The sequence below is a fragment of the Oncorhynchus kisutch genome, linkage group LG14, assembly GCF_002021735.2.
Source record: "Oncorhynchus kisutch isolate 150728-3 linkage group LG14, Okis_V2, whole genome shotgun sequence".
Classification (NCBI taxonomy): Eukaryota; Metazoa; Chordata; class Actinopteri; order Salmoniformes; family Salmonidae; genus Oncorhynchus; species Oncorhynchus kisutch.
In genome coordinates this window covers 62,291,134-62,363,222 of record NC_034187.2, presented here as the reverse complement: position 1 = coordinate 62,363,222, position 72,089 = coordinate 62,291,134, and the positions used below count along the sequence as shown (strand labels likewise).

At 42.5% G+C, this 72,089-nt stretch overlaps 2 protein-coding genes across 3 annotated transcripts in view; both read left to right on the top strand.

Annotated features, from left to right (window-relative positions):
- The window catches only part of LOC109903521 (trafficking protein particle complex subunit 9-like), a 333,691-nt gene extending 332,139 nt beyond the window's left edge, over positions 1–1,552 (top strand). For both annotated transcript variants that reach the window (XM_031788712.1, XM_020500289.2), the window contains one exon: positions 1–1,552. This exon is cut by the window's left edge and continues 4 nt beyond it. In XM_031788712.1, the coding sequence (XP_031644572.1) occupies positions 1–182 (182 nt within the window). In that variant the 3' untranslated portion in view covers positions 183–1,552.
- A 35,807-nt stretch (positions 1,553–37,359) lies between these two features.
- LOC109903258 (potassium channel subfamily K member 9) lies at positions 37,360–71,521 on the top strand. Its single transcript, XM_031789250.1, has 3 exons — positions 37,360–37,642; positions 70,581–71,275; positions 71,372–71,521. The coding sequence occupies exons 1-3, from the start codon at positions 37,360–37,362 to the stop codon at positions 71,519–71,521; spliced, it is 1,128 nt and encodes a 375-aa protein (XP_031645110.1).
- The last annotated feature ends 568 nt before the right edge of the window (positions 71,522–72,089 follow it).

Genomic DNA, 72,089 nt, shown 5'->3' with positions numbered 1-72,089 from the left:
AGCCCACAGAGAACTCTGCTTGTATGGGAGCCCTCCTGTTCCTCTACACTGGAGACTTCTACCTCAACATCAAGTTCCAGGATGACAGTGCTGGCCAGGGCAAGGAACTGCCCCCATCCTGGTTCGGCCTGCCCAGCGTGCACATCAAAGCCCTGGAGGCGCCTATCGAGGCTGGGGCATAGAGCCTGGCACTCTTTACATGAATATCAAATGTATTTTTCCAGATTTCTTGTATCATTCTCCTTGGAAAATATAGGTTTGCCCACTTTCTGAACATCACTGAAGGCATGGATGGATGGGTAGATGGATGGGTAGATGGAGCACTCGAGGAGAGTACAGTAGGATGAGGACACAACGGACTAAATATTCTAGCGGTTAGCTGGATGTCACTCAATAATTTGCAGTAACTCGGTTTGAGGTATTTTTGTGTACTCTATGTTAAAGCAGGAAGGATACAGTAGGTATTACTGGATTTGGAAATCACCTTTTGAATCATTTTATGAATTTCAGCACCATGAAATCAGTCATCGAAATGTATCAGCCATGATGGAGGTTTTGTGGAAAGATCATAAGGTCACCTCTTTCCTGCTTTTCACTCAACTTACCAGGGATGTAGAGCATCATACCATCCTGATGGGCTCCAAATGGCAGTGGTGGAAAAGTACCCACATGTCATACTGTAGTAAAAGTAAAGATACCTTAATAGAAAATGACTCGAGTAAAAGTGAAAATCCCCCAGTAAAATGTTACTTGAGTAATAGTATTTGGTCTTAAATATAGTTAAGTATTAAAAGTAAATGTGATTCCTAAAATATACTTAAGTATTGATAGTATAAATCATTTAACAATCTCTATATTGCAAACCAGACGACACCATTTTTCAGACATAATTTACAAACAAAGCATTTGTGTTTAGTGAGTCTGCCAGATCAGAGGCAGTAGGGATGTTCTCTTGATAAGTGCGTGATTTTGACCATTTTTCTGTACTGCTTAAGCATTCAAAATGTAACGAGTACTTTTAAGGTGTAAGAGAAAATGTATAGAGTAAAAAGTACATTATTTTATTTTGCAATATAGTCAAGTAAAAGTAAAAGTTGTCGAAAATATAAATAGTTAAGTACAGATATCCCAAAAACGACTTAAGTAGTACTTTAAAGTATTTTTTACTTAAGTACTTTACACCACTGCCAAATGGAAGTTCTTTGTTATTATGTGTCCAATTCTTGCCTCTCAACAATCTGAGCAGCAGAGTAGAGATACTCTCATGTGAACATGATTATCAAGCAGCATCCTCCTGGGTATATGATTCTGTCTGTAAATGATATAATATATTATGAGAAGCACAGTGTATTACTCTACCACATGAATCCACAATCACCTCTATCGATTTGTGGTTTCTGCTTTAGCAATTAGCTTGATTCGCTGTTGTCTCTCTACTCTCTGCGTGACTGTAAACATGTTTTTTTACTGCTGAGCTTGTATATTTGGGCCTCTGTATCTCCCTGTCTATAAAATCCTACAATACATGTAAATAAATGTTGAGTTGAGCCAACTTCTGAACGGGTGTTTGCATGTAGGAGCAAAGAGTTGGACTCATTCTTCTGTCCTTTTTTGGACATTTGCTCGTCCCTCTGCCTGGCAAATTGACACGAGTCTAGCCTATCCCCTTCGTTCACACAGCCACAGACAGAAGCCCATAAAGATATGCAATGCGCATCAGCGCTCCAGAATTACCACTGGTAAATTAAGGCGAGATAATAGAGTTTCGTTGCCCATGCATAATAGTCACTGAGTGGACAAAACAATAAGAACACCTTCCTAATATTGAGCTGCACCCTTTGTTTTCTTCAGAACAGCCTCAGTTCGCCGGGACATGGGCTCTACAAGGTGTCAAAAGTGTTCCACAGGGAAGCTGGCCCATGTTGACTCCAATGCTTCCCGAAGTTGTGTCAATTTGGCTGGAGGTCCTTTGGGTGGTGGACCATTCTTGATGAACCCAGGAAACTGTTGAGTGTGAAAAACCCAGCAGCATTGCAGTTCTTGACACAAACCGGTACGCCTGTCACCTACTACCACACCCCGTTCAAAGGCACTTAAATATTCTGTCTTCCCCATTCACCCTCTGAATGGGACATATACACAATACATGTCTCAAGGCTTAAAAACCCTTCTTTAACCTGACTCCTCCCCTTCATCTTTAACCGGTCTCCTCCCCTTCATCTTTAACCTGACTCCTACCCTTCATCTTTAACCTGACTCCTCCCCTTCATCTTTAACTGGTCTCCTCCCCTTCATCTTTAACCTGACTCCTCCCCTTCATCTTTAACTGGTCTCCTCCCCTTCATCTTTAACCTGACTCCTCCCCTTCATCTTTAACCTGACTCCTCCCCTTCATCTTTAACCTGACTCCTCCCCTTCATCTTTAACCTGACTCCTCCCCTTCATCTTTAACCTGACTCCTCCCCTTCATCTACACTGATTGAAGTGGATTTAATAAGTGACATCAATAAGGGATCATAGCTTTCACCTGGATTCACCTGGTCAGTCTGTCATGGAAAGAACAAGTGTCCTTAATGTTTTCTACGTTCAGTGTAGGTTTGATGAATGGAGAGGGAATGTTAAGTGTACACAAACACACATTAGCAGGTAAGTCCTTTACAAAACAAAGTGTTATCATAATAAATGGGGGAGCCTTGGGCAGAGTTCTCCTCCACCTTGAATAAAAACCCATTATGTCAGGTAAGTGAAGCATGTTACTGTTTCCTGTAGAGCAGAATGAAACACTTCCTGGATGAGGGGAGCTTGAGGAGACCAGGTCGGGGTGGAACAGGTACTACTGGTTCTTCACTGGGAACAGCCCAGATCTTTTATCTATAAATGCTTTGATCATGTTCCTGACAACAAGGTGCCACAGCAGCAGTCACAGTGGTTACCTAATGTGTGTCTGTCCTTAACAGCAATGAGACTAGAGCATGGCAAAACAAGTTTGAGATAGGCCTGCGTAGCTGATGCAACAATACAGATGCCAGAAAATAGGGCAGGGAGTTTTCTAAGATAACACAGAGAATGTGGGCCGTTTTATATGAGTAGCTGTACACTACTATTCTAAAGTTGGGGAGCATTGTGAGGTTAATGATTCCATTGCAGGCCTGGAAAAACAATGTTAGGTAGACATAACTCAACCTCAGAACAAAATGACATTTCGTGGCTGTAGCTACTCATCGCAGGTCTGCCTCCTTTAGCCTATGGTTACTGCCTTATCATAGGCAGAGCACAGATGCAGTGAACCAATAGGAGATGAGGGGGAGAGATGCAATCGGTACCGCTGAAGCACGATCAAAATGTTAAAGTAATTTCCGCTTGAGCCAACATATGCAGCGTTTTACCATGAATGCAGTCTAAACTAATGCGGGAACATTGTTTATACATCATTTCAACGACAACATTCAATGTGATGACGTTGAATCGACAGGGAAAATGTTGAATGTCTGCCCAGTGGGTTATCTTACCTTTAAATTTCAACCTCGCTATAATGCTGAACTTCAGCGAGACAGGTTGAATCCAGCCCTAGTTCTGAAATGTAGCTCTGGCTGTGTACTGGGGAGGACTGTCTTACAACCCTGTGGATGTGGGTGGGAAGGAGAGGGAGGGGGACCCCACCAACCCCCAGTAGGCAAACGGGATCAGGATAGGAGATTAGGCTGTAGAGAGACAGAGGTCTGTCTGGCAGTGTGCTTGAGAGGCTGAAGAGTTCTAACAACCGTGTAGCTGTAGATAGGAGAGGGATCCATCCCACTAGCCCCAGGTCTATTGTAGGGATGCTTGGTCTTGGAGGTTCCCCTGCAACAAGTCTCCTTTCAATAGAGCTGCTGCTTGTCAGTGAGTGAAGTGAACAACTAAGGGGCGATCATCCCTCCGCTCCCCACAGCACAGAACAGCGCTGGTACAACTACAAGCACAATGTAAAAAATGACAGCATATACTCCCCTGTCTGACCTTACCATCCTGATGCTAGTTTATCCTTGCACTCTCCATAGCACGGCTCAGCATCAGCACAATGTCAAAAAGTAACTTACAGTCCCCTGTCCAACCTCTGCACTGTCCTAATGCTAGCTTATTATTGCCTGTACCCTGTTTGCTAGGGTGTAAAGAGATGAAGGCTTATAATCATCGCTGAAAACTTGGATGCATTGCACATTTCGAGACAAAGCTATTGAGGAGTATTGGCTCCTTAAATTCTAATATTGCTCTTGATTGTGCAGTACTATGCAAGTCATTTGTAAGGTACCGGTTCGATGTTCTATTTTATAAGGGGAGAAAAGGCCCTTTTGTTCTGACAATAACAAAGGAAATGAATTTGATAATTGCATCGCTCTGGCTGTAAATAATAAGGAAATAGAGATGAAACATTCCTTTATTCAATGTACAAAGTGTTTACACCGAACAGCTTAGTCACTCTGGAAACAACACATTTCGCATTTTCACAGCAAGGAAATTTTCCAAGCAAAACAAACAGCACAATTCTCCTCGATGCAAATTTGAGACTGATTTTCAAAATCCTTCCGATGCATATTCTCAGGTTAGGTCTCATGTGTCTCGTGTGCACTTCTAAAATAGTTATCTGGAGATCCGCTTTCTGTAATTGATTGAATACAGGACAATCAATTACAATTAACACAAGTGTCTCTTTATGTCGTTGTAAATAATGAATTAGCATTCCAGGTCCCAGTGGATTTAGCCAACCCAAGCCGTATTCTGGTGACATAAAATACCATACTGTAAGATATTATATTCTGTCATCAAAACATCTGATTCTCTCTAAAATCATGCTCAGCAAAGACACAATGTCTCTGTTAAAACATCTCAGTGCCATATTACCAGCTCCCATTGAGCAGCACGAGCTTTGATCGCAACACTACATCAACCCCACTACATCGTCTAAATGTAAGACCCCACTACATCATCTACATGTAAGACCCCACTACATCGTCTAAATGTAAGACCCCACTACATCGTCTAAATGTAAGACCCCACTACATCATCTACATGTAAGACCCCACTACATCATCTACATGTAAGACCCCACTACATCATCTAAATGTAAGACCCCACTACATCGTCTAAATGTAAGACCCCACTACATCGTCTAAATGTAAGACCACACTACATCGTCTAAATGTAAGACCACACTACATCATCTAAATGTAAGACCCCACTACATCATCTACATGTAAGACCCCACTACATCGTCTACATGTAAGACCCCACTACATCGTCTAAATGTAAGACCCCACTACATCGTCTAAATGTAAGACCCCACTACATCGTCTACATGTAAGACCCCACTACATCGTCTACATGTAAGACCCCACTACATCGTCTACATGTAAGACTCCACTACATCGTCTGAATGTAAGACCCCACTACATCGTCTGAATGTAAGACCCCACTACATCGTCTAAATGTAAGACCCCACTACATCGTCTACATGTAAGACCCCACTACATCGTCTACATGTAAGACCCCACTACATCGTCTACATGTAAGACCCCACTACATCGTCTAAATGTAAGACCCCACTACATCGTCTACATGTAAGACCCCACTACATCGTCTACATGTAAGACCCCACTACATTGTCTACATGTAAGACTCCACTACATCGTCTGAATGTAAGACCCCACTACATCGTCTACATGTAAGACCCCACTACATCGTCTACATGTAAGACCCCACTACATCGTCTACATGTAAGACCCCACTACATCGTCTACATGTAAGACTCCACTACATCGTCTGAATGTAAGACCCCACTACATCGTCTGAATGTAAGACCCCACTACATTGTCTGAATGTAAGACCCCACTACATCGTCAATGTAAGACCCCACTACATCGTCAATGTAAGACCCCACTACATCGTCAATGTAAGACCCCACTACATCGTCAATGTAAGACCCCACTACATCGTCAATGTAAGACCCCACTACATCGTCAATGTAAGACCCCACTACATCGTCAATGTAAGACCCCACTACATCGTCAATGTAAGACCCCACTACATCGTCAATGTAAGACCCCACTACATCGTCAATGTAAGACCCCACTACATCGTCAATGTAAGACCCCACTACATCGTCAATGTAAGACCCCACTACATCGTCAATGTAAGACCCCACTACATCGTCTGAATGTAAGACCCCACTACATCGTCTGAATGTAAGACCCCACTGCATCGTCTAAATGTAAGACCCCACTGCATCGTCTAAATGTAAGACCCCACTACATCGTCTACATGTAAGACCCCACTACATCGTCTACATGTAAGACCCCACTACATCGTCTGAATGTAAGACCCCACTACATCGTCTGAATGTAAGAACCCACTACATCGTCTGAATGTAAGACCCCACTACATCGTCAATGTAAGACCCCACTACATCGTCAATGTAAGACCCCACTACATCGTCAATGTAAGACCCCACTACATCGTCAATGTAAGACCCCACTACATCGTCTGAATGTAAGACCCCACTACATCGTCTGAATGTAAGACCCCACTACATCGTCTGAATGTAAGACCCCACTGCATCGTCTGAATGTAAGACCCCACTACATCTCTCTGAATGTAAGTCCCCACTACATCGTCTGAATGTAAGACCCCACTGCATCGTCTAAATGTAAGACCCCACTGCATTGTCTGAATGTAAGACCCCACTACATCGTCTGAATGTAAGACCCCACTACATTGTCTGAATGTAAGACCCCACTACATTGTCTGAATGTAAGACCCCACTACATCGTCTGAAAGTAAGACCCCACTACATCGTCTAAATGTAAGACCCCACTACATCGTCTGAACGTAAGAACATTTGCATAAACTATACTGTAGAGAAGCACCTGAGAATCAGATAGGGATCATGCTGTCAAGTGCCTTGAAGACTGAAACACTCGCTCTTTCCTAGAGAGGCCGATTATATCTACCATCTCATGTAGACATCCAGAAGGCTGCAGTAGTAGAAAGACAATTGTATGCAAAATGTACATTTTAATCCCTATACTTAGTAGTACACACATGAAGGCCTGTTTCTTTTAGCATCCAATGCTTTGAAATCCTCAAAGGAACAGTTGTTTTTTTAAGTGCACAATAAAAGTCTCCACAATAGCTGTGATAACCTCTGTTGGAAGTTGAACTGAATAATGCTTGCTGACCTGCATCATGTAACTGAGCACGTTTCTGAGTAAACAAATGAAAGCAATGGCTTCTCCATCTCTGTATCTCTTTTTGCTGTTGATCATTATTTCCGATAAAGAAGATGTCTTGCAGGTGCTAATGTTATGGGATGGTGAGGTAGATGGAATTAAATTAGGTCTGGGACTTGCATTAGTAAAGAGAAAACAACAAACAAATAATTATAGTCAACTGTCTCTGTCTCTATTCTCTCTCTCTCTTTCTCTCCAATTCTCCCTCTCTCTCATATAAAAGTTACATAGAGAGAAATAGACATGAGCAGTAAATGTGAGATATCTTTCCTCTAAAGAGGTTTGAGCATGACCGTGGACTCCATCCCTGCCATTTTATTGACTGGGAACAGAACAAGGACTGGATGTCCATCTGCCTGTCTGCACTCTGCAGCCAATGATAAGCTCCAAACACTTCCATTTTATTTGTCTGCTTCAACAGAACTGGAACGTCCTCTCACTCCTTCACCATGTGTTTTGTTGTTCAGTACTATTATCAATCACCACCCTTTACTGAATAGAAGTCTGTCTCCCCCATTTTTAAATCTGCACAGTAAAGGAGGAACAGTACTTAAGTTGAGTCAGTCTACACTGTCATGTCTTCAGTCTGAACTTTCTTTGTCAATTAGCTAGCTATTTACTTGACATTAGCCATTACCATTCCAACAGCAATGGGGGAGCTCAGCCCATAAAGTGCTCAAAAACAACCAAGAGGACAGATACTGTAGAGCCAGGCTCAGTCAAGTGTTAAAACCAAATCAAAAAGCAGCAGGACATTATCGACGGAATATTTTAACATTTCAGGCAAAGCGGCATTATATTACATTTCAGAAGCTAGGTTTCCATCCAGTTGGCGACAGACTGTCATGCAAATTCTAAAATCTGCATGAAGAAAATATGCACATTTTCCTACCAGCTCAACTGGAACAAAGAGCTCCGCAGTCTCTCTTTGCATTTTCAACTCTACCGGTGGTTTTGTCACAACAACTGTTGATTAAATAACAAGTGAGCCTACTATTGGGCTGTGTTAAGTTCTGGAACGTTCATTTGAAAGGAAACTGTGATGTATAGCAGGGTTTCCCAAACTTGGTCCTGGGGCCCCCCACGCCGTACATGTTTCAGTTGTTGCCCTAGCACCACACAGCTGATTCAAATATCCAACTCATCATCAAGCTTTGGTTATTTGAATCAGCTGTGTAGTCCTAGGGCAACAACCAAAACATGCACCCATGGGGGGGCCCCAGGACCGAGTTTGAGAAACCCTGCTGTACTGAACAACCAGTTGAAAAATGGGGGAGGGGTTGGGTTGTGGGTTGGGGAACGCTGTCAGCATGGCCACTGCCCTTTAAATACGTCACTCATTGCTTCAAGCCACAACTCGCCACACCCTCCAAAGGGGAGCAGACATACTTCAAAGTCTGTTCAAGAACGTACAATTACATTTTGGGGAAACAAGTCATTCAATTCAAACCGTTCCACAAGGGAGCAAACGTTCAAGCGAACTGAACGCACCTCTGGTCTTGGCACGTGGGCTCTAGCTATCAGCTCGCAGATACAGTGCGGGTAGACTGTGTGGGTCGGTTGGTCTGAGAAATGAGAATACTATGGATAAGACTAAGAGGGGGATATTTTTATTTGTCAAATGGCAGTCAAGCATCAATCATCATATCACCTGAATAAGATCTTTGATATTTATTGGAAGAGGCATCAACCATCAAATCAAATCAAATGTATTTATATAGCCCTTCGTACATCAGCTGAAATCTCAAAGTGCTGTACAGAAACCCAGCCTAAAACCTCAAACAGCAAGCAATGCAGGTGTAGAAGCACGGTGACTAGGAAAAACTCCCTAGAAAACCAGAACCTAGGAAGAAACCTAGAGGAACCAGGCAATGAGGGGTGGGCAGTCCTTTTCTGGCTGTGCCGGGTGGAGATTATAACAGAACACAGAAGATGTTCAAAAATGACCAGCGTGGTCAAATAATAATAATCACAGTAGTTGTCGAGGGTGCAGCAAGTCAGCACCTCAGGAGTAAATGTCAGTTGGCTTTTCATAGCCGATCATTAAGAGTATCTCTACCGCTCCTGCTGTCTCTAGAGAGTTGAAAACAGCAGGTCTGGGACAGGTAGCACGTCCGGTGAACAGGTCAGGATTCCATAGCCACAGACAGAACAGATGACACTGGAGCAGCAGCAGGTGGACTGGGGACAGCAAGGAGTCATCATGCCAGGTAGTCCTGAGGCATGGTCCTAGGGCTCAGGTCCTCCGAGAGAGAAAGAGAGAATTAGAGAGAGCATACTTAAATTCACACAGGACACTGGATAAGACAGGAGAAGTACTCCAGATATAACAGACTGACACTAGCCCCCCTGACACAAACTACTGCAGCATAAATACTGGAGGCTGAGACAGAAGTGGTCAGGAGACACTGTGGCCCCATCCGATGATACCCCTAGACAGGGCCAAACAGGAAGGATATAACCCCACCCACTTTGCCAAAGTACAGCCCCCACACCACTAGAGGGATATCTTCAACCACCAATTTACCATTGGCCGAGTATAGCCCACAAAGATCTCCGCCACGACTCAACCCACTCAAGTGACGCACCCCAGAAAGCCAGTGACTCAGCCCCTGTAATAGGGTTAGAGGCAGAGAATCCCAGTAGAAAGAGGGGAACCGGCCAGGCAGAGACAGCAAGGGTGGTTCGTTGCTCCAGTGCCTTTCCGTTCACCTTCATACTCCTGGGCCAGACTACACTCAATCATATGACCCACTGAAGAGATGAGTCTTCAGTAAAGACTTAAAGGTTGGGACCGAGTTAGCGTCTCTCACATGGGTATGCAGACCATTCCATAAAAATGGAGCTCAATAGGAGAAAGCCCTGCCTCCAGCTGTTTGCTTAGAATTTCTAGGGACAATTAGGAGGCCTGCGTCTTGTGACCGTAGATTACGTGTAGGTATGTACGGCAGGACCAAATCAGAGAGATAGGTAGGAGTAAGCCCATGTAATGCTTTGTAGGTTAGCAGTAAAACCTTGAAATCAGCCCTTCCCTTGACAGGAAGCCCGTGTAGGGAGGCTAGCACTGGAGTAATATGATCAAATTTTGGGGTTCTAGTCAGGATTCTAGCAGCCATATTTAGCACTAACTGAAGTTTATTTAGTGCTTTATCCGGAAAAGGAGAGCATTGCAGTAGTCTAACCTAGAAGTAACAAAGCATGGATCAATTTTTCTGCATAATTTTTTTGACAGAAAGTTTCTGATTTTTGCAATGTTACGTTGATGGAAAAAAGCTGTCCTTGAAAAAGTCTTGATATGTTCGTCAAAAGAGAGATCAGGGTCCAGAGTAACGCCGAGGTCCTTCGCAGTTTTATTTGAGACGACTGCACAACCATTAAGATTAATTGTCAGATTCAACAGAAGATCTCTTTGTTTTTTGGGACCTAGAACAAGCATCTCTGTCTTGTCTTTAAAAGTAGAACGTTTGCAGCATCCACTTCCTTATGTCTGAAACACAGGCTTCTAGCGAGGGCAATAACGTTTCATTGAAATGTACAGCTGTGTGTCATCCGCATAGCAGTGAAAGTTAATATTATGTTTTCGATTGATATCCCCAAGAGGTAAAATACAGTGCCTTGCGAAAGTATTCGGCCCCCTTGAACTTTGCGACCTTTTGCCACATTTCAGGCTTCAAACATAAAGATATAAAACTGTATTTTTTTGTGAAGAATCAACAACAAGTGGGACACATTGGATATTTCAAACTTTTTTAATAAATCAAAAACTGAAAAATTGGGCGTGCAAAATTATTCAGCCCCCTTAAGTTAATACTTAATACCACCTTTTGCTGCGATTACAGCTGTAAGTCGCTTGGGGTATGTCTCTATCAGTTTTGCACATCGAGAGACTGACATTTTTTCCCATTCCTCCTTGCAAAACAGCTCGAGCTCAGTGAGGTTGGATGGAGAGCATTTGTGAACAGCAGTTTTCAGTTCTTTCCACAGATTCTCGATTGGATTCAGGTCTGGACTTTGACTTAGCCATTCTAACACCTGGATATGTTTATTTTTGAACCATTCCATTGTAGATTTTGCTTTATGTTTTGGATCATTGTCTTGTTGGAAGACAAATCTCTGTCCCAGTCTCAGGTCTTTTGCAGACTCCATCAGGTTTTCTTCCAGAATGGGCCTGTATTTGGCTCCATCCATCTTCCCATCAATTTTAACCATCTTCCCTGTCCCTGCTGAAGAAAAGCAGGCGCAAACCATGATGCTGCCACCACCATGTTTGACAGTGGGGATGGTGTGTTCAGGCTGATGAGCTGTGTTGCTTTTACGCCAAACATAACGTTTTGCATTGTTGCCAAAAAGTTAAATTTTGGTTTCATCTGACCAGAGCACCTTCTTCCACATGTTTGGTGTGCCTCCCAGGTGGCTTGTGGCAAACTTTAAACTACACTTTTTATGGATATCTTTAAGAAATGGCTTTCTTCTTGCCACTCTTCCATAAAGGCCAGATTTGTGCAATATACGACTGATTGTTGTCCTATGGACAGAGTCTCCCACCTCAGCTGTAGATCTCTGCAGTTCATCCAGAGTGATCATGGGCCTCTTGGCTGCATCTCTGATCAGTTTTCGCTAATATTATCGCTTGCACAGTGCTCCTTGGGATGTTTAAAGATTGGGAAATCTTTTTGTATCCAAATCCAGCTTTAAACTTCTTCACAACAGTATCTCGGACCTGCCTGCTGTGTTCCTTGTTCTTCATGATGCTCTCTGCGCTTTTAACGGACCTCTGAGACTATCACAGTGCAGGTGCATTTATACGGAGACTTGATTACACACAGGTGGATTGTATTTATCATCATTAGTCATTTAGGTCAACATTGGATCATTCAGAGATCCTCACTGAACTTCTGGAGAGAGTTTGCTGCACTGAAAGTAAAGGGGCTGAATAATTTTGCACGCCCAATTTTTCAGTTTTTGATTTGTTAAAAAGGTTTGAAATATCCAATAAATGTCGTTCCACTTCATGATTGTGTCCCACTTGTTGTTGATTCTTCACAAAAAAATACAGTTTTATATCTTTATGTTTGAAGCCTGAAATGTGGAAAAAGGTCGCAAAGTTCAAGGGGGCCGAATACTTTCGCAAGGCACTGTATATAGTGAAAACAATAGTGGTCCTAAAATGGAACCTTGAGGAGCACCGAAATTTACAATTGATTTGTCAGAGGACAAACCATTCACAGAGACAAACTGATATCTTTCCCGACAGATAAGATCTAAACCAGCCCAGAACTTGTCCGTGTAGACCAATTTGGGTTTCCAATCTCACCAAAAGAATGTGGTGATCGATGGTATCAAAAGCAGCACTAAGGTCTAGGAGCACGAGGACAGATGCAGAGCCTCGGTCTGATGCCATTAGAAGGTCATTTACCACCTTCACATGTGCACTCTCAGTGCTATGATGGGGTCTAAAACCAGACTGAAGCATTTCATATACATTGTTTGTCTTCAGGAAGGCAGTGAGTTGCTTATTTTCCACCATAATTTGCAAATTAATTAATAAAAAACCCTACAATGTGATTTTCTGGATTTTTTTTCTCATTTTGTCTGTCATTGTTGAAGTGTACCTATGATGAAAATTACAGGCCTCTCTCATCTTTTTAAGTGGGAGAACTTGCACAATTGGTGGCTGACTAAATACTTTTTTGCCCCACTGTATTTACTCTGTAGCCTAGTAAGCTGCATGGTCTCCCAATTTGTGGTGGGAGGACTACACACCATATCATCTTGTGACTCCCAGGGTAACTAGCCCCCTGGAGTAACTGCCCCCCCCCCCTCTGTAATTCTCACAGAAATCACTTTATGTCACCAAATGTTTTTTAAATACTTCCCCCAGTTGTCACTACTATTGCTCAACTAAAATTGTTATCTGTCGCATCTAAAAATGTAAGTCGCTGTAACCAAACGATTCTGAGAAAAGTTCTATACAGTACAGTACTGCATGTGTCAAATGAGAACAACACAGAGGCTGAGAAACCCTTAAGTCAACAGTCCGAAGGTGATACAAAATGTGTAATCCAAAGATCTGTCACCCAAAAAATGACACACTATAATTTGTACCCGTCTAAACTTAAGAAAATGTTTGACTGTTTTGGTAATGATCAACATGTCCTCATATCCCTGTGTCCATTCCCCCACACTCTTCTACCAATCACAATAGGAGGAAATTATGTATTTTTTACCTGAAAGAAAAAAACTCAAGCCTTTATACAGATGAGGCCTTCAATTAAATCTCTTTCTACTGCTTCTCCATTGAGAAGTATAGTCACGTCCAGTCATTCATTTCAACAACCTTGATATGTAAATGATCTCAGAGAGGTGGAGAAGAGATTGTGGTAAACACAAAGCAGTCCTCTGACACCTGTGTTATGTCTATATGACGTGCATGGTGCACAGTGCCCCTGGCTAAACTAAGTTTGCTGGAAGTGGACATAGCTATTTAAGTTATAGGAGCCAGTATATATTTTTTAAAATGTAATTGAACTAAGCAAGTCAGTTAAGAACAAATTCTTATTTACAATGACGGCCTACACCGGCCAAACCCGGACAACACTGGGCCAATTATGCTCCGCCCTATGGGACTCCCAATCACGGCCGATTGTGATACATCCTGCATTTGAAACAGGGTGTCTGTCGTGCTGCGCCACTCAGGATTGCAGAATCGTTCTTTGTATAGACAAAGAAATGCTCAACCGATTGGAACCGGAACAAAGAGCTCCAGTCTCTCTTTGCAATTTACGGGCAAGTCTTTGGGCCAAATGTTCCCTCCCCGTCCTAAATTTGAAAGATGTTAACACCAGCAAAATCGTAATTTGTCCAAATAACCAGTAACGGAAAAACCCAAGCACCAGAACTAATGCCACTCGTTATTTCACGTATCCTGTAGTATAAGGACAGATCTACAGTACCATTTCTGTTTACGTAGTCTGTCCACGAGAGACTAACACAGTCTTGTGGCACCTTCAGCACAAGGAGCCTGAGAAGAAGGCTACCTTACTACACAACACACTGGGCGGAGACAGGGGCGGGGGAGAGCCAGACACCTAGAGAGGAAACCCCTACACACCGCAAAACCCTGTTTTGTTGATTCAACTAATAATAATTTAGTTACTGGTTCCACAGCCTCTTTTAGTTCACTTAACTTTTCAGTCAAAGTGTTAAAAAAAGATTGTTGGCCGAAACTTCAGAAAACATAGGGACAGCCACAGTGCTTTTAACATACGTTTCAATGTACATATCTGACACCCGCTGACATTTTGCATGTTCATATCACCAGCCCGTATCACCGTCCTCACCAGCCTTCTAGCCATCGCCGATCCACTTTTCATTTTCCATTTTCCATTTGTTTTGTCCTTGTCTTACACACCTGGTTTCAATCCCCCAATTACTTGTTCATTATTTACCCCTCTGTTCCCCCACTGTTTGTGAGTGATTGTTTATTGTATTGCGGTCCGTTATTGTGGCCTTGGATTTCTTTGACGTGTATTGTGATTATTGTTGAGTAAAATTGCGTAAATTACTCATATCTGCTGTCCTGCGCCTGACACATCTACACCAGCCACACACAGACGCATTACATGTACAGTGCCTTCGGAAAGTATTCAGGCCTCTTTGACTTCTTCAACATTTTGTTACAGTCTTATTCTAAAATTGATTAAACAAACAAACAAAAAAATACTCAGCAATCAACACACAATACCCCAAAATGACCACATAATTGGTCATAACTGTTTCTATTTAGCATCCTTGAGATGTTTCTACAACTTGATTGGAGTCCACCTTTGGTAAATTCAATTGATTGGACATGATTTGGAAAGACACACACCTGTCTATACAAGGTCCCACAGTTGACCATGCATGTCAGAGCAAAAATCAAGCCATGAGGTCGAAGGAATTGTCCGTAGAGCTCTGAGACAGCACTGTGTCGAGGCACAGATCTGGGGAAGGATACCAAAACATTTCTGCAGCCTTGAAGATCCCCAAGAACACAGTGGCCTCCATCTTTCTTAACTGGAAAAAGTTTGGAACCACCAAGACTTTTCCTAGAGCTGGCCACTCGGCCAAACTAAGCAATCGAGGGAGAAGGGTCATGGTGAGTGAGGTGACCAAGAACCTGATGGTCAATCTGACAGAGCTCCAGTTCCTCTGTGGAGATGGGGAGAACCTTTTAGAAGGACAACCGTTTCTGCAGCACTCCACCAATCAGGCCGTTATGGTAGAGTGGCCAGACGGAAGCCACTCCTCAGTAAAAGATTAAACTCTTTGATTAAACTCTTTGGCCTGAATGCCAAGTCACGTCTGGAGGAAACCTGGCACCATCCCTACGGTGAAGCATGGAGGTGGCAGCATCATGCTTTGGGGATGTTTTTCAGTGGCAGGGACTGGGAGACTAGTCAGGATCGAGGCAAAGATGAACGGAGCAAAGTACAGCGAGATCCTTGATGAAAACCTTCTCCAGATTGCTCAAGACCTCAGTGAAGGTTCACCTACCAACAGTACAATGACCCTAAGCACACAGCCAAGACATTGCAGGAGTGGCTTCAGGAATAGTCTCTAAATGTCCTTGAGTGGCCCAGCCAGAGCCCGGACTTGAACCTGATCTAACATCTCTGGAGAGAACTGAAAATAGCTGTGCAGCAATGCTCCCCATCCAACCGAACAGAGCTTGAGAGGATCTGCAGAGAAGAATGGGAGAAATTCCCCCAAAACAGGTGTGCCAAGCTTGTAGCGTCATACCCAAGGAGACTCGAGGCTGTAATCGCTGCCAAAGGTGCTTCAATAAAAGATTGAGTTAAGGGTCTGAATACTAATGCAAATGTCATATTTCAGCTGTATTTTAATTTTAAATTAGCAAAAATATCTAGAAACCTGTTTTGCTTTGTCATTATGGGGTATTGTGTGTAGATTGATGAGGGAAAAATGTATTTAATCAGTTTTAGAATAAGGCTGTAACGTAACAAAATGTGGAAAAGTCAAGGATTCTGAATACTTTCCGAATGCACTGTAAATTAACATGCATGTTGGAAACAGTGTATGTTAAAAGCACTATTCGAAAGGTTAGGTGACCCTAGCCTTCGTTTTCTCAAGTTGGAGCTAAGTTCGGGCCAACTAAGAATGTTAAGTTCAGTTAAATCTGACTGAAAAGTTGAGTAAACAAAGAGGAAACCCTAACCCTACAGACACCCATTCAATGGTAGAATGATTATTATAAACTGGGTGGTTCGAGCCCTGAGTGCTGATTGGCTAACAACCGTGGTATATCAGACCCTGTACCACGGGCATGACAAAACATTTATTTTTACTGCTCTAATTACATTGGTAACCAGTTTATAATAGCAATAAGGCACTTCTGGGGTTTGTGGTATATGGCTAATATACCACGGCAAAGGGCTGTATCAAGGCACTCTGCGCTGTGTCATTCTATGGAACAGCCCTTAGCCGTGGTATATTGGCAATATACCACACCCCCTCTGGCCTTATTGCTTAATTGTCTCCAGAAACCTGCGGTGAGTGTAATTGGAGCAAGGGGTCTCTTGTGGTGTCTGGACTGATTTCAGAAGCCACTCGGAAAGTTAATCCGCCATATCAATCACTACTGGGTTGGGATGCCTACTGAGAAAACAATTGGTTCACTGCCAAAACATATGAAGAGGGAGAGAGATTCAGAGGGAGATGAGGGGGAGGGAGAGGGAGAGGGAGATACACTGTACATGGGGTGAGGGAGAGAGAGAGAGACAGAGAGAGAAAGAGAGATGGCACCAATCTATGCTGCATTACACACATACCTGAGAAGCATTGTGCTAGATCAGAGAGAGAGAGAGAGAGAGAGAGAGAGAGAGACACAGAGAGAGAGAGAGAGAGAGAGAGAGAAACGAACAGAAAGAGGAAGAGAGAGAAATTATACATCATATTGCTCTCCTGTTTATCATCCATCATCAGAGGAAGACATCAACACTCGTTTCCCCAGGAGATCACAGATCAGTGAGAACAACAACAACATAAACATTTAAGATGTGTGTTTGTTGACAAAAATGTAGTTTTAATGAGTAAATGAATGAGGCCTGTTAGGGGGAGGGTTAAAAGATCTTCATGTGCACATAGCATGATTTATCATGTATTTCACATAATACAATAGTTTATTTGTCCATAGTAGTACAGTGTATTGTATTTAACACACAGGGGCTTTACATTTGACAATCTGCAATACATCACGATAATTGTATTAAACCACATACTATAATATTATGTAGTAATCTGTATAATGCTATTCTACACAATGTCAATCTAAACAAAATCTCTACTTGGGAATCTCTGTGCATCATGGATAATGCCTTTGTGATGTACCTCCCAAATGGCACCCAATTCCCTATAGAGCCCATAAGGTACTGGTCAAAAGTAGTGCACTACCGGGGAATAGGTAGGGTGCCATTTAGGACGTATCCTCTGTGTCTGTCTGAGCGCCTGTAAAATATTCCTCCTCATTTATTGATCCACTTTGTCATTACTATGGAGACTTCCTCTGAAGTACTGTAGGTGCCTGCTGCCGTTATCCAACTTTATTTTTACTCTTCTCCAGGAACACAGCTCTGTAGGTGGGAGGAGAGCAGAGACATGAAAGACGAGGAGAGAAAATTGAGTTATATATAGATGGTATAGATAGAACACTCAGAACCATCCAGACAGTGTTGATTGAAGGAGCTGTTCAGACTCCAAATGGTTGCAGTTATGCACGGCTTGAAACTTGATTTATGCATTACAGTGTAGACACTTTGTTCCTTTCCAGTGAATATACCCCATCGCAGCCCCTCTCTCTTCTGAATTCAGATGGAAGATGACTTTCTTTCTGAGTGCAGCGTTTTTATGTCAATGTGTATGTGTGTGTGTGTGTGTGTGTGTGTGTGTGTGTGTGTGTGAAGTAAAAATATCAGAATCAGTTATAGAACCCATTGCCCTTTATGGTTGTGAGGTCTGGGGTCCAACGAAGAATTCACAAAATGGGACACACACCAAATTGAGACTGCATGCAGAATTCTGCAAAAACATTCTCCATGTACAAAGTAAAACTCCAAATATGCATGCAGAGCAGAATTAGGCCGATACCCGCTAATTATCAAACTCCAGAAAAGTGCCGTTCAATTCTACAACCTAAAAGGAAGCTATTCCCAAACCTTCCATAACAAAGCCATCACCTACAGAGAGGTTAACCTGGAGAAGAATCCCCCAAGCAAGCTGGTCCTGGGACTCTGTTCACAAACACAAACACACCCTACAGAGCCTCAGGACAGCAACACAATTAGACCCAACCAAATCATGAGAAAACAAAAAGATAATTACTTGACACATTGGAAAGAATTAACAAAAAAACTGAGCAAACTAGAATGCTATTTGGCCCTAAGCAGAATACCTGACCACTGTGAGTGACCCAAACTTAAGGAAAGCTTTGACTAGGTACAGACTCAGTGAGCATAGTCAGACCTGGCTCTCAAGAGAAGACAGGCTATGTGCACACTGCCCACTAAACGAGGTGGAAACTGAGCTGCACTTCCTGACCTCCTGCCAAATGTATGACCATATTAGAGATATATATTTCCCTCAGATTACACAGACCCACAAAAAATTGGAAAACAAACCCAATTTTGATAAACTCCCTTATCTTTTGGGTGAAAAACCACAGTGTGCATCACAGCAGCAAGATTTGTGACCTGTTGCCGCAAGAAAAGAGCAACCAGTGAACCAGTGTGTTTATTTATTTGCTCTTTTGTACTTAATTATTTGCACATAACATGAGATTTGAAATGTCTTTATTCTTCTGGAACTTTTGCCTAGTGGTGCAGCGGTCTAAGGCACTGCATCACTACAGTATCTGGTTCAAATCCAGGCTGTATCACATCTGGCTGTGATTGGGAGGCCCAGAGGGTGGGGCACAATTGGCCCAGCATTGTCTGGGTTTGGCCGAAGTAGGCCGTCATTGTAAATAACAAATTGTTCTTAACTGACTTGCCTAGTTAAATAAATAATTGCTGTAAATAAAAGTATTGTTTATTTTGTTTAATGTCTGTTTCACTTGCTTTGGCAATGTAAACATATGTGTCTCAGGCCAAAAACAAAACTTAAATTGAAAAATGAATTGAGAAAGAGAGAGAAAGAAAGAAAGACAGAGGAAGACAAAAGAGAGGAAGCGATCATGTCTGCTTTAATCTGTACATTTTAGGACAGATAGTTGTGCCACCCATCAGTAACTTCCAATAGAAAGCACTCTGGGCTAATTCCACCCGAACGGTCATGTCACAAAATTGGAGGGACTCACTTATCGTTTTCATGCCAATGAATGTAAAATGATGGTAAAAAGGGTGGTTACTGAAGCACATACTGTACTAGGGTTAGAATGGAACTGGACTGTGTACATGAAGCTAGGGTTAGAATGGAACTGGACTGTGTACATGAAGCTAGGGTTAGAATGGAACTGGACTGTGTACATGAAGCTAGGGTTAGGATGGAACTGGACATGAAGCTAGGGTTAGAATGGAACTGGACATGAAGCTAGGGTTAGGATTGAACTCGACTGTGGACATGAAGCTAGGGTTAGGATTGAACTGGACTGTGTACATGAAGCTAGGGTTAGGAATGGAACTGGACATGAAGCTAGGGTTAGGATGGACCTGGACATGAAGCTAGGGTTAGGATTGAACTGGACATGAAGCTCGGGTTAGGATGGAACTGGACTGTGTACATGAAGCTAGGGTTAGAATGGAACTGGACTGTGTACATGAAGCTAGGGTTAGAATGGAACTGGACTGTGTACATGAAGCTAGGGTTAGGATGGAACTGGACTGTAGACATGAAGCTAGGGTCAGGATGGAACTGGACTGTAGACATGAAGCTAGGGTTAGGATGGAACTGAACTGTGGACATGAAGCTAGGGTTAGGATGGAACTGGACTGTAGACATGAAGCTAGGGTTAGGATGGAACTGAACTGTGGACATGAAGCTAGGGTTAGGATGGAACTGGACTGTAGACATGAAGCTAGGGTTAGGATGGAACTGGACATGAAGCTAGGGTTAGGATTGAACTGGACATGAAGCTAGGGTTAGGATGGAACTGGACTGTGGACATGAAGCTAGGGTTAGGATTGAACTGGACTGTAGACATGAAGCTAGGGTTAGGATGGAACTGGACTGTAGACATGAAGCTAGGGTTAGGATTGAACTGGACTGTAGACATGAAGCTAGGGTTAGGATGGAACTGGACTGTAGACATGAAGCTAGGGTTAGGATTGAACTGGACTGTAGACATGAAGCTAGGGTTAGGATTGAACTGGACTGTAGACATGAAGCTAGGGTTAGGATGGAACTGGACTGTAGACATGAAGCTAGGGTTAGGTTTGAACTGGACTGTAGACATGAAGCTAGGGTTAGGGTTGAACTGGACTGTAGACATGAAGCTAGGGTTAGGATGGAACTGGACTGTGGACATGAAGCTAGGGTTAGGATTGAACTGGACTGTGGACATGAAGCTAGGGTTAGAATTGAACTGGACTGTAGACATGAAGCTAGGGTTAGGATGGAACTGGACTGTGGACATGAAGCTAGGGTTAGATTTGAACTGGACTGTAGACATGAAGCTAGGGTTAGAATTGAACTGGACTGTATACATGAAGCTAGGGTTAGGCTTGAACTGGACTGTAGACATGAAGCTAGGGTTAGGATTGAACTGGACTGTAGACATGAAGCTAGGGTTAGAATTGAACTGGACTGTAGACATGAAGCTAGGGTTAGGATGGAACTTGACTGTGTACATGAAGCTAGGGTTAGGATGGAACTGGACATGAAGCTAGGGTTAGGATGGAACTGGACATGAAGCTAGGGTTAGGATTGAACTGGACTGTGGACATGAAGCTAGGGTTAGGATTGAACTGGACTGTGGACATGAAGCTAGGGTTAGAATGGAACTGAACTGTGGACATGAAGCTAGGGTTAGGATGGAACTGGACTGTAGACATGAAGCTAGGGTTAGGATGGAACTGGACATGAAGCTAGGGTTAGGATTGAACTGGACATGAAGCTAGGGTTAGGATGGAACTGGACTGTGGACATGAAGCTAGGGTTAGGATGGAACTGGACTGTAGACATGAAGCTAGGGTTAGGATTGAACTGGACTGTAGACATGAAGCTAGGGTTAGGCATGAACTGGACTGTAGACATGAAGCTAGGGTTAGGATTGAACTGGACTGTAGACATGAAGCTAGGGTTAGGATGGAACTGGACTGTAGACATGAAGCTAGGGTTAGGATTGAACTGGACTGTAGACATGAAGCTAGGGTTAGGATGGAACTGGACTGTAGACATGAAGCTAGGGTTAGGGTTGAACTGGACTGTAGACATAAAGCTAGGGTTAGATTTGAACTGGACTGTAGACATGAAGCTAGGGTTAGGATGGAACTTGACTGTGTACATGATGCTAGGGTTAGGATGGAACTGGACATGAAGCTAGGGTTAGGATGGAACTGGACATGAAGCTAGGGTTAGGGTTGAACTGGACTGTGGACATGAAGCTAGGGTTAGGATTGAACTGGACTGTGGACATGAAGCTAGGGTTAGAATGGAACTGAACTGTGGACATGAAGCTAGGGTTAGGATGGAACTGGACTGTAGACATGAAGCTAGGGTTAGGATGGAACTGGACATGAAGCTAGGGTTAGGATGGAACTGGACATGAAGCTAGGGTTAGGATTGAACTGGACATGAAGCTAGGGTTAGGATGGAACTGGACTGTGGACATGAAGCTAGGGTTAGGATTGAACTGGACTGTAGACATGAAGCTAGGGTTAGGATTGAACTGGACTGTAGACATGAAGCTAGGGTTAGGCATGAACTGGACTGTAGACATTAAGCTAGGGTTAGGATTGAACTGGACTGTAGACATGAAGCTAGGGTTAGGATGGAACTGGACTGTAGACATGAAGCTAGGGTTAGGATTGAACTGGACTGTAGACATGAAGCTAGGGTTAGGATTGAACTGGACTGTAGACATGAAGCTAGGGTTAGGGTTGAACTGGACTGTAGACATGAAGCTAGGGTTAGGATGGAACTGGACTGTGGACATGAAGCTAGGGTTAGGTTTGAACTGGAGTGTAGACATGAAGCTAGGGTTAGGCTTGAACTGGACTGTATACATGAAGCTAGGGTTAGGCTTGAACTGGACTGTAGACATGAAGCTAGGGTTAGGATTGAACTGGACTGTAGACATGAAGCTAGGGTTAGAATTGAACTGGACTGTAGACATGAAGCTAGGGTTAGGATGGAACTTGACTGTGTACATGAAGCTAGGGTTAGGATGGAACTGGACATGAAGCTAGGGTTAGGATGGAACTGGACATGAAGCTAGGGTTAGGATTGAACTGGACTGTGGACATGAAGCTAGGGTTAGGATTGAACTGGACTGTGGACATGAAGCTAGGGTTAGAATGGAACTGAACTGTGGACATGAAGCTAGGGTTAGGATGGAACTGGACTGTAGACATGAAGCTAGGGTTAGGATGGAACTGGACATGAAGCTAGGGTTAGGATTGAACTGGACATGAAGCTAGGGTTAGGATGGAACTGGACTGTGGACATGAAGCTAGGGTTAGGATGGAACTGGACTGTAGACATGAAGCTAGGGTTAGGATTGAACTGGACTGTAGACATGAAGCTAGGGTTAGGCATGAACTGGACTGTAGACATGAAGCTAGGGTTAGGATGGAACTGGACTGTAGACATGAAGCTAGGGTTTAGGATGGAACTGGACTGTAGACATGAAGCTAGGGTTAGGATTGAACTGGACTGTAGACATGAAGCTAGGGTTAGGATGGAACTGGACTGTAGACATGAAGCTAGGGTTAGGGTTGAACTGGACTGTAGACATAAAGCTAGGGTTAGATTTGAACTGGACTGTAGACATGAAGCTAGGGTTAGGATGGAACTTGACTGTGTACATGATGCTAGGGTTAGGATGGAACTGGACATGAAGCTAGGGTTAGGATGGAACTGGACATGAAGCTAGGGTTAGGGTTGAACTGGACTGTGGACATGAAGCTAGGGTTAGGATTGAACTGGACTGTGGACATGAAGCTAGGGTTAGAATGGAACTGAACTGTGGACATGAAGCTAGGGTTAGGATGGAACTGGACTGTAGACATGAAGCTAGGGTTAGGATGGAACTGGACATGAAGCTAGGGTTAGGATGGAACTGGACATGAAGCTAGGGTTAGGATTGAACTGGACATGAAGCTAGGGTTAGGATGGAACTGGACTGTGGACATGAAGCTAGGGTTAGGATTGAACTGGACTGTAGACATGAAGCTAGGGTTAGGATTGAACTGGACTGTAGACATGAAGCTAGGGTTAGGCATGAACTGGACTGTAGACATTAAGCTAGGGTTAGGATTGAACTGGACTGTAGACATGAAGCTAGGGTTAGGATGGAACTGGACTGTAGACATGAAGCTAGGGTTAGGATTGAACTGGACTGTAGACATGAAGCTAGGGTTAGGATTGAACTGGACTGTAGACATGAAGCTAGGGTTAGGGTTGAACTGGACTGTAGACATGAAGCTAGGGTTAGGATGGAACTGGACTGTGGACATGAAGCTAGGGTTAGGTTTGAACTGGACTGTGGACATGAAGCTAGGGTTAGAATTGAACTGGACTGTAGACATGAAGCTAGGGTTAGGATGGAACTGGACTGTGGACATGAAGCTAGGGTTAGGATTGAACTGGACTGTGGACATGAAGCTAGGGTTAGAATTGAACTGGACTGTGTACATGAAGCTAGGGTTAGGATGGAACTGGACTGTGGACATGAAGCTAGGGTTAGGATTGAACTGGACTGTGGACATGAAGCTAGGGTTAGAATTGAACTGGACTGTGGACATGAAGCTAGGGTTATGATGGAACTGGACTGTGGACATGAAGCTAGGGTTAGGATTGAACTGGACTGTAGACATGAAGCTAGGGTTAGGCTTGAACTGGACTGTAGACATGAAGCTAGGGTTAGGATTGAACTGGACTGTAGACATGAAGCTAGGGTTAGAATTGAACTGGACTGTAGACATGAAGCTAGGGTTAGAATGGAACTGGACATGAAGCTAGGGTTAGGATTGAACTGGACATGAAGCTAGGGTTAGGATGGAACTGGACTGTGTACATGAAGCTAGGGTTAGGATGGAACTGGACATGAAGCTAGGGTTAGGATGGAACTGGACATGAAGCTAGGGTTAGGATTGAACTGGACTGTGGACATGAAGCTAGGGTTAGGATTGAACTGGACTGTGGACATGAAGCTAGGGTTAGAATGGAACTGAACTGTGGACATGAAGCTAGGGTTAGGATGGAACTGGACTGTAGACATGAAGCTAGGGTTAGGATGGAACTGGACATGAAGCTAGGGTTAGGATTGAACTGGACATGAAGCTAGGGTTAGGATGGAACTGGACTGTGGACATGAAGCTAGGGTTAGGATTGAACTGGACTGTAGACATGAAGCTAGGGTTAGGATGGAACTGGACTGTAGACATGAAGCTAGGGTTAGGCTTGAACTGGACTGTAGACATGAAGCTAGGGTTAGAATTGAACTGGACTGTAGACATGAAGCTAGGGTTAGGATGGAACTGGACTGTGTACATGAAGCTAGGGTTAGGATGGAACTGGACATGAAGCTAGGGTTAGGATGGAACTGGACATGAAGCTAGGGTTAGGATTGAACTGGACTGTGGACATGAAGCTAGGGTTAGGATTGAACTGGCCTGTGGACATGAAGCTAGGGTTAGAATGGAACTGAACTGTGGACATGAGGCTAGGGTTAGGATGGAACTGGACTGTAGACATGAAGCTAGGGTTAGGATGGAACTGGACATGAAGCTAGGGTTAGGATGGAACTGGACTGTGGACATGAAGCTAGGGTTAGGATTGAACTGGACTGTAGACATGAAGCTAGGGTTAGGATGGAACTGGACTGTGGACATGAAGCTAGGGTTAGGATTGAACTGGACTGTGGACATGAAGCTAGGGTTAGAATTGAACTGGACTGTAGACATGAAGCTAGGGTTAGGATGGAACTGGACTGTGGACATGAAGCTAGGGTTAGGGTTGAACTGGACTGTAGACATGAAGCTAGGTTTAGGATTGAACTGGACTGTAGACATGAAGCTAGGGTTAGAATGGAACTGAACTGTGGACATGAAGCTAGGGTTAGGATGGAACTGGACTGTAGACATGAAGCTAGGGTTAGGATGGAACTGGACTGTGGACATGAAGCTAGGGTTAGGATGGAACTGGACTGTGGACATGAAGCTAGGGTTAGAATGGAACTGAACTGTGGACATGAAGCTAGGGTTAGGATGGAACTGGACTGTAGACATGAAGCTAGGGTTAGGATGGAACTGGACTGTGGACATGAAGCTAGGGTTAGGATGGAACTGGACTGTGGACATGAAGCTAGGGTTAGGTTGAACTGGACTGTGGACATGAAGCTAGGGTAAGAATTGAACTGGACTGTGGACATGAAGCTAGGGTTAGAATTGAACTGGACTGTGGACATGAAGCTAGGGTTAGAATTGAACTGGACTGTGGACATGAAGCTAGGGTTAGAATTGAACTGGACTGTGGACATGAAGCTAGGGTTAGGATTGAACTGGACATGAAGCTAGGGTTAGGATTGAACTGGACTGTGGACATGAAGCTAGGGTTAGAATTGAACTGGACTGTGTACATGAAGCTAGGGTTAGGATGGAACTGGACTGTGGACATGAAGCTAGGGTTAGGATTGAACTGGACTGTGGACATGAAGCTAGGGTTAGAATTGAACTGGACTGTGGACATGAAGCTAGGGTTAGGATGGAACTGGACATGAAGCTAGGGTTAGAATGGAACTGGACATGAAGCTAGGGTTAGGATGGAACTGGACTGTGGACATGAAGCTAGGGTTAGAATTGAACTGGACTGTGGACATGAAGCTAGGGTTATGATGGAACTGGACTGTGGACATGAAGCTAGGGTTAGGATTGAACTGGACTGTAGACATGAAGCTAGGGTTAGGCTTGAACTGGACTGTAGACATGAAGCTAGGGTTAGGATTGAACTGGACTGTAGGCATGAAGCTAGGGTTAGAATTGAACTGGACTGTGGACATGAAGCTAGGGTTATGATGGAACTGGACTGTGGACATGAAGCTAGGGTTAGGATTGAACTGGACTGTAGACATGAAGCTAGGGTTAGGCTTGAACTGGACTGTAGACATGAAGCTAGGGTTAGGATTGAACTGGACTGTAGGCATGAAGCTAGGGTTAGGATGGAACTGGACTGTGTACATGAAGCTAGGGTTAGGATGGAACTGGACATGAAGCTAGGGTTAGGATGGAACTGGACATGAAGCTAGGGTTAGGATTGAACTGGACTGTGGACATGAAGCTAGGGTTAGGATTGAACTGGACTGTGGACATGAAGCTAGGGTTAGAATGGAACTGAACTGTGGACATGAAGCTAGGGTTAGGATGGAACTGGACTGTAGACATGAAGCTAGGGTTAGGATGGAACTGGACATGAAGCTAGGGTTAGGATTGAACTGGACATGAAGCTAGGGTTAGGATGGAACTGGACTGTGGACATGAAGCTAGGGTTAGGATTGAACTGGACTGTAGACATGAAGCTAGGGTTAGGATGGAACTGGACTGTAGACATGAAGCTAGGGTTAGGCTTGAACTGGACTGTAGACATGAAGCTAGGGTTAGAATTGAACTGGACTGTAGACATGAAGCTAGGGTTAGGATGGAACTGGACTGTGTACATGAAGCTAGGGTTAGGATGGAACTGGACATGAAGCTAGGGTTAGGATGGAACTGGACATGAAGCTAGGGTTAGGATTGAACTGGACTGTGGACATGAAGCTAGGGTTAGGATTGAACTGGACTGTGGACATGAAGCTAGGGTTAGAATGGAACTGAACTGTGGACATGAAGCTAGGGTTAGGATGGAACTGGACTGTAGACATGAAGCTAGGGTTAGGATGGAACTGGACATGAAGCTAGGGTTAGGATTGAACTGGACATGAAGCTAGGGTTAGGATGGAACTGGACTGTGGACATGAAGCTAGGGTTAGGATTGAACTGGACTGTAGACATGAAGCTAGGGTTAGGATGGAACTGGACTGTGGACATGAAGCTAGGGTTAGAATTGAACTGGACTGTAGACATGAAGCTAGGGTTAGGATTGAACTGGACTGTAGACATGAAGCTAGGGTTAGGATTGAACTGGACTGTAGACATGAAGCTAGGGTTAGGATGGAACTGGACTGTGGACATGAAGCTAGGGTTAGAATGGAACTGAACTGTGGACATGAAGCTAGGGTTAGGATGGAACTGGACTGTAGACATGAAGCTAGGGTTAGGATGGAACTGGACTGTGGACATGAAGCTAGGGTTAGGATGGAACTGGACTGTGGACATGAAGCTAGGGTTAGAATTGAACTGGACTGTGGACATGAAGCTAGGGTTAGAATTGAACTGGACTGTGGACATGAAGCTAGGGTTAGAATTGAACTGGACTGTGGACATGAAGCTAGGGTTAGGATTGAACTGGACATGAAGCTAGGGTTAGGATTGAACTGGACTGTGGACATGAAGCTAGGGTTAGAATTGAACTGGACTGTGTACATGAAGCTAGGGTTAGGATGGAACTGGACTGTGGACATGAAGCTAGGGTTAGGATTGAACTGGACTGTGGACATGAAGCTAGGGTTAGGATGGAACTGGACTGTGGACATGAAGCTAGGGTTAGGATGGAACTGGACTGTGGACATGAAGCTAGGGTTAGGATGGAACTGGACTGTGGACATGAAGCTAGGGTTAGGATGGAACTGGACATGAAGCTAGGGTTAGAATGGAACTGGACATGAAGCTAGGGTTAGGATTGAACTAGACTGTGGACATGAAGCTAGGGTTAGGATGGAACTGGACATGAAGCTAGGGTTAGAATGGAACTGGACACGAAGCTAGGGTTAGGATTGAACTGGACTGTGGACATGAAGCTAGGGTTAGGTTTTGGTTGGGGCTAGTGTTAGGGTTGAACCCATATTGACTCCAATGCTTCCCACAGTTGTGTCAAGTTGGCTGGATGTCCTGAACCATTCTTGATACACACAGGAATCTGTTGAGCATGAAAACCCCAGCAGGGTAGCAGTTCTTGATAGAAACCAGTGCGCCTGGTACCTTTTGTTGTCTCTATCTTCCTGCCCTTCGTGTTGTATGTGCCCAATGATGTTTCTACCATGTTTTGTGCTGCTCCCATGTTGTGTTGCAACCATGCTGTGTTTTCATGTGTTGCTGCCATGCTATTTTGTTGTCTTAGGTCACTATTTAGGTAGTGTTGTGGTGTCTCACTGTGATGTGTGTTTTGTCCTGTATTATTCATTTTAAATCCCAGCCCCCGTCCCCACAGGAGGCCTTTTGCCTTTTGGTAGGCCGTCATTGTAAATAAGAATTTGTTCTCAACTGATTTGCCTAGTTAAATAAAGTTTAAATCAAATGTAAATAAAACTACCATACCCCTTTCAAAGGCACTTAAATATTTTGTCTTGCTCGTTCACCCTCTGAATGGCTCACATACACAATCCCTGTCTCAATTGTATCAAGGCTTAAAAATACTTCTTTAACCTGACTCCTCCCCTTCATCTAAACTGATTGAGGTGGATTTAACAACTGACATCAATAAGGGATCATAGCTTTCACCTGGATTCCCCTGGTCAGTCTATGTCATAAAAAGAGCACGTGTTCTTAATGTTTTGTACACTCAGTGTATATAATGGTGTGTATAGACAGTATGGGCAGTATGTGAAAATAATTTTTTTGTATTGCAGTATTTATATAGGATGAGCCATGACTAGAATAGTTTATATACATATAAAGTGAGTAAAACAGTATGTAAACATTATTAAAGTGACCAGTGTTCAATGATTATGTACATAGGGCAGCGGTCTCTAAGGTGTAGGATAGAGTGCCGGGTGGTAGCCTGCTAGTAACAGCGACTTAGGTTCAGTGCAGGGTACTGGACTGAGGCCGGCTAGTGGTGACTGTTTAACAGTCTGATGGACTGGAGATAGAAGCTGTTTATCATTCTCTCGGTCCCAGCTTTGATGCGCCTGTAATTCTGTAGATGGTAGCAGGGTGAACAGGCCGTGGCTCGAGTGCCTAAGGTCCTTGATGATCTTCTCGGCCTTCCTGTCACACCAGGTGCTCTAGATGTCCTGGAGGGCAGGCATTGTGCCCCCTGTGATGCATTGGGCTGACCGCTACACTCTATGGAGAGCCCTGCGGTTCCGGATGGTGCAATTGCTGTACCCGGTGGTGATACAGCCCGACAGGAGGCTCTCAATGGTGCATCTGTAGAAGTTTGTGAGGGCCAAGACCAATTTCTTCAGCCTCCTGAGGTTGAAGAGACGCTGATGCTCCTTCTTCACCACACTGTCTGTGTGAAACGACCATTTCAGGTTGTCAGTGATGCGCAGGCCGAGGAACTTGATGCTTTGACAGAGGTTTAGGACAGATAGTTGTGCTACCCATCAGTAACTTACAATAGAAAGCACTCTGGGCTAATTACACTGTAAAGGGAACTTCACTTAATAAACTTGGAGATACATTGATCGTTTTCATGCCAGCAAGTCTCAAACGATGGTAGAAATAAACCAGGGGGTGGCCAGTCACTCACTTCCTGGGGAGCTATGTGTTGGAGAAGGGCTAGATCAAACCCCTGCATACCCAGTATCTCTCCAGGAGGAGGGTTGGCCACCTGGTATAGACTAATAGCCAGTATGACCCTTCTCAGAGAGGACAAAAGGTTTTGTTTTCCGATTAGGCATGGTTAAAATGAGCTAATGTGAGCCTTCCTTAGGGATGCGTTTTCCCTATGAACCCTTTGGGTCACCATAGTTACCCTAGTTGGCATAGACGAATGGCCCAAAGGGTTTAAAGGTCAAATGGGGAAATGAGGATGGAGTGTCTTAAATACCAGCTGTGAAGAGGAGGCCTTTGGGGTTATGACATCGTATCTGTGGTGGGGAAAGTAGAAGGCAGAGAACTGACAGTTGAGCATATTCAAGTATGCTATTGTAAAGTTCAAGGGGATTTTAAGTTCACACTTCCCTCAAGAGTCAAAAGACTAAATTATAGAGTCAGAGTCTATTGAAGGATTGGCACGACATGCCCTTGATTAGAGTGAGCGGGTTGGGTGCGTGCTGAGTTATGTCCTCCATACAAATAAAACTGACATCAGACCAGAGTATAGCAACAACGACAAAAATATGCCAAATGCCATATGCCTGAGAATATGTAAAAACTGTGATCATGTGTAGACCCTGAAGATCATTAATATTGAAAAGATTTCCACAGTTTTAAATCATATACAGGTTTAGTCATCTATTTTGTTGGATAAAAAGGAGTTTGTGAGAGGCATGTGTTGATGGGCACATCTACCCCTTAGAATGATCAGTTCGCCATGTTAAAAGGCCATTAATTTATGCAGAATTCTGCAATGTTGTTACAATATTTGTGTTGTTCATTACACAATCGTGGCAATATAGACATTTATCATATTGAATTACATTAAAGAACTGGAGGAATTGACACCTGAGGAATATTATCCTCAGATACGGTTCCTTTGAACACCCATCTCAATAGACAGATGCATTCTCTTAAAAAAGAGAAGCCGTGCAAAGTTATTAAACAGAGGTGCCTAGTTATTCTTCTTTTGTTGATATCAGGTAACGTGCAACCTAACCCTGATTTTAAATCAAGATCTGGTTTTGGTATTTTTCATTTAAATGTACGCAGCCTGTTGATGGGGTTAGGATTTGGGCTAAATCAATTGATGCTGATGTAATTGTGTTTTCTGAAACCTGGCTCAGCAAGTCTGTTTTTGATAAGGATATTTGTATATGTGGTTACAATGTTTATCGCACTGATCGGGTTAAGAAAGGTGGGGGTGCGGCTATATATGTAAAAACGAAATTCACTGTAAGTGTGGAGAAGTCTGAAACTATTTGTAAACAGTTGGAATTTCTTGCTTTGAATATTGAGGTTTCAAAGGGCCTCTCTATAACTGTGATTGGCTGTTATAGACCCCCCTCTGCTCTCTATAACTGTGATTGGCTGTTATAGACGCACCTTATGTCTAAACTTCTTGACAGTGAAATGATCTTGATTGGTGATCTCAACTGGTGTTGGTTAAAGCCGGTGTCTGATGATTTAAAAATGTTTTGGAATTCTATTAATCCTACCCAGTTGATTAACTCACCCACTCGCCCAAATCTTAAATGCCCAGATAAATCTACCCTGATTGATTTGATATTGACAAATGTTCCACATAAATATTCTGCGGTTGGTGTTTGTGGTAATGATGTAAGTGACCATTGTGCTGTTGTTGCTGTTAGAAATATTAAGGTTCCAAAGACAAACCCACGTTTTATTCGTAAGAGAAATTTGAAGTGTTTTAATGAGCAGGCTTTCTTTCATGATTTGTTTTATTTTGACTGGAGCAAGATTGAGTTTATCCCCGACGTTGAAACTGCCTGGAAATTAATTCATGATGGTTTTTCCCAAATAGTAAACAAACATGTCCCATTCCGCAGGTTCAGGGTTAAAGGGCGGGATAATCCATGGTTTTCTTCTGAGCTGTCTTGTATTATTCACGACCGTAATCTAGCCTGGGCTTAAGCAAGGAAATCATGTTCTGATGCTGATTGGCTTATTTTTAGGCAGTTACGAAACAAGTGTTATTTTCTTCTCAGGAAGGTCAAGTCTGAATATTTATGTCTGTTCTGTTACCACTGATAACCTGAATGACCCTAGAAAGTTTTGGAAGGCTATTAAGTCTATGTCTGGTAACAGTAATGTTAATGAATTACCTTCATGTGTTTTGAAGGACTCTGTTGCTATATATGACAAAACTGAAATGCTGAATTGTTTCAATGAGCACTTTGTATCATCTGGTATGCTGTTTGATTCAGTGTCCTCTGTCTCTGTACAACCCTGTGTGGATGAACCAGGGAGAGCTTTTTGCCATTCTCAGTGCAGGTGGTACATAAAGCCCTGAAATCCTTAGATCAGAGAAAGCCTGCAGGTCAAGATCTTTTGGATCCCTGCTTTTTAAATCTGGCAGCTGATTTCATAGCTGAACCACTTACATCTCTGTTCAATCTAACCGTGGAATGTAATGAAATTCCAAAGATCTGAAAATCAGCATTTGTCCTACCACTTTTAAAAGGGGGAGATCCAACTCTTTTAAATAATTATAGGCCAATCTCAAAGCTGTCACCCCTGGTGAAAATACTTGAAACCCTTGTAAGTGAACAGCTTAAAGAGTTTTTATTTACTAGCTCTATTTTATCAATGTACCAATCGGGCTTCAGGAAGAAGCATAGCACAATTACAGCAGCCATGAAGGTTTTAAATGATATCACTGAAGCCATTGGCAAAAACAGCACGGTGTCTCACTTTTTATTGATCTCTTTAAGGCTTTTAATACAGTTGATCATGCTATACTAAGGCAGAGATTGTCGAGTGTAGGTCTTTCGGAGCATGCAGTTGCATGGTTTGCTAACTATCTGTCTGATAGAACTCAGTGCGCTCAATTTGATGGGCTTATGTCTGTTAAATTGTCTATCTTGAATGGTGTGCCCCAAGGCTCTGTACATGGTCCTCTCTTATTCACTATTTATATAAATGATTTAGACAAAAATGTCCAAAATGCACAACTTCATTTTTATGCTGATGATACTGTTATTTACTGTTGTGCCTCATCTCTTACAAAAGCTTTCCAGAACGTGCAAACTGCTTTTTACATGTTCAACATACCTTGTGTCAATTGAAGCTTATCCTCAATACTGACAAAACTAAACTAATGGTGTTTTCTAATGCAAGAAATAGACCTCTGAACCTTTCACCTATTACTACCTGTCAGGGCAAGGAGATTGAGGTTGTAACCTCATATAAATATCTTGGAATTTTAATTGATGACGGCCTCTCTTTTAAATTGCATATTCAACAACTTACAAAAAAATTGAAGCTGAAATTGGGATTTTATTTTAGGAATAAGGCCTGTTTTTCTTTTGAAGCCAGAAGGAGGCTAGTGTCAGCTACATTGATGCCTTTACTAGAGTATGGGGATATTTTATATATGAATGCTTCCGCTCAGTGTTTGAGATCAATTGACACTCTTTACCATGGCACATGGGGATTTATTTAAAACTGCAAAACCCTTATGCACCACTGCACGTTGTATACCAGGGTTGGCTGGTCTTCTCTAGTCACTCGTAGGCTCAGTCACTGGTATACTTTTATTTACAAAGCCATTTTGGGTTTACTACCTTTTTTTGGGGGCATTTTTATTGTTCAAAATGTGGTAGGTACTCTCTTCGTTCGCTGGACTTTATCCTGCTAACTGTTCCAAATGTCCGATCTGAATTTGGTAAAAGGGCTTTTATGTACTCTGCGCCATCGTCTTGGAACACCTTACAAAATACTTTTAAACTGGAAGAACTTGTCCCGATTGGTGTTTTTAAATCACTGATGAAGGATTTTGAGGCTGATTCCCTGACCTGTCAATGTAATTAGCTGTTTTATACTCTTGTGAATTCTATGGTTTTTACTAGATTACTTGTAGTTTTTCATGTTGTCTGTCTGTAATTGTGTAATGACGTGCTGCCTATCTTGCCCAGGGTGCTCTTGAAAAAGAGATTTTAATCTCAATGAGCCCTTCCTGGTTAAATAAAGGTTAAATAAAAAATAAATAACATTCTTGTACTGCGTGCGACACAGTATTCCCCAGTCCTTCCAGTGCACATGCATGCGAGCCTGTAAACTAGCACCATGGACAGCAGCTACTGGATACAGTGATTTAGCGTTTCATTGGTGTTGGGCTAGCCTGGCTAGCAGACGAATCATTCAGTGCATTCGGAAACTATTCAGACCCCTTGACTTTTTCCACATTTTGTTACGTTACAGCCTTATTCTAAAATTGATTAAATTACTTTTTTCCCTCATCAATCTACACCAATACCACATAATGACAAAGCAAAAACAGTTTTGACATTAGTGCACATTTATTAAAAAGAAAAAACTGAAATATTTCATTTACATAAGTATTCAGACCCTTTACTCAGTACTTTGTTGAAGCATCTTTGGCAGTGATTACAGCCTCTAGTCTTCTTGATTATGACGCTACAAGCTTGGCACACCTGTATTAGGGGAGTTTCTCTCATTCTTCTCTGCAGATCCTCTCAAGCTCTGTCAGGTTGGATGGCTATATGCTTAGGGTCATTGTCCTGTTGGAAGGTGAACTTTCGCCCAAGTCCTAGGTCCTGAGCCCTCCGGAGCAGATTTTCATCGAGGATCTCTCTGTACTTTGTTCGGTTAATCTTTCTCTCGATCCTGACTAGTCTCCCAGTCCCTGCCACTGAAAAACATCCCCACTGCATGATGCTGCAACCTCCATGCTTCACCGTAGGCGTGGTGCCGGGTTTACTCCAGACGTGACGGTTTCATCAGACCAGAGAATCTTGTTTCTCATGGTCTGAGAGTCCTTTAGGTGCTTTATTGACAAAATCCAAGTGGGCTGTCACGTGCCTTTTACTGAGGAGTGGCTTCCGTCTGTCCACTCAACCCATAAAAATGCCTGATTGGTGGAGTGCTGCAGAGCTGGTTGTCCTTCTGGAAGGTTCTCCCATCTCACAGAGGAACTCTGGAGCTCTGTCAGAGTGACCATTGGGTTCTTGGTCACCTCACTGACCAAGGCCCTTCCTTTCCGTATGCTCAGTTTGGCCAGGTGGCCAGCTCTAGGATGAGTCTTTGTGGTTCCAAACTTCTTCCATTTAAGAATGATGGAGGCCATTGTGTTCTTGGGGACCTTCAATGCTGCATCAAAGTGTTGGTACCCCTCCTCAGATCTGTGCCTCGACACAATCCTGTCTCAGAGTTCTACAGACAATTCCTTCGACCTCATGGTTTGGTTTTTGCTTTGACATGTACTGTCAACTGTATGACCTTTTATAGACCGGTGTGCCTTTCCAAATCATGTCCAAATAATTGAATTTACCACAGGTGGACTCCAATCAAGTTGTAGAAACATCTCAAGGTTGATCAATGGAAACAGGATGCCACCTGAGCTCAATTTCGAGTCTCATAGCAATGGGTCTGAATACTTATGTAAATAAGCTGTTTTGTTTTTTATTGAAATAAATTTGATAACATTTCTAAAAACCTATTTTCGCTTTGTCATTATGTGGCATTGTGTGTAGATTTCCGAGAGAAAAAAGTATAAGGCTGTAACGTAACAAAAGTCCAGGTGTCTTAATACTTTCCGAAGGCACTATATGTGAGTTGGTCATGTGTTTGGAAGTAATCTCGTGTTGATAATGAGTGGGAGTGGTCGCTGCAGGAGGGGTGTGAGGAGAAGGGGTGACCTGGGAGAGTATTAAGAGATGCCCCTCGGGAGGAAGTCGGCTTTAAGTAAACATGTTCAACAATTAGAATGTCTTAAAATAGAACGTCCTAAAATACAATAGATGGAGAATCAGATCTCAACGCTCTCTTAAATTAAATAGCCTGCCACACTTCTGACAGGAGATTCCACACACTCAGCATCCGTAGCCTGTGAGGACACGCAGTGTTCAGCTTCATCATCAAAGTGCTTCTCTCTCTCTAGCGTTAATTGATGGCCTCGAGTAACTTCTACTAACGAGGAAAACCCGAAACTTTTTATAATTTAACTCCAGTTAATTGGAAGCCCGCGGAGAAATCAGCTCCGGCCTGGGGAGCTCTTGGTGGGCGCAGCTGAGCCGGTAGTCACCACGCGCCTAACAGGAGACATGCACCAGGCTATACCGGTATTTCGGGTTTGCCTGCTGCGGGTTTCTAGATACAGTGACAATGCACGTTTGTCCTGAGGCAGAACCCCACGGCACTATTCTAAGAAGGGAACATTTGAAATGAAACCTGTAGTTAATGTAGATTTATTGATGACGAGGGACCCTTCCAGTCACCGTTTTGGGATAGTTTTATCTTTACCATAATTCATGGCAATATGATCCGATATGAGGAAAGGAATCGGTAGTGAATAATTCCGCAAATGGACAGGAATTACGCTGTGCACAGTGTTAGATCTTTGTTGAGTTTTGCCTGGGTTTAGATCCCCAGAGCGCGAATCAAGTGAGTGAGTATACTTTTTTTCCTCCCGGATCCTGCGCTGTGTGTTCCTCTCCTCGTGAATCTTATCGAGGACTCAGCACAACACATTGTGAATCAAATGGAAATGACTTCTGGCGATGTCTTATATTTCTGAGCTGTATTTCTGGATTCCACACAGTCAATTGATTATGTACAAATGGGGGGATGGTTCGTTGTTAAAAATAGCCTGACACTTAAGATGAGGTAGCGAGATGAACAGGTTGCTGCTGACTGAAACTTACTGGGAGCAAATGCGAAAATAGCCTATGCTTCACCCGCATCCAACCTCTGTTGGATCGGTTAATTTCTCTTTAAATCTTCCAGGAAGATTTGGACAAAAGAGTAAATACCGCATCAAGCATTTACAGATTCACACCAAAAATAATCTAACATTATTTTTGCCATATGTGTTAAATTGAAATCGTTAAAAAAAACGTTGACTTTTCGATAAGAAGACAACAGAGGAATCTAGCAGCTGCTTGTTGATGGCACTACGCGCTTGGAGGACTTGGTTTGGGCAGGTTTTGCGCAGAGTGTCTAGGCTGCAGGGCTCGTGGTCCCGGCGATCGAGCAGTCTCCTGTGTCTCTCTGCGAACCCGGAGCAGGATTTTGGGACCTGTTACAGGGATCACACACATAGCAGTCTCCACTACTGCTCTTCTGTCCACCGCACCCACAGTCACCAACACGCGCCAGTCTGTCCCTCCTCTTTCAGCCGCTGCCAACGCTTTCCCGATTGCTGCGCAGCCTTCCCGGGGGATCGGAGGGGACATGAGCCCCTCACTCGCCGGTTCCTGGTGGTCATGAAGCGGCAGAACGTGCGGACCTTGTCCCTGATCATCTGCACGTTCACGTACCTGCTGGTCGGGGCCGCAGTGTTCGATGCCCTGGAGTCAGACTTCGAGATGCGGGAGAAAGAACAGCTGGAGGCAGAGGAGAAGCGTCTCCAAGGGAAATACAACATTAGCGAGGACGACTACCGCAAACTGGAGACCATCATTATGGAGGCCGAGCCCCACAGGGCCGGAGTTCAGTGGAAATTTGCGGGATCTTTTTACTTTGCCATCACAGTCATCACCACCATAGGTGAGTCTGCAGTCTACAGTCCATGGAGATTTAATTGCGTACCAGCATTACGCACAACCACTGTGTCAATATAATGTCATTCATGCGGAGATTTAAAGTGTAGACTACAGCCTAATCACAGTCATGGGCCGTGGATGTTAGGTGGTTAGTAGGCTACAATTTAAATAGTTACTATATCACTTACAACACTATATAGCACAACGAATTAAAGTCAACACAGCATTATGCAGAGATGTGTCTCACTAAACTTAGTCCAGCAACAGGTAGTCTATACCCACTACCCGGTATTAACCCTTAAAACCTGTCCCTTATGCAACATCAATTGTTTTAGAAAAGTAGGTAAAATGTGGTTTTCGCTAAATAACTCCGGTATGTTAACAGGCGAAACCAAATGATGACGCAATAACAGTAAAATGCCACCTGTGTACAATGTTTCTGCACATCAACTTTATAGATCAGGGAAAAAAAGGCATCACTACAATCAGTAGCAACAACATAATGTGTCTGTCTATCTAGATGAACTGACAATTTCCATTATAGATTTCAGAAGATCATCAATTTAATGAGAAGCGATCAATAGCCTACACGAAAAGCAGTCCTCTAGGCTACTATGTATGCAACCATTCCCCCGAGTACCACAATGCACCATCAAAGTAGGAGTGGCCTACCACGCCACTGAGATAGGCTTGACCACATTTTTGGAAACCAAATAATGATAAGCCTACATGTACAATGATTTCAACTGCACGACTGTTGCTTCATCTGCATTGGTTACCCCTGTAGACAACATGTTTTAATCCATGATTTAATGGCAGACCATGCAAGTGGTAGGTTACAAAATGCTGTGATTGATAACATGTCAACACTATCTAAAAAACTGTGGAGTCATCAATATGTTTACATTCACACTAAACACTTGACATTAAACTGATTATGGCAGAAGGCCGAATATTGCATTATAGGCATGTGCTTTGTGTAAACACCTTACTCTGCTTATCTTAATCAGTGTAAGGTCATAATCGAAGTAAGCATACACCGATTAAAACACCTGGTTTTCTGAGCAATCTTTCGAATTATCATGATATGTAAACAGGTTAATTGACGTCTCAGCGGTCAATTTGATCTGCGCATGTGCAAGCACCATTAAGTGAGTTAAGTGAGTTCGGAAAAGTATTCATCTTATAAGTAGTTTTCACATACAAACATATGTCTGAACTCAGAATCAAATAGTCTTTGCAAAAATAACATGGTCACTGTGGTAGAACGTTTATATTGTTTGGCGATGTTCTGCAATTATCAAATGTCTCATCAGTAGCCTGCTTTCAGATGTGTCCATGTAAACAGGATTATTGGGGAAATCGTTATTTTTGCAAAGCATGTAAACATTTTAAACAAACTATTATATTAACCTGACAGGCAATAATAATGGCATTATTGTGTGCATTGACGGGGAAGTAGCGGTGCTGAGGGTGCTGCAGCACTCCTTGAAAAAAATAATAATAATAAAATGAATACAAATTATCTTACTTAAAAAATAATAAAACAGTTATTTCACAAAAGTAGTGCGCTGGGCCTATACTAGTCGTCGTCGTCCCCCCCCCCCCCAAAAAAAAAAACCATCTTCCTATGATTGTGTGCATGTAACCTTAACTGAAGTTCGTTCCATCAGCTGTTGCTGCAGCTTGAACATGAGCTGTGCTGCACTTGGTGCTGAAAGGTCAGCTCGTCTAGCTCCTGTGAGCTGCGCTGCACCTGATGCTGAAAGGACAGCTCCTCTAGCTCCTGTGAGCTGAGCTGCACATGGTGCTGAAAGGACAGCTCCTCTAGCTCCTGTGAGCTGCGCTGCACCTGGTGCTGAAAGGACAGCTCCTCTAGCTCCTGTCAGCTGCGCTGCACGTGGTGCTGAAAGGACAGCTCCTCTAGCTCCTGTGAGCTGCGCTGCCAACAACCACATCATGAGGGATGATCTGCAGCTGGCCATACACCAGCTGGCCATACATATTATTCCAAGCAGGCCGAATAAAACGCCCATAACCCTTTCTCGGCCAAACGATCAGATCCTTGTCCTCCAACGAATCGTATCCTGAGGTATATCCACTTTGATAGAAGAAAACATACAAAAACAGATGTACAGTATATATGCTATAGGATATTCGTGTAGAAAATACCAACGGAGTCAACAGGCGTACTGTAGGCTATAGGCCTACAACTTTAGCACATATTCAGAGTAGCCTGGTGCCTTTAATGTTGGCATTTGCATGGCCTTTATTTAGCTTAGGGCCTCAATGAACATGCTAGTTTCTTGATTGAAGTGGTATTGCCAACATTACAGTGAAAGGTCTAGCTGGATTTGATCTCCGCCGTAATATGGAAATATCTTTAAGCAAACAATCGTTTTTAAGGTGAATCAGCATTTCTATAAAACAAGACAAAATCATAATGGTCTTTGTGAAGGACCAGAAAAATACAGGCAGTAGATTAGAGAGCATTGTTTCTACACAGAGAGGAGGCACACAGCATTGTTTCTACACAGAGAGGAGGCACACAGCATTGTTTCTACACAGAGAGGAGGCACACAGCATTGTTTCTACATAGAGAGGAGGCACACAGCATTGTTTCTACACAGAGAGGAGGCACACAGCGTTGTTTCTACACAGAGAGGAGGCACACAGCATTGTTTCTACACAGAGAGGAGGCACACAGCGTTGTTTCTACACATAGAGTAGGCACACAGCGTTGCACGCAATTTTTCTGTACTAAAGGTTCACATTTAGTACACTGGTAGGCCTACATGACTTCATGGACGTACAGAGACATTTATGTTAGAATAGACATATTTAACCTGTCGATCAGACCTGGGTAACATAGGGACCCGTAACAAGTTTAATAACACGAAGACATGAACCCTTTTTAGGCCTACATTACTCGAAAGCTAAGAGTGAATGCTTTATTATTTGTTTTTGAAATACGTTGCTGTCTGATGTAAACCTCGCAAATACATTTTCTAAAAACATTTATTGAAAGGAGTAACTCCCCTCAATGTACTTGGAACATTTCATGACTCTAGGACCAAGAACATCTTTTCAAAATAGCATCTGAAGTTTCATAATTGTATTTTCGTTAATGGGGAAATATATACATTGTTTTCCAATTCCTGAAACGTTTCTGTTTTGGGGATAACAACCAATATTAATTTCCCCCAAGCAACGTCTGATTAAACTGTATCAATGACCAGAGTGGGTGGGCTTTAGACCTACATTAGGGAAAGGGGCATTTAACCCATCACCTCTGAGGCAGAGAGGTGGGGGGGACACCTTCTACATTATGGACACCATCTACACATGATATTATTCAACACAGGCACATAACATAATGCACTAGGCATGTCTTCAGATGTGCCTAGCAACACTTAAATGACTACTGGAGAGTGAACATGACCATAGTATGCTTCCATTGTATTGTGTATGTTACACCAGCTGACAACACTAAAAGCACATGCATTTGAATGTGCTTTTAGAGTTGTAGCTACATGTATAATGGACTGTTCAGGTCTATTGGTTTATTTGTCCATTTGAATGTGAAACGATCCCTTTAGAGTTTGGCCATATTTCCGTTGTTTGTTTGTCAGCTTATATAATTTAGGATACATATTCAAAATCACAATTGAATTACAGCCTACAGTAGTGGATTTAATACCACTGTTTTCAGCAGTGACATATTGAGACTGTGCTTTCCCATGAGCTATAAGTGCTGTAGCCCTGAAAGAACAGCTCCTGGCATTATCACCTGGTTAACATGGTTTATGTTTGGCTGTAGATTGTCTCTGCTTGAGTTATAATGAGTTTACCTGCCCCGGCTCATATGTGCTTTCCTGGTTTCAACAGATGGTGAAGGGGTTAGGTGCCTGTTATGTTTGAATAATGCAGACATGTTTAAACATACATTCTCCCATGAATCAGATATTATTCCAATCTTGCTATAGCCTACACTGTATAACCATCATATCAAATTGTATTTTTCATATACATTGTAAACAACAGGTGTAGATTAACATTGAAATGTTTAATTACGAGCCCTTCCCAGCAATGGAGACGGAAAAAGAAATAGAAATAATAGAAAAATAGATCAATATTAACACAAGGAATACATACACAATGAGTAACCATCATTTGGCTATATCGACGGGGTACCAGTACCGAGTCCATGTGCAGGGGTGCAAGGTGATTGAGGTAGATATGTACATATAGGTAGGGATAAAGTGACTATGCAACAGGATAGATAATAAACAGTAACAGCAGCGGATGTGATGAGTCAAAAGAGTGCAAAAAGGGTCAGTGTAGATATTCCGGGTAGCTATTGGTTAACTATTTAACTACCTGTTTAGCAATCTTATGGCTTGGGGGTAGAAGCTGTTCAGGCTCCTGTTGTTTCCAGACTTGGTACATCGGTACCGCTTGCTGTGTGGTAGCAGAGAGTTGGGTGGCTGGAGTTGTAGAACATGTGGGTCCTGTGTGTCAGGGAGCCCGGCCCAAGTGATGTACTGGGCCGTACGCACTACCCTCTGTAGCCGAGCATTTGCCATACCAGGAGGTGATGCAGTCAGTCGTGATGCTCTCAATGGTGCAGCTATATAACTTTTTTGAATCATGTGTGGACCATGATAATTCCTTAATGATATGGACACATGAAACATGTGACACATTTATAACCTCAACGTCAGTGTTTACATTTAAACACTAGGCATTTACAATGCGAGATGAAATATGACAGTCAACCTTTTCCAGTCAACTTCCAACCAGGAGAACACCTATATCTCCTAAGTGTTCAGATTTGAAACAATTTCCCATAGTCCTGTTTAGAGTGCATTTGGTCATTATAAATAGATGCCCTTTATTCAGATCAGTGTTAGGAATGTCTGTCACCTTACCTACATTTCAGCACAACTGAACAGGACATTTGATTCAAGAAATCTTTAAATCGCATGGTATTGTTGTTACTCGACTGTGCTGACTTCAAAGATGTGGGAGGGGCCCCATTATCATATTTCCCAGCATGCCTTGTTGCAGATTGATATTTAGAATAGTTTATTTCAATACTGTATCTGTGTCCTCATGCACATTGATTGATTCATTGATCGTATACTATACAAAGATAAATCACTTACATTTTTCTAAACTAAACAAATCTTTTTTGTTTGTTTTTGACCCCGTTTTCTCCCCAATTTCGTGGTATCCAATTGCTACTATCTTGTCTCATCGCTACAACTCCCGTACGGGCTCGGGAGAGATGAAGGTTGAAAGTCATGCGTCCTCCGATACACAACCCAACCAAGCCGCACTGCTTCTTAACACAGCGCGCATCCAACCTGGAAGCCAGCTGCACCAATGTGTCGGAGGAAACACTGTGCACCTGGCAACCTTGGTTAGCGTGCACTGCCCCCGGCCCGCCACAGGAGTCGATGGTGCGCGATGAGACAAGGATATCCCAACCCGGCCAATTGTACATCGCCCCACGGACCTCCCGGTCACGGCCGGTTACGACAGAGCCTGGGCGCAAACCCAGAGTCTCTGGTGGCACAGCTGGCGCTGCAGTACAGCGCCCTTAACCACTGCTCCACCCGGGAGGCCTCACTAATAAAATCTTTAAGGTGTTGGACATATTGTACGTGTTACTGTGATGGTTGTTCCAGTTTAGATGGTTTAGGTAGTCTTGTTTATTAAGTCCTTCACCATAGCAGTCACTCTGAGTGCAAGTTGTAGGTTATAACATATTCAAATAGTTGGATATCCTCTCTCTAATCACTTCACAAACCAGCATATTGTGACTTGCAGGTCTGATGTGGCGCATGAGCCAGGATTTGTAGACCATAATGTCGAGGATAACTAGGCCATAACTAAAGGCCTCATTAAATATATAATATGTGGTCATTAAAGGGTTTATTTTTAATTGAAATACATTCAATTAGGCAGTTACTTGAAGAAGGCTTCAGAAATATAATTTATTGAATGCAACAATCATGTCTGTGTCACTAATAAACACAGTCATGGGTGGGTCTCGCACATCTCGCACATTCCACACAAAAGACATGCTGGGAAATATGTAAATACTGCTTTACACCCTGTTAAAACAACACAGTGTTAAGTGTTGTATAAAGGTGTGCATGTGTTTAAAAAGTGTTACAACGAATAAACATGCTCTGGTGTTTACAATCTAAACACTGTGACGCGTTTTCGTCACAAAATGTGCGTTTAAAAAGTGTTACAGAAAAGTGTTTAGTTAAGTGTTGAGATTCTTAACACTTGGTTTTTACAGTGTATCTAGATAGGTAGGGTATGGAAACGAATGATATACAATTGCTTTTACATGGTACTTACACTGTAAGAGATGCGTTCCATGAAGAAAGAGTTTATATGGATGTAAGCGACAATGTAGCCGTCCGTTACATCACGTTAAAGGTCCAGTGAAACCTGTTCAACACAGCCTGCTATACAGAGGCTACAGAAAGCAGCTCCACTTACCGATGCATTATAAAGTATGTCATAACCCCATGAGCCTTTCAGAAAGTACCTTATGTTTTTCTACAATCCAGAAGAAGTAGAAAATATTCCTGGGGATGCATTCCACCTTGTGGAGGCGTGGAGAATGAAGGTGACATAGCCTACAAACACTCACATGCGCACAAGCAAGGCATGCAAATACATAGGCCTAGGTCATGATAATGATTGTGCATAGATAACGGTTTTAGTCATTTTAAAGCATGTTGAGTTTGTTTATTTTGTTTCTACTCTAACCACCCTCGGGCCTGATTGGAACCCCTCATGGAGCTGGATCCGGCCCGCAGGCTGTTTGTTTGACACCCCTGCCTTAGGTTCAGACTGAGACATCCCATAGGAAAGTAAATGATACGAGTAGGACTGTGCCTCATGAAAACAGAGGTCAACAGTATGAACACAACGTCCTTTTGTTTTGTAAAACTATTTTTTTTACCGTCTGTAATGTAGTAAAGGACCCGGGCCAGTACAGTGAGATTACATCTACAGCCTATACATTTATTATTGTACTAAGTGTTTCATCAGTGGATCAGCCCATGGCTATGTATGGCTGTAGAGTGTATTGATGACTTGAGTCATAATGAGTCCACCTGACCTGGCTCATACTCAGCCCATGGCTATGTATGGCTGTAGAGTGTATTGATGACTTGAGTCATAATGAGTCCACCTGACCTGGCTCATACTCAGCCCATGGCTATGTATGGCTGTAGAGTGTATTGATGACTTGAGTCAAAATGAGTCCACCTGACCTGGCTCATACTCAGCCCATGGCTCATGCTTTTCTGGTTTCAACAGATGGGGAAAAGGGGTTAGTTGCCTGTTGTGTTTGAATAACACTAACATGTTACAAATATTCTCCAATGAATAAATCTTGCTATAGCCTATCTACATAATAGTTATGGAAATTCACCTCAAACAGAGGTTATTGCACTGTAAGAGACACGTTCCAAATTCAGATAAAGAAACAAACTATTTGTTTTTCCATCAACACATTCAGCAGTAGGATGAGTCACTTGACTTGACACTAACGGCTTGCCATGTGAGGGGTTAAAAAAACAACCTAAACACAAATGCTGAATGCTATGTACACAAGGCTGATAATGTTGGCTGTAGGTGTTAGTGCCGGCTGGATAGACATCAGAAGGGCAGGATGAACCTCGGGAACCTCTCAGTGTGTGTGTGTGTGTGTGTGTGTGTGTGTGTGTGTGTGTGTGAACAGCCTTTTCTTTGTTTAGTTGGCCCAAACTTTGCTCCAACTTGAGAAAAGGTAAATCAACTTAAATTATGTGTTTGCTCAATTTGTCTCATATGTTTATTCAAATAGAAATTATTTTTTTGGCATTTTGCCAGCGACAAAAAAGCTGTGGAACTAGTTACACACAGACGTTCTCACCTGGGATTTGAACTCACAATCTCTTGAGTGCAGTATTCCATTCTTCCTCCCACACCACCATGTCTGTGTCAATGCCTGATTTCAATGGTATTGCGCTTTGCACTTCAAAGTAAATCTCAATAAAAACTATTTCATGTTTAAAAGTGATTCAGGAGTAACATTAAACAGAGTAATATGACCCAGTAACATTAAACAGAGTAATATGACCCAGTAACATTAGACAGAGTAATATGACCCAGTAACATTAAACAGAGTAATATGACCCAGTAACATTAAACAGAGTAATATGACCCAGTAACATTAAACAGAGTAATATGACCCAGTAACATTAAACAGAGTAATATGACCCAGTAACATTAAACAGAGTAATATGACCCAGTAACATTAGACAGAGTAATATGACCCAGTAACATTAAACAGAGTAATATGACCCAGTAACATTAAACAGAGTATTATGACCCAGTAACATTAAACAGAGTAATATGACCCAGTAACATTAAACAGAGTAATATGACCCAGTAACATTAGACAGAGTAATATGACCCAGTAACATTAAACAGAGTAATATGACCCAGTAACATTAAACAGAGTAATATGACCCCGTAACATTAAACAGAGTAATATGACCCAGTAACATTAAACAGAGTAATATGACCCAGTAACATTAAACAGAGTAATATGACCCAGTAACATTAGACAGAATAATATGACCCAGTAACATTAAACAGAGTAATATGACCCAGTAACATTAAACAGAGTAATATGACCCAGTAACATTAAACAGAGTAATATGACCCAGTAACATTAAACAGAGTAATATGACCCAGTAACATTAAACAGAGTAATATGACCCAGTAACATTAAACAGAGTAATATGACCCAGTAACATTACACAGAGTAATATGACCCAGTAACATTAAACAGAGTAATATGACCCAGTAACATTAAACAGAGTAATATGACCCAGTAACATTAAACAGAGTAATATGACCCAGTAACATTAAACAGAGTAATATGACCCAGTAACATTAAACAGAGTAATATGACCCAGTAACATTAAACAGAGTAATATGACCCAGTAACATTAAACAGAGTAATATGACCCAGTAACATTAAACAGAGTAATATGACCCAGTAACATTAAACAGAGTAATATGACCCAGTAACATTAAACAGAGTAATATGACCCAGTAACATTAAACAGAGTAATATGACCCAGTAACATTAAACAGAGTAATATTACCCAGTAACATTAAACAGAGTAATATGACCCAGTAACATTAGACAACTATACAGAACACCTACAATTGCTGAAATAAGTCAATCAAATCAATGATGAGAGAATAGTCATATGAAGTTTTAACACGTTAACACGTGAACTGATAGAGACATGGTGGTGTAGCAGGAAGGTCGGGATGTCATAAACCGAGAGGTTTTGAGTTCAAATCCCAGGTGAAAACATGTTGAATACTAATTATTGTATAAATTAACACGCACAATGTAATCATATATGTAAGTTGAAAACACTATGTTAAAAGCACTGTGTGTGTAACTAGTTACATAGCCTTTTTTAGGTAACATGCCAACATGTTTTGGGGTTGAATTAACATATGAGACAAATTGAGCAAACACATCATTTTATGTTGACATCATTTTTGCCCACATTTTCTTAGGTTGGAGCTAAGTTTGGGCCAAAACCTTTTTTAAATTGATGTAACACTTTGACCGACAAGTTTAGTAAAAAAGGCCAGTCACTTAATAATAATTAGTTGAAACAACTCGATTTGTGATGTTTTTTTGTACAGCGTGTGTGTGTGTGTGTGTGTGTGTGCACAACATAGGTGAAAAGTAAGTTGATACTCACAACTCTAGATACAGAACTGTCATATTGCCAAATTGATGTTGAGAAGTCATTCGAGAGAGAACAACAAAGGCTTTACTGTAGGAATCTGGCTCTGCTCATTGTGTGTAATAAAAACAAATCAGAAACTGTAGAATTATTCTCTGAACTTGACAACTTTAACTACAGTTGATATTCAAACAAAGTCATCATCACCATCATCATCATCATCACCATCATCATCACCATGGCCACCAACACTGCTAACTGCTAGTAATCTATAAATAGCTTGTGATCGTCCAGATTTAGAAGCTGAGGTGAGATGAGCGCATATGAGAACAGCTGTAGCCGAGTTAGAACCCTGGTTGTTGCCGTGGAGACGCTGCGTGCCATGTCGTCGTGGTGATTCTGCTCCTGTTTGCAGGTCTAATTCACGTTTCCACTCTGTCCACATTGGCTTGGGGGTTGATTCCACTAATTCCTCTGACTAATTGCTCGGAAAGTGAAGACTTTTCTTGGCTCTGTACATCAGCGTGTGAAGAAAGACTGCATAGGCAAAGGGTGCTTTTGTAATGGATGTGGTTCCGATGGTGAACCACACTCTTATGACTAGTTCACCAGAGACCTAAGGCCTTGCATTAGCTGCACAGAATACGTTTTAGTTTTACAGGCTAACACAGTTCTGTGGTGGGCAGAAAGTAGACCCAGACGTCTTGCAGAACTGGGGTCTGACTTGCTGAGTCTGTCATGTACAGTCCAGGGAATGCAGTACAGTGATGGAATTAAGCGCAGGTTACTAAAGAGGCTGTGATGTAACACGTTATTACAGGCTTCATCCCAAATGACACCCTATTCTCTAGTTACTGCGCTACGTCCACCAGGGCCCGTATGTATCCTGGGGTGGGAAAACACTTTGAGCTTTTCTCTGTAGTGATTTCGGGCCTGCGATAAAATCATGCCTTTGAATTGGTAATGGGGTACACTGGTGAAACGTGACATGGACACAGAGCATTAGTCACAAAGCACTATCTTCAAAAGGCACTAAATGCATTAGTCTAATAGGCCTTTTACATTTCTTTCCCACTAATTCAGAGCAAGAAACATGGCACTGCTCAATCAAAATTGAAAAAGCTGTTGATGTCTTACTGGATTACAGCTAAGTGTGAAAACGGTGTGTATAGATTGACATTATTCAAGGCAACAATATCTTTAAAGCTCTGATGACGCTGTGTGAGATGAAAAGCTCCCATTGCCTTGTGTGTGTGGATGTGTGTGGATGTGTGTGTGTGTGTGTGTGTGTGCATGTGTGTGTGTGCGTCTGCGTGTGTGTGTGTGCGCATCTGCGTGTGTGTGTGTGTGTGTGTGTGTACACCTGAGCGTAGGACAGGTGCACTGACATTCTTATTGCTCTCAGAACAATAGCTTTCATGGGAGCCAGGAATAAGCTCTTTGAAGCGCTGTGTTGCTGTTGTGTGTCACGACTAGTTAGATTCTCCAATACAAACACTGCCCACGTCTTTCTACCATAACAACAACTACTGGACCTATAAAGGTCTGTTCTGTGTACAGTTGCTGCAATAGACATGGGTTAAGCACTGTCAACACTATCAGCACAGTCTGATTCACTGTCAATTAACTACACTCTTAGAAAAAAGGGTTCCAAAAGGGTGCTTTTGCTGTTCCCATAGGAGAACGCTTTTTGGTTCCAAGTAGAACATGGAACACACATGGTTCTACATGGAACTGAAAGGGTTCTACCTGCAAACCAAAGGGGTTCTACCTGGAACAAAAAAAGGGTTCTACCTGGAACCGAAAGGGGTTCACCTATGTGGACAGCTAAAGCACCCTTTTGGAACCCTTTTTTCTATTAGTGTAGTTGAATGACAGTGACTCAGACTGTGTTGATTTTCTTTCAAGGGTTCTCTTCTGGGGAAAGATGAAGAACCCTTTAAGGTTCTAGATAGCACCTTTGTTTCAAAGAGCTATGTGGACCTCAGCATAGCTGCGGGAAGTAGGGGTGCTGAGGGTGCTGCAGCAAAAGTAGTGCACTGGGCCTTTACTAGTCCTGTATTAGCGGACCGATATAGCCGTCTGTAGCACAGGGAAAATATAAATCATTACTTGTTTACCTTGGCCATATCTCAATAGACCCTATGCTGCTAATTTGTGCAGGAGAGAGGTGATGTGCCATATGTATGACTGATGGAGCTACACAGCACCAGCTGATTCTCTGGCTGCATCTGAAATGGCACCCTATTCCCTACATTGTATTGTGTAATACACCCTATTCCCTACATTGTATTGTGTAATACACCCTATTCCCTACATTGTATTGTGTAATACACCCTATTCCCTACATTGTATTGTGTAATACACCCTATTCCCTACATTGTATTGTGTAATACACCCTATTTCCTACATTGTATTGTGTAATACACCCTATTCCCTACATTGTATTGTGTAATACACCCTATTCCCTACATTGTATTGTGTAATACACCCTATTCCCTACATTGTATTGTATAATACACCCTATTCCCTACATTGTATTGTGTAATACACCCTATTCCCTACATTGTATTGTGTAATACACCCTATTCCCTACATTGTATTGTGTAATACACCCTATTCCCTACATTGTATTGTGTAATACACCCTATTCTCTACATTGTATTGTGTAATACACCCTATTCCCTACATTGTATTGTGTAATACACCCTATTCCCTACATTGTATTGTGTAATACACCCTATTCCCTACATTGTATTGTGTAATACACCCTATTCCCTACATTGTATTGTGTAATACACCCTATTCCCTACATTGTATTGTGTAATACACCCTATTCCCTATCGGCCCTTGTTTAAAGTAGTGTACAATATAGGGAGCCGGGTGCCATTTCGGCCTCTATGTCTCATCTGTCTGCCAGCGTGATGGTAGCATCTAGTGTGGAGAATGATGACAGTGGACACTCACTTTTCTGTCTGCTGCCAGCGGGATTGACAGCTCTCGGTAGCCAAAGGCACTTCACAGCTGGACTCTGTCCCTCCTTCCCTACTTAGCTGTCATTTCCTACAGCCACATCAGCCGGACCATAACGTTGACAGTGATTGTTTGGGATGTGTGTGTGTACTTTGTGTGTACGGTGTGTGTGTTTGTGTGTATATGGAAAGGTGTGTGTGCCTCAGGGGCTGTCATCTCCAACCACTGTTGACAAAGATCGTTTGGTGAAGAGTTCTGTCAATGGGGTAGTGTGGTCTTGACAGTGATAGTTGTTTGGTATTGTGTGTGTGTGTGTGTGTGTCTGTGCACGTGGTGTGTGTGTGTGTGTGTGTGGGGTTCTGCAAATGGGGTTGTGGCAGCACATTTTTGGTGGGGTGAGGTGTGTGTTTGTGTGTGGTCTTGACAGCAATTGTTTGGAGATTTTGTTTAGACGATATTGGTTACTTTGAGGAGTAGAAAGTTCCCAGAGACTCCAGGGCCCGTATCCACAAAGCATCTCAGAAAAGGTCTCAGGAATCCTGTTAAAACCTGAGTGTACAAAACATTAGGAACACCTGCTAGGTGAAAGCTATGATCCCTTATTGTTGTCACTTGTTAAATCCACTTCAATCAGTGTAGATGAAGGGGAGGAGTCAGGTTAAAGAAGGATTTTTAAGGTTTGAGACAATTGAGTCATAGATTGTGTATGTGTGACATTCAGAGGGTGAATGGGGCAAGACAAAACATTGAAGTGCCTTTGAACGGGGTGTGGTAGTAGGTGACAGGCACACTGGTTTGTGTCAAGAACTGCAAAGCTGCTGGGTTTACATTCTCAACAGTTTCCCGTGTGTATCAAGAATGGTCCACCACCCAAAGGACATCCAGCCAACTTGAACACAACTGTGGGAAGCATTGGAGTCAACATGGGCCAGCATCCCTGTGGAACCCTTTCCACACCTTGTAGAGTCGATGCCTCAATGAACTTAGGCTGTTCTGAGGGGAAAAAAGGGTGCAACTCACATCTTTGAGATGGCATTTCTGACCAAAAACACATTTTGCACATTTTTACGTTCAAATGGCTCTCCTGTGAAGTCGTGACTTGCGACATACGCTTAGTTTCCTGAAACAGGTCACAAGTAGAGTCCATGCCCCAACGAATTGAGTCTGTTTTGAGGGTTAAAGGGTGGGTGAAACTCAATATTAGGACGGTGTTCTTAATGTGTTGTCCATTCATATCAACACACTCACCATTCCCGTTAAACAACTTTAAACCGCTCTGACACAGTTGGCATCAAATCACTCGCTGATAATGTTGCATAAATCAATGTTATCATAGTCCCTAGATGTCTTCACTCCAGGCATTTTTTAAGGTGTTGTTGCCCTCCAAAGGGATAACTTGAAATAACATGATGTAGGTTAATTATATAATCCAAAGAAAAAGATGTGATTATTTATTGGCCTATGTGGTTATAAGCATGATCATGTAGGCATATCATGTGGAATAGGGCTCATGTGTAATCCGTTTCACATGAGGTCTAGATTATATATGGATTGATCATATAGACATTTCTAAAACATTCTTTCAACAACTCCAAAGCAATTGCATGTAGAACCACTGACTGCATTCTCTATTATCAAGATGCCTGCTGGTAACTCAGCTCATGACGTGTCCTAAATATCTGTCCACTAGGTGGGACTCTTATGACTAAAGAGGCTTCATGCATAGCTTTTATTTTTTACTTGTAAGAGTAGGAGTAAAATGTCACTATTCTCAGCACTTAACACACATTTTCTAGTCTGAGATGCATTGTGGATATGTCCCCTGGTCTTAAGAGCCTTCAGTGTAATGTTCACATGGTGAGGATGCTCTTGAAACTCACAGTGGGCTGCACAGCGTGTTGCGTGTTTCATCAAACTCATTTTTCATGTTCTATTCATTTAAGTATCATCCCCATTTTCAAAGAGCAGCTTGCATCGAACATCTATTACCAAAGGAGAGTTCCTCCTGTGTTTCACTTTGTGCTGAGTTTACAGCAGATATAGTTCTCTTCATCACTGTCTGCGAAATAGAGGTTGTGAAGAAAGTGTAGCAAAATGGCTACTGCCTGTGCAGACATTTTCTTCTGAAAACAGGAAGTATCTAGAGTACCTGTGTGGGGAGTTTCTTGTACTTTTTACATGTAATATTCTCCAATGTATTTTCAATCACATACTTTCAGTATGCGCTAGTGTATGGGCTAGGTAATGGCATTACTTTTTGGTGAGGGGTTAGCTTTTAGGCTTTGTTCTATCCAATCCAACCAGTGACTTTGTTGCAACAAGCCCCAAAACACCTTGTCATTCTGCATACTGTGGTGTGATAGGGGTGATTGGGCTCTTATACAGCTTATTTTGCATTATATTTCTATTTTCTATAATAAATATATTGTTTAGGCTACAAAATAGTTAAATGGACAAAGTATGGATGGTTTTTTTACAGCTGTTCTTCGAAACACACTTCAAATCACTTGAAGTACTTTTGCTGATTCAAATGGACATTTATCATTGCACATTTGTTAATATGTACAGTGCCTTGCGAAAGTATTCGGCCCCCTTGAACTTTGCGACCTTTTGACACATTTCAAGCTTCAAACATAAAGATATAAAACTGTATTTTTTTTGTGAAGAATCAACAACAAGTGGGACACAATCATGAAGTGGAACGACATTTACCTGGCCGTCCCTCTAAACTTTCATCTCATACAAGGAGAAGACTGATCAGAGATGCAGCCAAGAGGCCCATGATCACTCTGGATGAACTGCAGAGATCTACAGCTGAGGTGGGGACTCTGTCCATAGGACAACAATCAGTCGTATATTGCACAAATCTGGCCTTTATGGAAGAGTGGCAAGAAGAAAGCCATTTCTTAAAGATATCCATAAAAAGTGTCGTTTAAAGTTTGCCACAAGCCACCTGGGAGACACACCAAACATGTGGAAGAAGGTGCTCTGGTCAGATGAAACCAAAATTGAACTTTTTGGCAACAATGCAAAACGTTATGTTTGGCGTAAAAGCAACACAGCTCATCACCCTGAACACACCATCCCCACTGTCAAACATGGTGGTGGCAACATCATGGTTTGGGCCTGCTTTTCTTCAGCAGGGACAGGGAAGATGGTTAAAATTGATGGGAAGATGGATGGAGCCAAATACAGGACCATTTTGGAAGAAAACCTGATGGAGTCTGCAAAAGACCTGCGACTGGGACGGAGATTTGTCTTCCAACAAGACAATGATCCAAAACATAAAGCAAAATCTACAATGGAATGGTTCAAAAATAAACATATCCAGGTGTTAGAATGGCCAAGTCAAAGTCCAGACCTGAATCCAATCGAGAATCTGTGGAAAGAACTGAAAACTGCTGTTCACAAATGCTCTCCATCCAACCTCACTGAGCTCGAGCTGTTTTGCAAGGAGGAATGGGAAAAAATGTCAGTCTCTCGATGTGCAAAACTGATAGAGACATACCCCAAGCGACTTACAGCTGTAATCGCAGCAAAAGGTGGCGCTACAAAGTATTAACTTAAGGGGGCTGAATAATTTTGTACGCCAAAATGTTTAGTTTTTGATTTGTGAAAAAAGTTTGAAATATCCAATAAATGTCGTTCCACTTCATGATTGTGTCCCACTTGTTGTTGATTCTTCACAAAAAAATACAGTTTTATATCTTTATGTTTGAAGCCTGAAATGTGGCAAAAGGTCGCAAAGTTCAAGGGGGCCGAATACTTTCGCAAGGCACTGTATATATTATTATTTATGTTAGTATTTTCATTATTATACATTTTTATTGTTTGTTTTGTTATTGTTTGTTTTGACTCACACTGTGTAATCGGCGTTGGCATGATTTCTTTATAACTAACCCTTCCTCTGTCCCCCATACATAAAACATCTGTAAGGTCCCTCAGTCAAGAATTGAATTTCAAGCACAGATTCAACTACAAAGACCTGAGAGCTTTTCAAATGTTTCATAAAGAAGGGATGTGATTGGTAGATGGGTAACAATAACACATCCGACGTTGAGTGTCTCTTTTAAATTATGGTCAAGTTAATAATTATGCTGTGGATTATGTATTAAACCACCCGTACACATCTAAAATACAGTTGTCCTTCTGAACTGAGCTGCGGGACTGGAATGAAGGAAAATGAAAGGGAAAGGGGGAGACATAGTCAGTTGTCCAACTGAACGTATTCAACTGAAATGTGTCTCCCGCATTTAACCCAACCCCTCTGAATCAGAGAGGTGCGGGGGGGCTGCCTTAACCGACATCCACGTCTTCGTGCCCGGGGAACAGTGGGAAACTGCTCAGGGATGTTACCATGAGGCCATTGGTGATTTTAAAACAGCTACAGATCCAACAGAGGATGGGTCAACAACATTGCATTGACTCCACAATAATGACCTAAACGACAGAGTGAAAAGAAAACTTGCCACAAACAAAGTTAACTTCCCACACTGAAAGGAGGGAAAAGGGCTACCTAAGTATGGTTCCCAATCAGAGACAACGATAGACAGCTGTCCCTGATTGAGAACCATACCCGGCCAAAACATAGAAATACAAAATTATAGAAAAGAAAAACATAGAATGCCCACCCCAAATCACACCCTGACCAAACCAAATAGATACATAAAAAGGCTCTCTAAGGTCAGGGCGTGACAAGACCACAAATATACAGAATACAAATATTCCAAAACATGATTGTTGTAATCAACAAGACAATAAAGTAATATTGCAACAACAACAAAAAACACAGCAAAGGAATACACGTTTTTGCCTAAATGCAAAGCCTTATGTTTGGGGAGAATCCAACAACACATCACTGAGTAATTGCTTCCTTATTTTCAAGCATGGTGGTGGCTGCATCATGTTATGGGTATGCTTGACTTCTGAGTTTTTCAGAATAAAAATAAATGGGATGGAACTAAGCACAGGCAAAATCCTAGAGGAAAACCTCCTTCAGTCTGCTTTACACCAGTGACTGGGAGAGGAATTCACCTTTCAGCAGGAGAATAACCTACAACACAAGGCCAAATCTACACTGAAGTTGCTTACCAAGAAGACAGTTCCTGAGTGACGAAGTTACAGTTGACTTAAATCGGCTTGAAAATCTATGGCAAGAGCTTGAAAATAATAATGGGAAAATATTGCACAATCCACATGTGCAAACTTCTTATTGACTTACCTAAGAAGACTCACAGCTGTAATCAATGCCATAAGTGTTTCTAACATGTATTGAGTCAGGGAGCTGAATATTTACACAATTACTTTATTTTAGTAATTTAATTTTTTAAAATTAATCTTTTAAAAGAAATGTTAGAATTTTTCTTCCACTTTGACATTACAGAGTATTCTGTGTAGATTGTTGACAAAAAATGGCAATTAAATGAATTTTAATCCCACTTTGTAACACAATAAAATGTGAAGAAATGCAAGGGGTGTGAATACTTTTGCAAGGCACTGTATATCAAACGTTACATATGTTTTAAGGCATAATGCAATATTTAAAGTGCATAAATCAATATATTAAACATGACTTATTTTTTATGCATTATTAATATCAGTACCCCTTTAACGCCAGTTATGCAACAGTTTTGAAATATTCCTGCTTATTTGAATTATTTTTTATAAGTATGTTTGGATAAGAACAAGTCTATGTATTTAATGGCATTTTATGTGTTATTTTAATATGAAGGTTTCAAGGCTAGGGTTGTTAGGGAATAAGATTTTTTCAATGTTGTTCCTACTTGTTGTTCATACATCTCAGTACTGGTCCAGATGCTTTAAAGTGTTGGTTTACGTGTCAGGAGATAACACCTATCACAAGCCAAAAGGTACACTTGTTTTCCCCAACACTTGAGTTCAAGTGTTTAATCACTGTCTTTAACCAGAGAGAAACCAGAGACAGCAGGGGGTGATTGGATGGAGAGGAATCCTGCAATACTCTACCTTCTATTCATTATCAACATCGTTACTGACCAAACATGTTCCCACAGAACTTTCTCAGAACTGGAATATTACAGATCTTTACATAGCAGTCTGATCTGGGGGTTGGGGTAGCCTGGCCCGTGGGTGTGGCTGCATTAAGAGCTGTGACATTTAGCCCATTAGGTCCAGTCCTGAGCCTCCAGTCCTCCCGTGCTCTGTGCCCCCGACCCACCTCAGCATTGCTCCTCTTCTGGTTCCGAGTAGGCTATTGAGCCATGAAGTTAATTCCCCTGGTCCACTCTGACCACCCCACCTCATCGGGTGAGCCAGCAGCAGACCACAACAATGCCTAACAGCTAGGTCTCAGCTCACTACCTTCTGCTTCTCAAGCATTCCTCTCCTAAAATGTGTATGTGGTGTGTCATGTCCATGTTGTTTACCCAACATGTGTTGATGTTGTCACTACTTTTGCTCTGTGTTGCCTCCTATATGGTTTATCTATGTGATGGGAGGACTCATTTAGTTATGCTATCCTATCCATGCCTTATCTCTGGAGCGGCAGGTAGCCTAGTGGTTAGGTATGGGCCAGTAACCAAATGGTTGCCGGTTTAAATCCCTGCGCTGACTAGGTGAAAAATCTGTCAATGTGCCCTTGAGCAAGGCACTTAACCCTAATTGCTCCTGGGCTGCCATCAATAATGGCTGATTCCTGGCTCTGACCCTGATTTCCAAGGGTGTCTCAGGGGAGTGGGATATGTAAAAACAAAACAAATGTCCAATTCACATGTGTGAAATAGGACAAATGTACGCACTCACTTAATGACCTTTTCTGTTCATTAAGAGGCAGTAGTTTGGTACAGCAGTTTGCCTTGTAAAAGCAGACTGGCCTACCACAACCACAGTAGACGTTCTCCCCAGAGACATGGTGGTGGGAACAGTGAAATCAGCTCTACCAGTCGCCTCAGAAGGAACTGCTCTGGCGGTTTAAAGCATGCTGTGCTCTACAAGTGGTGTCTGTGATTCTAAACGGTGTGTCCCGAGAGGCTGGAAAACAATAGAGCCACAGTAGTAGAAGAGAGCACACACACACACACACACACACACACACACACACACACACACACACACACACACACACACACACACACACACACACACACACACACACACGGGAAGGGCTGCAGTACAGTGGATTTTCATGGCTTGCACAGCCTAATAAACCCCAGAGTAGATCAACACTGTGCTCACAGCTCCCCCTGCAGTTCACAGCAGGGAATGGCATCGCTTGTGTGTGTGTGTGTGAGTGTGTGTTTGTATGTCACTGTGCAAAAAGCTGAACTATAAATAGCCCTGTGTGAACAGTGATAGTCACAACATCCAGAAGTGTGAGGTAAGGGGCAGTAGCGTAGAATGTGAGCGGTAGCTTAGAATTAGACCGTGTGTGTGCAGCGTGAGCACGAATACCTACTATAAAAAGCGTCTGTATGCGAAAGATGTTCCCTGTTATACGTTCCAGCTTCTTGAAAAATGTACGACTTATTACTTACAATTAAGTTTAACCAAATTCTCAGCTTCTCTCTCAGACTGATACAGACAGAATCATCCATGGTTTTCTTGCAAACAGGCTTGACCACTGTAATGCTCTCCTGTCTGGTCAACCCCAGAAAGCCAACTGCAAAACATTCAGAATGCTGCAGCACCGGTACTGACCAAGACCAGACACATCACACCAGTTTTAAAGTCTCTGCCCGGGCTGCCTGTGAGTTTTAGACGACATTTTAAGAATCTTCTGTTGGTTTTTAAATCAGTCCACAATTATGCACCCCGATACATGTCAGACATGCTTTGAAGTGATGTAGCCAGTAGGTCCCTCAGGTCCTCTGGCCTTTTAACTATCCCAAAGCCTAGGACCAAGAGGCATGGAGAGGCAGCTTTTAGTTATTATGCCATCAGCCTTTGGAATAGCCTGCCAGGGAACCTGAGGGAGGGCCAAAACTGTGGACATATTTATAAGTGGTCTTAAAAGACACATTTTTAGCTCAGCTTTTCTTTGGGGTGCTTTTTAATCTTTCAATTTGTATTGTCATTATTTAGCTTTTTTATCCTCTGATGTTGTGTAGTAAATATCAGTTTTTTTACATTTCCGTTTTTTCCTGTGAAGCGAATTATGTTGCATCCATGTCTGAAATGTGCTATATAAATAACGCTTGATTTGATATTCTGGCAAATGTTCAGCATGTGGATGCTTATGTTCTGTGATTATCATTCATGCAGTTAGGAGAAATAGAGAGAAAGAGAGCCGTACTATGACCCTTTCCACTGCAGTTCCCTCCCTTCTGTGCAGATACTGTTCTGCAGTATCTGTCTGGTTTGCGGAGCTCCCTCCCAGCAGAACAGCCCTCCAACTGGAGAAGACAGAGGTAAGTCAGGGGCCAGGCAGAGACTAATGATCCGGGCCCCAAGAGTCAAAAGGGGGCCACAGACCACTAGCAAAAAGCTGGTTTTCCACGACAGTTGGTCAAGGAGGGCCTGTTGGGTAAAGTGTGGAGATTTATCATACCAATACCTTTATAACACTACAACCTGTCAGCATCAGACTAGTTACCAACAGGAGATTTATCATACCAATACCTTTATAACACTACAACCTGTCAGCATCAGACTAGTTACCAACAGGAGATTTATCGTACCAAGAGAGTACTTTGTGTAAATCAGGGGAGGCTGCTGAGGGGAGGACGGCTCATAATAATGGCTGTAACGGAGCAAATGGAATGTCATCAGACACATGGAAACCACGAGTTTGATGTATTTGATACCATTCCACTGATTCCGCTCCAGCCATTACCACAAGCCCGTTCTCCCCAATTAAGGTGCCACCAACCTCCTGTTGCTTAGCAGCACTTAACAACCTTAGTGTGGTGCTGGGCACTGAGCATCAATAGACCTGTAGACCTTCCACAGTGACAACTGGGACTGGGAGGCAGGCTAGGTACAGAGATAGAGAGGGGGGAGAGAGAAAAGAGAGCACGCACACACACACACACACACACACACACACACACACACACACACACACACACACACACACACACACACACACAGGGAGAGCTCTGATAAATTGGTAATATTCCACAGAGCAGAGCTCTACTCATTTCCCTTGTCTCTGGCTCCATGTCTGTTAATCAGAGCTGAATATGGCACAGTAGGAGACATGGTGGCTCTATATGCAACCAATCAGCTGAGCAGCAGAGTAGAGGCACTAGGGAGTCAGAGGAGGGCACTATGTCACAGACTGGTCCACTACGTCATATACATTACTAACTCAGTGGAGGCTGGAAGGGATGAGGAAGGACACAATAATTCACAGTGTTCCAGTCTGGCCTGACACGTTTCTAGGAAAGGTGGTGAACAACCCTGGAGGAGGTACCACCCTGGCTTCTGAGATCACTGTGTTAAATGACAGCATCAGTGAGTGTGTGTTTATGAGTGAGTGAGTGAAGGAGAGAGAGAGAGAGAGAGAGAGAGAGCGTGATTGAGTGAAGGAGAGAGTGAGAGAGTGAGTGAGTGAGTGTGTGAGTGAGTGAGTGAGTGAAGGAGTGAAGGAGTAAAGGAGAGTGAGTGAGTATGTGTTTGTGAGTGAGATAGTGAGTGAGTGAGAGAGAGAGAGAAAGAGAGAGAGAGTGAGTGAGTGTGTGTGTGTGAATGAGAATGTGATAGACAGAGGAAGAGAGAGAGAGTATTCTCACTCAAATGCTTTTCATCGGATTCTGAAATCCATTATCGAATTTGCCTCAGAATAATACTGAAACCTATAATGTTATTTTGGCTCATTTAAAAAAAACTAATAACGTATTCGCCACTGTGTCTGCCACACTGCCACAAATTACTGACCTTGATATGATTGACATCGACATCAATACTCAACCTCTATAAAATCAATACTCAACCACACTGGTTAAATAGCATCAATACTTAACCACACCAACTCTGTTATTGCTGAACATTCTAATTGTCTGTGTAGCTGTTTCTGTAAATAGCTTCAGTATCGGTTTATTTGATAGTTTCTTATAATTTAGAGGCACTTTCACAGTTTTGTCCACTCACTCACCTTGAGAAGGGTAAGGGGGCGTTACCCTTGGCAGATGTAAGCAGTAATGGCAGTAGCTCCACCTTGGTCTTTGATCGGTAAACGTTGAAACAAGCACTACTGTTTGTAGAAGTGAATTACTGGTCCCCTTGCACACATCTTTCAACGATAACTTTGAAGGTGTTGGTATATTTGCATGAAAAGACAACAATGATAATGTCTCATGAACAGAGCTCCAGTATATGCTGAATATACGTAAAACAGAGATATACACTACATCATTGCCCTGCTCCTTCCCCTCTCCTCCTTTATCCTAATAGCTCTTCTCTTCAATATCCCTCTGTGAACGTTGTATTAGTGCTGAGTTGGCTTGCAAGCGTCCGAAGACGTTCAATAAATTCCATGGTTATCCCGGTTGGAAGATTCAGGAGGGAATAAGCAGGACATTCGGAATCGTCCAACCAGAATTTCTGGAAAACCAGGGAAGTTATTGAAAGTTCCCGGAATTTGGCTATCCTAGTACCGAGTGCTGTGCTGAACCATCTGCGACACCTCACACCCCAACGTGTTCGTTTGTGTGTTTCTTTAGTAACTCAGGGTGGCCCTTCTGGCATCAGTCTAGGAGCACCAGACACCCAGCAAGAGAAAGACAAACAAATCATGCCTCAGACCAAACACTTCAAAGCCTGATGCTCCCAGCATGTGTTCAGACGGTGGAAATGAGTAAAACATCATTATAAATCTTTCGTCCCTTTGTTGTTGTTAAAGGACGAATGAGTCACCTGTGCTTTAATGCTGTAATATAATAACCTACCCAACCCCTGTGTTTTCAATGAGACACAATGTGTGTGTGTGTGTGTGTGTGTGTGTGTGTGTGTGTGTGTGTGTGTGTGTGTGTGTGTGTGTGTGTGTGTGTGCCTCACAGGAGATGTAGGGCAGAAAGGTAGAGTGGGTGAGTGGGTGTAGATAACCTTCTTATCTAATAAGATTTTATCAAATTTGATATTCGAACGGCAGGTAAGACTGTATATATCTTAACAGCCTGGTGTGTGTGTGAGTGTGTGTGTGTGAGTGTGTGTGTGTGTGAGTGTGTTTGTGTGCACACTCGACTGTGTGTGTACGTCCCTGCATATTGGTTTGTGTTTGAGAGTGTGTGTGGGAAGTTTTCTGTAAACTGAGATGAAAGATATTGTTTTTGTACTTTCATCGTAGAGAAACTATATCTATTAAACAAATACTGCCAAGCATGGGCTTCATCCTTCACAAAGCATTAGTCTACTATAGACTATACATACTGAACTTTCCATATCAAGCAACAGCAATTGCAATGAGGGGCTATTGATACTATTTTGCCATTGAGATATTTCATGTCATTCAGTTCATCTCCATTGGCTTTCCTCTCTACCTCTCTCTCAGGTTCTCCAGAACTACAAACAAACAGAAATGAAAGTTTCCGATTGTGTATTTTAAGGATACTTCATTCTGGGCCGTTGTGTCAACGTAGAGCCAGCCAGAGTCATGGAAGGAGTGTTTGAGTGTCTTCTCTGCACATGCTGTTCTGGAGTGCAGACAGTTAACTCATAGTTAGTTAGCTCTTGTCAGTGTGGCGACTGGTGACAGGTCCTCAGAAAGAGATCCACAAGGTGTTCGGCAGGCTAACTGCTGCTCCACCTCCTATCCTGCAGTCGAACTCTCCTGTCCTGACCTTCATTATAATTCCATGGCTCACAGGCAATTAATGTCTCCGGGCCACTGGAATAATGTGAGGTGGATTAACCTCCCAGAACAGACAAGTTAAAATACATCAGTTTTATCAACTAATTAACCCTTCTCTGCACACCAACGAGGGGCCTCGATAGTAGGCACTTTTATTCAAAGTGACTTACAGTCATGTGTGCATACATTACAAGACATTTGATATGGTTAGGAATGACATGGAGAGCAGGTTCACCAACGTCTCAGTATGAGAGGTGTTATGAGTAGCACTGTGCTGGGTTTTGTATTCTCTAGACCCACTTCAATTTGCATACCGCCCAAATAGGTCCACAGACAAGAGGACAAGAAGAATACTTATGTTCATTGCCTAACTCTCAGCCTTTAACACCATAGTACCCTCCAAGCTCATCATTAAACTCTGGGCCCTGGGTCTGAACCCCGCCCTGTGCAACCCCTCCTGTACTCCATGTTCACCCATGACTGCGTGGCCACGCACGCCTCCAACGTAATCATCATGTTTACAAACGACACATCAGTAGTAGGTCTGATTACCAACAATGGTGAGACAGCCTTCAGGGAGGAGGTGAGGGCCCTGTCGAAGTGGTGCAAGGAAAATAACCTCTCCCGCAACGTCATCAAAATGAAGGAGCTATTTATGGACAGGAGACAGCAGAGGGAACACGCCCCCATCCATATTGACAGGCCCGCAGTGGAGAAGGTGAAAAGCTTCAAGTTCCTCGCCATACACATCACTGACAATCTGAAATGGTCCACCCACACAGACAGTGTGGTGAAGAAGGCACAAGAGTGCCTCTTCAACCTCAGGAGGCTGAAGAAATTTGGCTTGGCCCCTTAAGACCCAAACAGAATTTTACAGATGCACCATTGAGAGCATCCTGTCAGGCTGTATCACCGCCTGGTACAGCAACTGCACTGCCAGCAACCGCAGGGCTCTCCAGAGGGTCGTGCGGTCTGCCCAACGCATCACCGGGGGCACAGTGCCTGCACAGCCGGACACCTACAGCTCCCGATGTCACAGGAAGACCAAAAAGTTAATCAAGGACGACAACCACCTGTGCCACAGCCTGTTCACCCCGCTACCATCCAGAAGGTGAGGTCAGTACAGTACAGAGACTGAAAAACAGCGTATATCTCAAGGCCATCAGACTGTTACATAGCCATCACTAGCCGGCTACCACCTGGTTACTCAACCCTGCACCTTAGAGGCTGCTGCCCTACATACATCGACATGGAATCACTGGTCACTTTAATAATCGTACACAAGTCCCTGTAATGATGTTTACATACTGCTTTACTCATTTAATATATTCTAGTCGATGCCATCCTATTCAGCTGTTGGCGAATACTATTCTATACTACGTATTCTAGAGATATACAAAATATTCTATCCACATACTATCCATAATATCTATACCTTCCATCACATACAGTATATATATACAGTACCAGTCAAAAGTTTGGGCACACCTACTCATTCCAGGGTTTTTCTTTATTTTTACTATTTTCTACATTGTAGAATAATAGTGAAGACATCAGAACTATGAAATAACACATATGGAAACATGTAGTAACCAAAACAGTGTTAAACAAATCAAAGTATGTTTTAGATTTTAGATTCTTCAAAGTAGCCACCCTTTCTTTGATGACAGCTTTGCACACTCTTGGCATTCTCTCAACCAGCTTCACCTGGAATGATTTTCCAACAGCCTTGAAGGAGTTCACACATTTGCTGAGCACTTGTTGGCTACTTTTCCTTCACTCTGCACTCCAACTCATCAGCACTTCATCACTCTCCTTCTTGGTCAAATAGCCCTTACACAGCCTGGAGGTGTGTTTTGGGTCATTGTCCTGTTGAAAAACAAATGATAGTCCCACAAAGTGCAAACCAGATGGGATGGAGTATCGCTGCAGAATGCTGTGGTAGCCATGCTGGTTAAGGGTGCCTCAAATTCTAAATAAATCACAGACGGTGTCACCAGCAAAGCACCGCCACAAGTTTCTTCTTATTATTGGTGTCCTTTAGTAGTGGTTTCTTTGTGGTTGTTTCTTCTTTTCTTAGTAGTGGTTTCTTCATGATGGTCTGATTCACGCAGTCTCCTCTGAACAGTTGATGTTGAGAATTGTCTGGTACTTAAACTCTGTGAAGCATTTATTTGGGCTGCAATTTGAGGTGCAATTAACTCTAATGAACTTGTCCTCTGCAGCAGAGGTAACTCTGGGTCTTCCTTTCCTGTGGCGGTCCTCATGAGAGCCAGTTTCATCACAGCACTTGATGGTTTTTGCTACTGTGCTTCAAGAAACTTTCAAAGTTCTTGACATTTTCCGGATTGACAGACCTTCATGTCTTAAAGTAATGCACCTGAAATGCATTCCAGGTGACATCCAAGAGTGTGCAAAGCTGTCATCAAGGCAAAGGGTGGCTACTGTGAAGAATCTCAATTATACCATTGTTGGTTACTACATGATTCCATATATGTTATTTCATAGTTCTGATGTCTTCACTACTATTATTATATTATTATTATTTAAAAAAAATCTGGAATGAATAGGTGTGTCCAATCTTTTGACTGGTACTGTATATATTCTGTTGACATTGTTCATCTTAATATATATCTTTATAGATTTCTTAATTCTGTTCTTTTTTACATTTCGATCTGTGTGTATTGTTGTGAATTGTTTGACTGTTGGAGGTAGGAACACAAGCATTACGCTACACCTGCAATAACATTTGCTAAATATATGTATGCGGCCAATACCATTTGATCTGATTTGATTATCTTGCCTTGAAATATTTGAGCAAAGATGAGGAGATACAGGATTAGCACCATGATGTTTAAATTGGATACACCTGCTGATATCAAAGAGGTATCACACGCTTTGACTTGACCAACATAGTGTGTATGGATTTGTATAGAAGTCTTGTAAGTGTCATGTTAAATTGCTAAATATAAAGGCTCAGGGGAGTATTCAGCAATTGTATAGTCAAGTGCATCACCATTACACATCTATAAACACATACAAACACCCACGTACTCAGGCACCCACCCACACCCATCCACACAGACACACATAGACACACAGGTCTCTGCTGAGCAGAATAAATGTGTTGGTTCCCTTGACAACAACTGGTAATGGAGTCGTTATAGCAGGACAAACAAATTAGTCCAGCAAGTCTCCAATCAGAGTCTAGCACTAATACAAAACACAAAGTATCCAATCAGAGTCTAGCACTAATACAAAACACAAAGTATCCAATCACAGAGTCCAACACAGCAACACAAAACCAAGTATCCAACATCAAACAGGCACTTTAGCAGGCCAGCTCATAGAAGACAGTATATACTCTATGAACCAAGTCATTACTACAACAATTAGAAAACCATCCCTCTGGTCTGACAATCTTGCAAAATGAGACAATATTTTACTGTACGCTATATTTACAGATGCACTCGTTTATTAGGAAAGCATAACAGCATGGTTGTACATAACTGTTATTATGTGTGCAGGGACAGAGGGAAGGAGCATACATTCGTCTTCTTTGTTCCTCTAGTCAGTAGCAGGACTTGATGTTTTACTGTTAAAGCTCAGAGTCTAATACCGAGAGAAATGCAGAAAAGCTACATGTCCAACCTCTCCCCTATTATGGTTGAATCCGTTCAAGGACATTGGTAACAGCAGTTCTCGGGTCAGTGGGTTTCTTAACGTCTTAATTAAAGATGCATACTGTACGTTTAGAGAAGTGCATGTACTTGTTTCTGAAGGAGCAAAGTGGACACACACACACACACACACACACACACACACATACACACACACACACAGTGCCTGAAGCGGTAAAGATAATTGTATCAATATCTAATATGTGCCTTTGTATTAAATAGGACAGCTTTGATGGTTCGGTTATGTAAGAGTACAGTATCAGACGCACTTGTTACTCAATAACCTAGTGGACGGTGTTGAGCCAATTTCAGCACAGTCATAAAGTAGTGCGACAAATCAAATATGATTTATCCATTCATCGTCATGTCTGTCTGCCAATGTAACTCAGTACCACCTGATTACTCCCCAGGAATAATTTGAGCCATTAAAATCAATATTAATTAGGCTGTTGAATGTGCAAGAGGGAACAAAGACAGCTGCTTGCTGCTGTTAAAGGGTGTACACGATGTAATAGCTGGAAAGACCCATCCAGAGATGTTTCACTTTAAAAAAAAACACTATAAATAGGCTATGAATAACATTATCTAGCTAGCTCCTGTCTTTATAGTTACAATGAAATGTTATGAAGCAATTTTGTTAAGAACATCCTCACAATCCTCCTGGTAATGGTTGGGTTTCTGTACAGCACTTTGAGATATCAGCTGATGTATGAAGGGCTGTATAAATACATTTGATTTGATTTAATGCCCAAACAACTTGTGTTGGTTTTGGCTCTCCGTTTGGTCTCAGAAAATCCATTGAATCACTTAGAAGGTGTTGTCTCTCCCAACTTGATTGAAAGACAGAACACAGAGCTGCTGAAGATGAGGGTGATAAAATCAATAACATCCATCTAAAGGTGATTAATTAACACTGGCAAGGGGAGCAGTACAGCAAGGGGGTGGAGTGTATACAGGGCATCTCTAGTAACATCGAATAGCTAGCTGCTGTAACAAAGGTGGTTCTCATGGACTTTTGAAGCTGGAGATGTCAAAGTAAATGCTGCTGGAACTGAGTAATGCGGTCGTATCAGTGTTGTGATTTGGGCCCTAGTTGTATTTTTATGAATATCACAATTCTACTATCAGCAACAACACACCGCCATACACTGTAATCTACATCCTAGTTGGCAGGTGTTCAACGACACTTTCAGTCATCTCTCTGTCTGTGTTGAGAGACACACAGAGCTGTGGAGGTTCACTGATGTGGTGCACAACGGAGCAAGATACATTCCTACTGACAATGTGAGATTTGCACCTTTCTGCTATCAGATGCAAGTGAGCCAACCAACTCTTTCGGTGGCTGCTTGGAGAACTTTGACATACACTTTTAAGAAAATTCGAGGAGGAATATGAGAATCAGTGTGATAGAATAACTGTGTTTCATTTGTTCAGACAGAACAGTGTACCAGGCTCTGGGTTAATAATGCAGTTCATTCATTTTATGAATACCGCATGTCTACTGTATCACTGAGAGGACTGGGGTAGGAACATGAATAAATACAGATATGAATGAGGGCACAGTCATAGCTGCCGTTACACCATTTTTCAGCGTAACATTGTTGGCTATCTTCATAGTGCTAATCTTTTCACCTCGTGGAACAACATACTTAATCATTTGTATATATCCCACAAGGCATTTCGTTGCAGAAGGGCTGGGTTCATGGAGCTTTAGTGCAGGAGTAGGCTTAATCTTGGTCCTGGAAACCGGACCTTCGTTTTTTCTATGTGTACATTAATTGTAAATGATCATGTTTGGTTTCTCATGTTGGGGGAAGACAGTTCAAAGTTTTGTATCTGGCGAGATACAGTGCCTTCAGAAACTATTCATACCCCTTGACGTATTCCACATTTTATTGTGTTACAGCCTGGATTCAAAATGGATTAGGACTTTTTTTTCTCACCCATCGACACACAATACCCCAAAATGACAAAGTGAAAACATGTTTTTAGAAATGCTTGAAAATGTATTGAAAATGAAATACAGAAATGTCTTATTTGCATACATATTCACACCCCACAGTCAGAACATGTTAGAATCACCATTTGCAACGATTAGAACTGTGAGCCTTTCTGGGTAAGTCTCTAAGAACTTTGTACAATATTTGCACGTTATTCTCTTTAAAATGATTTTTAAAATGGTTGTTGATCATTGACGGCCATTTTCAAGTCTTGCCATGGATTTTCAAGACGATCTAAGTTAAAACTGTAACTTGGCCACTCCGGAACATTCAATGTCATCTTGGTAAGCAACTCCAGTGTACATTTGACCTTGTGTTTTAGGTTATTTTCCTGCTATAAGGTGAATTTGTCTCCCAGTGTCTGTTGGAAATCAGATTGAGGCAGGTTTTCCTTGTTGTCCTAAAAAACTCCCTATTCCTTGATGATGACAAGTATACCCATAACATGATGCAGCCACTACCAGGCTTAAAAATATGAAGAGTGGTACTCAGTGATGTGTTGTGTTGGATTTGCCCCAAACATAAAACTTTGTATTCAAGACATAAAGGGAATTTATTTGCCACATTTGTTTCAGTTTTACTATGGTGCCTAATTGCAAACCAGAGGCATGTTTTGGAATATTTTCATTCTGTACAGGCTTCCTTCTACTTCCTTTGTCATTTAGGTTAGTATTGTAGAGTAACTAAAATGTTGTTGATCCATCCTCAGTTTTCTCCTATCACAGCCATTAAACTCTGTAACTGTTTAAAGTCACCATTGGCCTCATGGTGAAATCCCTGAAGGGTTTCCTTCCTCTCCAGCAAACCGAGTTAGGAAGGACACCTTTATCCTTGTGGTGACTGGGTGTATTGATACACCATCCAAAGTGTAATTAATAACTTCACCTTGCTCAAAGGGATATTCAATCTCCACGTTTTTTTTAACGATCAATAGGTGCCCTTCTTTGCAAAACATCGAAAAACCTCCCTGGTCTTTGTGGTTGAATATTTATAGACGCAAGACATTTCAGCTTTTCATTTAAAAATAATAATTCGTAAACATTTCTAAAAACATAATTCCACTTTGACAGTATTGTGTGTGGATCAGTGACACAAAATCTCAATTGAATCCTTTTAAAATTCACGCTGTAACACAACAAAATGTGGAAAAGTCGAGGGGTGTGAATACTTTCTGAAGGCTCTGTATATTAGCGTAGATCTTTAAAACAGTTTTCCCTTCCATTTGCTTGCAAAATAAGTCTAAATATAATGCAACACTGTGAACCGTGTGCCCTAATCTGCTACCTACTCAATCTAGTCCAGAGAAGCTGCAGGAGTAAAGCATATTGGGTCACGGGAGCACACTTTATATGCACATAAAATCCCATTCCCTGCTTGTTACAAATCAGATAGATCTAGTCCTGAGCCTATAAATATAATCATTCCTCACGTGCTTGAGTGGGTGGATGCCCATCAGGGAATGTATGAAACCAATAGTAAAGAAACACAAAGGCCAATAGACTAGTTCAGGTTACAACGGGTCTGTGAAAAATAGTAGGAGAGTAATGTATCTTGGTCAAAACAGTTGTTTCCATGGAAAAGAATGGTGGGTGTTATTTGGCAACAGCTTCGGTTGTTGTGAGTTAGACCTACATACTATGTCTGTTAGGGATACAGCATAAATGGATTACGGAAATGGAACATGTATTCTCAGCATTGCCTTTCATATTCATATTCAAAACCACTCATGTACTGTACTGTACTGTACTGTACTGTATAGTAAAGCATGTATAGCCTACCCTACATCTGTGTTAGATCTAATCATATTCCATATCTGGACCATCAACAACACTATTATTATCTTTTTAGTTATGAGCACAGGTTGTGTGTGTGTGTGTGTGTGTGTGTTTGTGTGTGCGTGCGCGCGTGTGTGTGTGTGTCTTTGTGTGTGTGTGTGTGTGTGTGTGTGTGTCTTTGAGTCAGCAACTGCAGGCCTAAAGATAAAGTTGAATTATCCTAAAAGCCTTATTGGCTCCTGTACGACTCCTTCCTCATCCAATAACTCCTACATTTCCCACACTTCCCTGTAGCTCACAGGACTGGGAGAGGAAATTTCCCACTAATTGGACAACCTTATAATCATTGGGCCGTACTCAGATGAATGACTGGACCCATTTCTGTGCTGCCCTCTGTCTGTGGGGCTCAGCTCTTATTCAATACCGGCCCTGTCTGTGGGGCTCAGCTCTTATTCAATACCGGCCCTGTCTGTGGGGCTCAGCTCTTATTCAATACCGGCCCTGTCTGTGGGGCTCAGCTCTTATTCAAAAGCCATCTTGGCATAGGGACATCAAGATGCTTAGGGTATTTTTCGCTGGGTATTATCTGTAAACAAATCTAAAAGCCAACTGGGACAGTTGAGTTGATGATAAGTGGCTTGGTGGGGCTGAGTTCTATTTTTAATTCAATCAATTGAGGAAATGAATGAGCTTTTTGACTTACTGAATGAACTGAATTGAAAAGCGAATTGAGCCCAACCCTGGCAGTTATCCAGCCATCGCTGTAACATACTGGTCCCGGTTTCTGGTTTGTTGTCTCTCTTTCAGGTTATTGCCATACTACTGTACCATAGATGTTAGGTCCTGATCACTGTCTGTGTCTTCTCTCCCCTGCAGGGTATGACCATGCTGCTCTACCATGCTGCTGTACCATTACATCCTGGTAACTGTGGTCTGTTGTCTCCCTGCAGGTTATGGCCATGCAGCTCCCGGCACAGACGCGGGGAAGGCCTTCTGCATGTTCTATGCCGTCCTGGGGATACCCCTGACCCTGGTCATGTTCCAGAGCCTGGGCGAGAGGATGAACACCTTCGTCAAGTCCCTCCTGAAGCGCATCAAGAAGTGCTGTGGTATGCGCATCACCGACGTTTCCATGGAGAACATGGTGACGGTGGGGTTCTTCTCCTGCATCGGGACGCTGTGCATCGGGGCGGCCGCCTTCTCCCACTACGAGGACTGGAGCTTCTTCCAGAGCTACTACTACTGCTTCATCACACTGACTACCATCGGTTTCGGGGACTTTGTGGCCCTGCAGAAGAACCGGGCCCTGCAGCGGAGGCCCCTGTACGTGGCCTTCAGCTTCATGTACATCCTGGTGGGCCTGACTGTCATAGGAGCCTTCCTCAACCTGGTGGTGCTGAGGTTCCTGACCATGAACAGTGAAGACGAGAGGCGGGACGCAGAGGAGAGGGCCTCGCTGGCGGGGAACAGAAACAGCATGATCATCCACATTCAGGAGGAGACGCTGGGGAGAGGAGGAGGTGCAGGGAGGAGGCGCAGGGAGACGCAGGGCCAGTTCTGCGCCGAGGTCAACGATGTGCCATCTGTCTGCTCCTGCATGAACTACCACTCACATGAGTTTGGTAGCTGTGGGGGAGAGATGGGAGTAGGGGGAGGGATGGGGGGAGGAGGAGGAGGAGGAGGGATAGAATGTGCCTTTTCCCACCAGAACTCCTTTAGTTCCCAGTTGAACCCCCACCAGTACTTTCACTCGGTGTCGTACCGCATCGAGGAGATCTCTCCCAGCACCCTAAAGAACAGCTTCTTCCCCTCGCCCATTAGCTCAGTCTCCCCAGGCCTCCACAGCTTCACAGACAATCGGCGACTAATGAAGAGAAGGAAATCTATCTGAGCCTAGTGCATCATAGTGTTTTGAACTATATGTTGCATTTCAATGTTTTTTCCTAAATGGTAAAACATTGAAATGGAACAGATCATCAGACTGGGTCGGCTCATCTACAGAGACAACTCCTAGCTTTCCTTTTTTATATACAAGTACAATGCATCTCTAATGTTGCTCCTAACCAAATCTTATTTTAGATCTTTTGTTTTGTTTCTTTTGGTTGGTATAAAGATATAATATATTGAAGTGATTCATAGGGATTGATAGAAGAGGAAGGAGCTTCGGAAAGAAATGGAAAACCTTTTGGACATGAATTGTGTGTTTTTTTTCTTGTGAGGGATTCAATGCATGAAGCATGGATACTTATTTTCCCAGGAAATTGGCCCATCTGAGAAATACAAATCAGAACCATCAGATGTTATCACAACTTTCCTTATTGCCAGCTCATTCAAATAGTATAGGATCTTGGTAACAATGTACCAAATGATGCACACTTAGCATTGTAATGGAGATATGCTATTTTTTTAAAGTGAGTATGCCTGTTTCACCTTAACTTAAAATGATTGCAGTTAAGTGC

Bases quoted from the DNA above. Each gene is read 5' to 3' on its own strand.
- LOC109903258 (XM_031789250.1), top strand. From the start codon at position 37,360: ATGAAGCGGCAGAACGTGCGGACCTTGTCCCTGATCATCTGCACGTTC. The intron at 37,643-70,580 runs GTGAGTCTGCAG...GTCTCCCTGCAG, and splicing joins CACAGTCATCACCACCATAG to GTTATGGCCATGCAGCTCCC. The intron at 71,276-71,371 runs GTAGGGGGAGGG...AACCCCCACCAG, and splicing joins GCTGTGGGGGAGAGATGGGA to TACTTTCACTCGGTGTCGTA.